This window comes from Sceloporus occidentalis, unplaced genomic scaffold, assembly GCF_023333645.1.
Source record: "Sceloporus occidentalis isolate IW3139 unplaced genomic scaffold, rSceOcc1.0.p SCAF_36, whole genome shotgun sequence".
NCBI classification, from domain to species: domain Eukaryota; kingdom Metazoa; phylum Chordata; class Lepidosauria; order Squamata; family Phrynosomatidae; genus Sceloporus; species Sceloporus occidentalis.
This window is the reverse complement of record NW_028317016.1, coordinates 5609405-5681493: the sequence shown is the minus strand read 5'-3', so window position 1 is coordinate 5681493 and position 72089 is coordinate 5609405. Positions and strand designations below refer to the sequence as shown.

Here is a 72089-nt window from a genome sequence, read left to right as displayed (position 1 = left end):
CTTTGCATTCTTCTGTCTCTCCCTGTTTTGAGCTATGCAATCTATCATCCGAGCTTTGAATAATCCGATTAGCAAACTTGGTTAAAGGCTGGTTTGGATACATCGAATTAACCCGATTGTTGCTTTCAGTATCCTTGATGGCTGTATCGGTTTCCCCCAACTGAAACGTGGTAGCTGTGGCACAATCGTTTAAACAGTCCTACATGGTTGAATGGGACCACCTGCTGATGGGCGCGCTCCACTGTCTGCATTGTCGTACTGTAGTTACTGGTTTCCTCATACATCGCGGTGGGTGTATAAGTCTTTTTCTCAGTTTTTATAATGCAGCACCTATTGTATGGTTTAACGAAGTCTAAATCGCCTGTAATCCGTTCATTACTGAAGGTGCATCTTGATGCTTGAAGGACATTGTCGATGGTTTCTTCTGCCCCATACTATCACTGCAGCAGTGTATAGTTTGCCTTATCCCACTAGCTTGCATGTAACTGGACGATTCATTAGGACCTGGCTATCGCTGTATTAATTGTACTAATCTGATATTGACTGTAGCAGAAATTCTTTTTTTTTTTTTTTGTACCCTTTACACACGTCTGCTATATCTGCAGTAAAGTTTGTTACCCGTCAAATCACAACCCACGATTTTTTAAAACTGCACACGGGTTTCTTTTGGCTCAATACTATATTTCCCTTAAAGTAAACCTATGATGTGAGTGTTTTGTAGTGTTTATTCTGATGATATGGAGATTTATATTCCACACTTTAGTACCTACCTATTTATGGCAGATTGTAAAGATAAAATGTAAACATGCTATCGTCAAATGTAATTGTCACACAATTACTCTACCTGTTATTTATTGGGGCTGCTCAATGTGTGATGATCTGCACCCAAAGTAACAAAGTATTTAACAATTATATATTCTCTAAAAAGAGAAAATATTGCTACGATATATATATATATATATATATATATATTCATACGGTCTTGTACCCCCTTCTACTCATGAGGCAGTGCTGCTTTCAAAGCCGCTCCTCATCCTTCAGCACTATGTTGGATGAGAGTATTCCCTCTTACAGTGTTGGTTCTTTGCACATCTGTATAATATGAACTGTATTGTGCCAAAAGGAATTGCTGCTTAACTAAACAGTGATATGAAACGTCATGCTTCCCAGTCTTAGGGGCTGCGTATGCAAGGGGCACATGAGCGGGTTACAGAATGAGGTTGGCATAACAATGTAGCTAATGGAATGCCAGCCCTTCATTCTCTTACATATTATGGGGTTTTTTCTTATTCACTCAACTGCATAATCAGATTGGCAATTTCTCTTAAAACTGACCCCTCTGCTTTAACGGCTCTGTTATGCATGACCCAGACCACTGAAGAAACCTACGGTTTAGCGTATGCCCCGCAGTGTTGTGATTTTTGGGTTTTAGAACAATAATGCAAGTGAAGGAATGATCATTTAGACTAAAATTCTGTTCATATTATATAATTACATACAGACATGGCTGGGAAGTTGCTTTGTAAATCCACTCATCAGGTACGTTTACCTGACCGGTAAAGATAGGTTAAATGTTTCTAGCTAAATAGAAGCCTGATGAGTCCTATCACTTACAGAAATTCTGATCATTTAACTTATTGGCCTTTTTTTATTTTAAATGTGTAGAATAAAAGTTTTGTGCACCTACGTTTACCGATACGGCCTTCCCTGTATTGGGCTACATGCCGGATAAGGCCATATAATAAAGCAAAGGCCCAGGAACGCCAACAATCATTATACATTGGAGAATAACAAGTCCGATAGCTGCATTTTCTGATGCAGTAAGGAGTTAAAAAAAACAAAACACTTAATCTTAGAAATAACACACTGGTATTTCCATTGTGTGATGTATAGGATGATCGTCAAATTAAAATGCTATTTATTCATAGCCTTTAATTACTACCATTTTAAATATATATATATATATATCACACCAGAAGGTAAAATATAAAAACAACCCTGTTAAATTAAGGTCGTTTTTTTTTTTCTTTTTCTTTCTATCTGTTTAACCCTTTTAATGAGTCTGCTGATGTATCAGGCTCAGAGGGTTAAAAGGTTAAAATTTGTTTAATTTAAGTGTTCCTTTTGAAATGTTAGACTTGTATAGCGCAGCCCACCATACCCTTTATTTATTCATTTTGCGTCAATCGTGTGTTTTTTTTTCGTTTTTTTTTATCACTGCTATTTTCACAAATTAAAATTCAAGTGCAATGTTACCCTTGAATATTACGGCTTGACCGCTGTTATTTTGTATCTTGTCAAAAATAAAAATATATTTATAAATAAGTGTGAACATGCATAGGAAGGGATTTTAAAACTATAGGCACAGGGATTTTTGTTGTTGTATAACGCTATTGTGAAATGCTACCCGCAATAAATAATAACTTGTGCTCTTATTTTGAACGTGGTGGTTTTCAACTAAACGCGTTGTACCTCTTTAGAGAAAGGACACTGTTTATTTATGCCAGTGCTTAAACCCTCTACCTGCCAGGGATCGATAGCCAGTTATATTGCAATTTATCGAATGAGATCCTCGTCATAGAGCAGGGGCGTCCAACCTGCGGCCCTCCACCTGCTGCAGGACTATATCTCCCATCCTCCTCAGCCAGCCCCTTAGCTGAAAGAGCATTATGGGGGATGTAGTCCTGTAGCTGCTGCAGGTTGGACGCCCCTGTCATAGAGGGTTACCCTTTCCAGTAGGTGCGGTTTGTGCAATGTTTGGAGCCCTTTCATTAGGCATAGTGTAGGGGTTTTGTTATGTCAGACTATTTAAAGGAAGCTTAAAGCCGGTGTCCATACCTGGTATCTTTTAAACATTGGAAGTTCCTTCCTTGGTTGTGGAAGTCTGCTTTATATCACACGACTGTTTCTGTGGAGTCGCAGCCCTTATACATTCTAGGTGCTCTAGGTATTCCAGTATTAGCAGATCTCGGATTAGAGGCCGGTATTGTTTCAGCTGTTCACTGGGAAAGGTTGAAGGCCTTCCTTATGAGAAGTTTGCTCTTAGCTGAGAAATTACTTACAAAGTGCAGCGAGTGCTCTGAGGGCCGCTTGTGAAATCACAGCTTTCACTTTAAATCACACTGCTCTCGTGTTGTTGCTTTCTTTTCGGGGAAAATATTGTCGGACATCGCATATTGGAAAGTGCTTTATGGGGCTTGGGGTTACTGCAGGTGGCCACTGTAATTAAGATTGACCGACGGCTTCACAATAACACTGCTGTGTTCATTAGCCAAATTTTTCTACCGGTGTATTTATTAAATATGGTGTTTTTATCCCCGTAGTATTACAGGAGTGTAACCTGCCCTGTCCTTGGCCTCTGCCTGGTTATTGTGGAAGGCCGCACTGTTCGGCACACATGGTGCTTCTGTATCTTCTCCCTCGTTTTGTTATGCTTTAAATCAAAGCTTCATATGCAATGAGCACCATCTTTATAAATGGGGAGAGGGGATTCATTACCTTTTGGGATAAAAAATAAGAATTTTTACCCAGCTGCTGGTCTGCGGACTAGGGGCTGTGGCCGTTTAATGGTTAATGCACAGTGCTATCAATAAAATGCTCACTCAAGCTCTTCTAAGACTAATTTGAAGGGTGAGGGCAAAAAATTTATTCCTTAACGGGTAATGTGTGGAGGCCTCGATTCCGCAACAAAATATGTTTACCTACTTTATCAAAACATGTATTACTTAATTGGAAAAGTATACTTCCAGTATAAGTGTACAAATAATAGTAAATAGCTTATTTGTGTAAATGTCTTCTAATAATCTGCCACCTACACTTGGAAACGGGCGCCTGACGCATAATGTAAAAAAAAAATAATAAAATGTATATGTCCAGTTTATTGTGTCCCGTTGGTGTCGCTCGTGCTTGGCGTGAGCGAATGGACTCTCACCGTGCCACTGCCCTCTTTTGACTAAACAAATACAAGATGTATGGAATTTTGCACAAGGAAAGTGGATGTTAAATTGTAAATAGTGATTAAAACACGTTGTTTTCTTTAGGTACAGCAATGTGTTGTGTAAAGATGGTTCATTCTTGCAGTCGTAATGCCAGGGGCTGTTTCCAGCCTGGCCCTCGGACACATAATGGGTTTTTAACTTTTTGCAGGCAGCTGTGTCAGACAACTCATAGAGCTTTCATCACTAGCACAGAAATACTTGTGCTCGCTCCCTATAACTGGCACTTAAGACATGTCATTCTCTCCCGATTAATTTTTTGTTAGGCCGAGAGGCATATGGGCTTCATATGTAGAGGGTACATCTGTTCATCCTATACAAAGCCGCTTATTGCTATATCGGTGAAAGCAAATGGAGAGTTTTTGTTATCCAGCCATGACGTATAACATATCCAATGATTTCTGTATGGCAGCGGTGATGCCGGCTCTCTGGTCGCCAGATGAGATGCAAATCGTTTCATTGTAGACTCCCTACGAGTGATAAAGGGGTAAATGCTACGGTCATGCACATGGCTTGCATCTGTTTCCCCAACAATACTTTGTTCAAACTGAATGTCCTGTATCAATGTCCTAATCCAGTCAAATCAGAGCATGACCCGTGTCTGTATTTATTAAAAAAAAATAAAAAAATATTTACTATACATTTTTATTTCCTACTTTTTACCACTGGAAACTACATTATTTAGAAAGGTACTCCAGATCAAAAAGCTTTTTATTATTATAAACCTGAATTTTTCTTGTACTGTGCTTCAATCCAAAAGCTGTCATTTTTTTTTAACCAAATCTTTAATTAAAACTGTGATTTTTATTTGTTGCAATACATTTTAAATTTCAAGATGTACTTTATAAGCTCAGATTGTCACTTTCTATGTAAATTTGAGCGTTTCACATCACAAAGCTGTCATTCTTGAGCAAGTATTACATACTTACTACAGTTTGTTCTCCCAAACCTGTATAATATATGTATTTTGTGGTTTTTGAAAACATAGGAAGTTTAGAGTGTCTGAAACATAAGTTTTAATGTGTATTTTTAAACCAATGTATGGCAATTCAAATACTTGGATGGAAGGGTATCTCATTTCAATTTGTAAAAAAAAAATGTAAAAAAATCAAAAACTCTTTTTAACTGTCATTAAGATGCTTTGTAAAATGCAAAATTGTAACTGGAGAAACTACATTTAATAAATATCCTAGATTTTCTGTATTACCCTTTATTCTGTCGTTTGCTTTTTTTTTTTTGGAAGGAAGGAATTTTTTTTTCTTTCAATTTGTTAATTTATCCTATATTTGGGACTCAAATCACTAAGTAAAAAAAAAAAAGTAGAAACGGGAAATGTTGTATAATGGTGTAAATGTATTCTTCTAAATTCCCTTTTCAGGACAAATTAAGCTATTCATATAGTAGCTATTCTATATAGATATATAGTTCTATATTAGGATGGTAAAAACACAGAAAGGAAAACAAAGATTTTCCCCATTATCTCCCCATGTATGCCAAACAAAATAGAAGTAACATACTACATTTTGTTAAAAGCCCCCACCCCTAATATCCAATAGATGTATCTGTACATACCTGTAAAATGCGCACATAGTACCGTGTTTGCTCGATTATAAGACAAGGTTTTTTTCCAGAGCAAATGCTCTGAAAAATACCCCTCGTCTTCTAATCGGGGTCGTCTTATAATCAGACCTCAAATAGAGGTCTGATTATGAGACTAAGATCCAGATCCCCCGCACCGCTGCAGGGGACCTGGATCCTCCTGTCTCCCCTCCCTACACACACTTACCGGTGCTTCCTGCTGTATTGCTGGGGCAGCGGGTTGAATATGCATTTGCTCGCTTTCCCTATATATCAGGTATTTAAAATGCATGCACCCATAATCACTGGTGCGCCGAACTCTGATCTCTGACAGTCGGGGGAAGGTCTGTGCGATGGACGCAGACAACCCCCGCTGCTAGCCACACCTCTTTCCGGCTGCAGCCAACGTAGACAACGTCAGCTGCAGCCGGAAAGAGGTGTGGCTAGCAGCGGGGGTTGTCTGCGTCCATCGCACAGACCTTCCCCGACTGTCAGAGATCAGAGTTCGGCGCACCAGTGATTATGGGTGCATGCATTTTAAATACCTGATATATAGGGAAAGCGAGCAAATGCATATTCTTCTGAACCCCTTTATGCATTTGCATGGGGGGGTGAAGTATATTCAGAGGTGTGGCATTCAGCTATTCTATGCATTAAAACCTATATGATGTCGTGTTTTTTGTTTTTTTTGAAGAAAATATCTCGGAACAATTACACATATTGGAAATACTAGCTTCACGAGGCAAGGCAATGCCCAAAGGCTATTTTTATGTTTTTATTTCTGTGTTTTTACTGTCCTGTACAGCATGCCTACGTGCTGCTCCCTGTGTGCTGCTCTCATCATTAAACCCGAGTTCTGCTGAGAAATCATAAACCAGCAGATGGACACTGAGTAACAGAACGGAATATTTTGAGCGTTATCTCTACCTAGCCATTCACAGACAGAAAGGTATGTCTTTTCTTTTTTCTCTCACAGTTCCATATGTAAACTATTTGCTCGGTTCTGTTCCATTAGCAAGCCTCTCTTCAGATAACTAACAGAAGGACCCATATGTGAGTAGGCACAAGCCCTTCAGTGGTTATTCAGACACAAGAGGAAAATATGCGAAGAGTGATTCTGAGAAAGCATAAGTCAGCAGGTGCAAGGACCACATTCTAAAAGCCGACCAAAAAAAACATAAGAATGAATTAACTTAAGAACCTAAAATACTTTACCAGAGACCCTGAATGCTTGTTCCCAGATAATTTTTCCCTCAAGCAGCAACCTTTCACCAACACATGCAATTCTAGGTAAAACCTCATGTCTCTTGCTATGGATGTACCCTATTATGGGTGGTGGATAGCCCACCTGCCTTCGTTGGGGGGCATAATGCTCCTCTATCTCACCCATCAGTGTACTGCAAAGCCTTTTCTCACATATACCTTCTCAATGATGTAAGATGATCCCCTATATTTGAAAACAGATAACACAACATCATATAGGGATTGGATTTGCACAGTGGAGGAGTTGGGGGGAGCTTTAGAAAAGTTACTTAAACGCCGCAGAACAATTCAATGTCTATATGACCATCTGGTTTAATTTGCTACAATCCACTGCCTTCCAGGAGATTGCGTACTTCCTCTTTCCTTCCGCTCTTTTATCCTTACTTTTCCACTCATTCTGCTTTACTTCCCACTCTGATATGGCCGCTATTACTTTCTCTCCCAAACCAGCCGCCATGCCATTTAGCAGTGCTCCCCTTTTTTGGCCCACATTTAACTGTCACTGAGTAATGTTAGGTTATACTGTTATTGTTATTATATACAGATACTTGGGTCTGTACTGTACGTCCAACCTCATTTCCATCATGATGGATTGGCCAATGGATTTATATATGCATTTATTTTTTTCTGTATACAACCTCTCTTTCTAAAATATTCTGTAAAACTCTTCAATAAACTTTAACTTACCGTTAAAACTTTTATTGTTTTTTATTGAACCTTATTCACACAAGCAATACCGCAGATGGTTTCTTTGGACACGGCCATCGTATGTCCACCTTGTTCATATCCCAACATCACCCGTTCTCTCCTATATCACCCACAAAAGGACACAATATAGAGAAAATAATAATTTTATTGCCATAGCTCTATGTAACGTTTCTGCCAGAAAAGCTATAGAAAAGTGCAGTCTACTGTTAAGCTGCCGTGCATTAAAAACTGCCGCGCTCTAGCACAAGTATAGTAAGAAATTCAGTGTAACATTATACCCTGCTATAATGTTAAAAGATTTCTATAAGAATATCATCTGCACAGAACACAGTTTGATATTTTTATGTGCAACGACAAGTTTTATACCAATCATTCAGCACGAATGCGAAACATATGCAAATCTAAATGCCATCGGTTACAGCCATTTAGCGGTGAACCTTCAAGAACATTATGTGGATCCAGTGCAAGGATTAAACTGTCATGGTTGGATGCCAAAATATGCATTTTGAAGAAAATGAGAGGCGTCCCCAATGAGCTGAATGAGCTGTTGATCACATTTGCTGGAAAGTGCTAAGAAAGGATGCAGGAGATTTGTTTTTGGCATTTCAGGACATACATCGTGTCTTTTATTCAAAGGATTGAAAAATAAAAAAAGTGAAATTAACTATAAAGCAACATTATAGACAGGAAGTCTGGTTAGCAGATCCACATGCATTTTATTTAGTATTATATTGTTTCAATTTTAGCACCTTAGGAGACCTGTGCTAAGAGATCTGACCTAAAACAGATCTGATGATGAATGCTGATATAACCCGGCCAGACTGAATGCTCTCCCATTGGGTAAACTTCTACAGGAGCTCAAAGCAAACACATGGCAATGTGGACCAAACACATAAGATCTCTTACTGTTCCTTTTAGTTTCCATAAAGGACATATAATATGTTTGTGTGGCCCTTGGCTTTGTGCTGGTGTACCTTTTGCACTTGGAAGAAACAGGACTGATTGATTGGCACCAAATCCCCCTCCCACCGTGTGTTTTGCACCGAGATGCAATTGGTAGCCTTGTTCAGGTCTCAGTGCAGAGCTATTTTGTTGGGTTCTCAGCATCAATACAGGTGGATTCATGTTCCGATTTAACATAGGTTGTTTCCTGTCCCTCCCTTACGAAAGTTTTTCTGAAGTAATACTGCTGTTTTTTGGACATGAAAAAACTGCAATACTGCACTTTTACTGCAGTATTACTGCACATTTACTGCAGTTGTACTGCATTTGTACTTCACTGTACTGCAGTTTTACTGCACTTTTTTTTTATATTGCAAACCTACAGTTGTACTTCAATGTACTGCAGCTTTATTGCATTTGTACTTCCGTACAAAAATAACTGCAGTAAAACTGCAGTACAGTGAAGTACAAATGCAGTACAACTGCCGTAAATGTGCAGTAATACTGCAGTAAAAGTGCAGTATTGCAGTTTTTTCATGTCCAAAAAACAGCAGTATTACTTCAGAAAAACTGCAGTAGATTTTCGTAAGGGAGGGACAGGAAACAACCTATTGTTGAACTTTTAAGGTCATCAAAAAAGATTGCTAAGTCACATCATTTATTTTGATCATACTATTATAGGAACTATTTGCATTTTTCCATCAGATACGCAGTGACCAGCCGCGTTGTCAGAGAATCCTTGAGGATGCATCCATTAAAAAAACAAACTAATTGCATCATCAGTAATACCATTAAAACTTCTGTCTGGAAGATGGATGAATTTATATTGGCAAGACAAAGTCATATGTATAGCTAGCGAACACAGGGAGGGCAATAAGCATTTTTAGAATAGCCGCAACACTGACCTACAGGCCCGGGTAAATCTTTTATGTGAGTTCTGATGGTAATGGTTTCAAGTCCTCAAAATAACGATGCAAATAGCCTTGTACCACTGTGGCATAAACAGATATAGGGTTCAGCATTCCTGTGCTGAGTAACAGTCAAGAACCTTTTTTCCTGGATGGCTTTGCTGGGCCAGGTAGAAGATATCTGGAAGGATTGCTGAGTAATTAGGAGAGTCAGAATGAGTACCTGAAAGTCTGCTGATGTGTCATGGACTTGGTTGACCTACCAAGTAGGTTTCTTTTAATTGGAAGTGGGAAGTCAAAAACTTCTTAGGTACTCTTCGAGTCAGCTCCACAGCGTGAGTTGAGCCACCAGGCTCCTGGCTCGCTCTTGGTAAAAACGCTTGCAAACCCCATCAGGAAACATTTTACATATTAATGTACATATCAAATATATAAAGTTCATGACAATGTTCTACAAGCATTTGCAAAGTAATAAATAGCTTTATGTAGGACACATGCCCACGGTGCAATTGTATTCCTTTATCAGTAGTGTATTAAAAAAAATACTAGAAAACAAATTGAAATACTTAATCTGCAAATGTCTTCAGACAGCAGCGATTCTTTCTGCAGAAAAAAAACAACAGAAAAAGATTACCATTCTATAAGCATATTCCCATTATAGTGTTTACAATTTAAATACACTAAGAATTCATTGTTTTTTTACAACAATAAAAAAATATATATTACGGGACCTTAAAATGTCACATTACAAGCCTGCACTTTTTAGAAGTACACTAAACAGCTACTATTACTACTAAAAAAGCTTAGGTGATGGCATCACTCCCCACAAATCCCACTTCTGCCTCTCTCTTCCAAAATCTCTACCTCTTTAAACAAGCCATCCATAAATCCAACATCCCCATCTGACTACTGTCCTGTTTTTCCCCTGGCCTCCAAACTACTGGAACAATTAACTTACAATTGCATATCCCACATTCTTTCCTCTAACTCTCTTTACAATCTGGTTTCAGTCCACAACATTCTATTGAGATAGCCTTCACCAAAATTACTAACAACCTCCTCACTGCTAGAACACAAGGTTACTTCTCCTTACTTATCCTTTTGAACCGCTCTGCAGTTTTTGGTGACACTATTCTTCTCCTGCACACTGTTCTTATAGTATCCATGACATGGATCAGTTCTGGCTCAAATCTTACCTATCTTCTTTGGCACCTCTCCCCAAATGCTCTCAGTTTGCGTCATTTAAGGCTTAGTTCTGGGGCCTTTACTTCTTCCCTGCACCCTGTTTCTTGGAAAACTAATCTGCTTTTTAGAACTTCGGTACTATCGCTATGCTGAGAACATACTAATTTACCTTTCCTTCCTTGACCTCTTGCTTCTCTTCTAGCTTGCCTCAATAACTGTCTACCTGAAATTGCATCACTTAGGTGGCATCTCACACATGTTCCCTGTCTGAAGTTAAATAGATGCTGTCCCCCATACTCATAAACATTCTTTCTTACACATATACAAATATATTTCTTCACACAAAGACTTATCATTAACCGTTCGGTATCTAATTTATTTACTTTCCTATACAGTGTGTCTCCAACAACAACAAAAATCTAATTTGAAATGTCTTGCAATTTATATATAAATATATTATCAGATAATTACATGCACAGACGAGTAAGACATTCAGAAGGATCTCTGCATGAGGCACCTATAGGACGCAAAGACAATGATCTCCAAAATGGTGTCATCCTCGGCAACCTCGCAGCTCTCTGTTGTGCCAGGCCATTTAAAGAGGCAGCTTCCACCTAAAGGGAAAATACATTTGTATGATGTTATACACATACATCATATGGAAAAAAAATTCTATAAAGCCGATTGTGGTTCACAGATATATGTACTTACATACCCTTTGCTTTTGTAATAGTTACATTCCTTCTAATCTTCACTTACTACCCCTTAGTATTTAGCAGAAGTACTCAAAGAGCCACAGAGTCAGCCTCTACCCCATTACTTCAATCGAGGAAGAGGGTGTGCCTGGTAGCTCTGGCCTTTTGCATAAGTGCTCTGGGAGGCATGGTATGGAGCGGATAGCGGGGAGAAGTGGGCAAAGAAAGAAGACAGAAAAACAAGAAGAAGCAAGAGAAGAAGCAGAGCCGTGGTAAAGTAGTCAGGAAGCAGTAGGCGTAGAAGGTAGGATGATATTGACAGAGAGCATGAGTGAATGAATGAGAGTATGGGAGAGAGTGAGAAAGTGTAAGAGAGAGAGGAAGCAACAGTGGTTTTGTTTTTTTCCCCAATAGTGTTGTCTTATATATTCAAAGATTTGGCATTAAACTGATCCATCAGTAACATAGTAACAGGGGCGTACCTAGAGTATTTGGCACCTCGGCCGGATCCTGTATGTGGCACCCCCCCCCCACAAACACTTTAAAACTGCATAGCTTCTATCGTTATATACTAGCGCAGACATTGAAGGTGCTAGAGCATTACTGTTATCATTATATACTGAGGCAGACATTGACGGTGGTACAGCATTACACCTATCACTATATACTGAGGCAGACATTGGTGGGGGTACAGCATAACACCTATCACTATATACTGAGGCCAACATTGACGGGGGTACAGCATAACACCTAACACTATATACTGAGGCAGACATTGACGGTGGTACAGCGTAATCCCTATCACTATACATTGAGCCAAACACTGATAATAGTGCAGCATAACTCCTATCACTATATACTAACCCAAACATTGATGTGATGTAGGCCTACGACTTCATTGTCTGGCTTAGGGATGCACCGAAACGAAAATTCTGGACTGAAACCGAAAATCCAGCATTTACCTGTCCAAAACCAAATATGACCCCCCCACCATAAAAAAATCTCACACTTTTATTTAAAGTAAGTAACAGCAAAATTGGACAAAAAAATTCAATAACAATATTAATATATTATATATATATATATGTATGATTGTTAACAGCAATCACACTCCTATCATGCCCAGGCATACCCAGATTCCAGCATGTACTAGCTGACTTGGCATTATAGGAGTGTGTTTAAAGTTTTTTATGAAAGCAATTAAGCTGAGCTAAATATATAAAATTCCTGCCAATTCACCAGTAAAACAGCTGCTGAAACCATTTCTGATGGTGAGGAATGAGCCACAAATAATGACCTTTTAGCCATGTGGTATGGCCCATACCCAAATCTTATATCTCATTGTAACATAGTAATGTACATCCGTGATAACTCATTTCCAGCCTTTGCCCAGCTCCTTAGACATCACATAACAGATTAAACTACACTATATCATTCTCTACACTATATAATGCCCTCATCTCGAAATGTGATAGATCATGTAACGACAATGTTTTTCCTTTGTCTATGCTTACCTGGTATATTAATAATGTGCATAGCACAAAGATGGCTGCCTGTTTCCCGAGTTGTGAGGACATGCTGCTGTCTAATTCGGTTCCAAGAGGTCTGGTCCAGTTTATAAAAGGAAGTGTTCCCTCTTCCCTGCAACTTTATACACAGAGTCGATTTCATCATTTGCATCCTGAGAGGGACAAAGTTCAGCAGTTACATTTAATAAGTTAATACCTACCAACGCAGTGTCGCAAAAGGTGTATTAAAATTGCCAACATTACTCAATATCCCACTTGGAATTTGCTGCTGTAATGGTTCTCTAACCCTTGTTCTACTGCATTCTGCAGGCTTCAGGAGACTTTAGATTCCATGTAGAAAACATCAAGCAATAGGCAAGATATCACACGCTATTAAAATGCAAGAGAAGTGTCCAAATGTCAATGTATTTACGGTAATTATAGTTCAGTCATTTGGCTTTTGGAAAACAATTGGAAGGAAGTCATGGAAGTCTCAAGATACATGACTAGGTCCTCTTGGTGGAGATCCACACATGGACACTTGAATGAGCATCAGCTTTGCTAGGCTTGGCATAGAGGTTGAGGTGCCTATTTGCCTGCCTTGGCCACTGCTCCCCATGTCCTGCCTGGTGACTAAGCCAAACTAATGGCCAAGTGATGATTGTGTCGAATGTGGGCTTTAGGTGGCACTTATGCCATGACTCGATCCTTTCTTTTTCCCTTTTTTTCTGGAAATCTGTTTTCGACATGACTGAATACTGCAAATTATTCCAGGCTGCTGGTCCACATGGCTGATTGTGGCTATGTCATTAGTGAGCCAGCCTACCACTGCATTACAAATCACAAAAAAGGATCACAAAAAGGAACCACTCGTGGCGAAAGGCTGCCTGAACATGTATTGTAAAAGTGACCTGTCAGTTTCAATGATGTAATTTACAAATTGTATCTGTATTGTAACCAGGGCCAGACCAGTGATGACACGGAGGTCCTGGCACTTTAAGGCCAGCAGCCGCCTGATGACATAAGTGCAGCTGAACGCTGGATATGTGCGGACAAGCATTATCTCTATTGATTTTATTGCGGCTCTTTTTTAATTGATCACAATCAGTATTTGGAAATTAGTCACAGGCTTGAATTGCAAAACATGCATTTTCAACAAATGCTGGGAGTTAAGACAGGGCATTAAATGTCCCAGACAGGTTGGTACACACTGAACGTGGATATTTTTCCAAAATTATTTCAAAGTATGAAAATTACTCGTGAGGATGGTGGGAATTATAGTCAAAACTGCCAATTATGTTATAAATGAAGATAGGTATGTTATTTCTCTTTCTTCAAATGATCTTTGGAGCACACACACCCACCAATAAATATGTGGTTTTTATTGCTGAACAACCAAAATTGTACAGCTTTTTAGCAACCCTAATACTTTGTGTGGCACACATCATTAGTGCTGTCACTCGAAAGGAATGTGACAAAGTCTGTATTTAGTTTGTAAAGAAATTTCCAATTCGGAAATAGGAAGATTTAAAGCTAATCAGCGTTTAGAGCATAAAATAACAATCTATAAAGTCATCCACTCTTCTATCATCGTTCTGGAACCTGGTATACAAATGAATAATTTTCAATTAAAAAAGATCATTTTTATACCAGGCTAAACAATGATGTCATCAAGGAGAGGGGACATCAATTTAAAACACCTTGTTTTCTCGAGCAGTTTTTTTTTCTAATCTGTTTTAAAGCTGCACTAAAAAGTTATTTTTTGTGCATATAATTATTTGTGGTTTTATTTTATCTTATTGGTTATTTTCTTTGGTTACCACACAAGTCATCCTGTTTTATAAATAGCTTTTCCACAGAGGCCAATGGGGTTTGATAGGAGTTATAGTTAACTGTTGGCATGTCAAAGGCCGTTTATCTCTCCTTCAGTGTTTCTGGTTGTATGTGAAGCCAAAGTATTTACATAGTGGGCCGACAGAGAACTATTAAAGGCCAGACGGTGGGGAGACAAAATCACATGGGTCCAAATCCAACACGATGATCCCTCAAGTGTTCTGGCAAGGGACAGCATCTTTAACTGCTGAGAGCGTCCGTTGGAAATCTTTGGATTTGCTCTCCTTTAGTTGTGCCGCTGAGTATCGCAGCTGATTACGGTGCTTAAGGTTGGGGGAAGCATTGTTTGGCTGAATCCACTACCTCTTCTGGTTCTGCTTCATTATTAGCGATCTGGGGCCTTATGAGCATCCCTCCTCCTTATAACCACCCTTTTTGCCCTACGTCGCTATCCTGCCCCCTCAAGCCTCCTTGTCTCATTTTCCTGGCAACCTTGCCATGCAGCCTTTGGATAACTCTCCATGGCTACCTTTTATTCAATACAAAAACTTAACTTTGCTGTTTTGGTCCCCATGGAACTGAACGTTTTTGATAACTTTTACTAGATCACTGTAGGCAGAGTAAGATATAGAGGTACAAAACCCTGCTGAACATTTATTTAGATAACTGCACCTGACTTTCTGTTGAGTGTTCATGTGTTGCACACCAGCCCTGATGCTCATAGCTAGGTGCAGACCACAAACTGCAGTTGCCCCATTCCTGTCCCTCTAACAGCCCACGTCATTTAAACAGCAAGACCAGTGAGTCTTGTGGAAAGCCTTTCCAGAAGAGTAGAGGCTGTTATAGCCACAAAGGAAGGACAATCCCATATTAATGCTCATGGTTTTAGAAAAGGATGTCCAACAAGCTTATACCATTATAAGTGTGATGGTCAGGTGTCCACATACTTCTGGTTTTATCGTTATATAATTAAATAAAAATATTTAAGTAAACGACTTCAAAACTTTATCTTGGCCCTCTCTTACGCACACAGACTAGTCACCAATGCTTTAAATAGTAATAGAAGAGCAGATAAAAGCAGGCAGACATAATTGCTGTTTCACACACAAAAAAAAAAGAAAGGTTGAGATGACCTTTGTACCTGTTTAATATGACTGCAATAAAGTTGCATATTTGTTTATTTGGGGACATTCTGTCATTGTGTTTTTAGATATTTGAGTTGTGGTGGAATCCCGAATTATCGGTAATACTGCACCTCCTTGTAGATAAAGTCCACTGTGAGGGCAGGGAGTTATGGTGGTTGCTCCCACTAGTGTGGACCTTTTAACAATTTATGTACTGAAAACTGGCAGTGTGAAATGTATAGATTTTCTTCAGGGATACTGTTGGCCACAGATCACTATGAGACTATTTCAGATGTGCTGAGAAACAGAAATTGTTCAAGCACTGCACATTAAGCTGAAGTGGGTTGTACGCTGTCAATGCAAATTGCACTCAGTCCTTTTAGATCCCATACAGAGAGATACACTCACAAAGCAACTTGGAATTATGAAAACCCTTGTGATGTTTAAAACGCGGAGATTAGAGAGACAAAAGTATATCTCACGAGGGTTGCATGAGCATTGCAAAGTTCAGACCTCACCTGGATTGAAATGCTGTGGCGGGACCTTAAGAGAGCTGTGCATAAACAAATGCCCACAAACCTCAATGAATGGAAGCAACATTATAAGGAAGCGTGGGACAAAATTCCTCAACGATATAAGAGACTGATAAAGTCACGCAGAAAATGATTACTTCCAAGTTATTGCTGCTAAAGGTGGTTCTACAAGCTATTGAATCACAAGGTATACTTAGTTTTTCACACACGGCTTCTCCATTTCGGCTTTATTTTTGTTGAATAAATCATGACACCGTGTCATGTGGTGTTGTTGTTGATATGTAAAACAGAATTCAAGGAGAGTGTACTTTCTATTTCACAGTCCAGCACTATACTTCATTATGACGGTGTTAAAATATGAGTAGTGGGATGGGCATCTTTTAAGCCAGCCATGCATAAACCACAATCTATATATATATATATTTGCTTGTTTGTCCCTGGTCGACTTACTTGTGTTGACAACTGCTCCTATTATCCACCATCACCATCACACACACACACACATTTGGGTGAAAACTTTATTATAGTATAGTGGCCCTGTATAAAAATAAACAACGTTAAGCTCAATTTGAAACATACTTTTATTTAATAAGTGTCACATATGGCTAGAAAGCCAAATAAATATTTCTTCTTGCAAGTCAAAGAACTGCAGAAAGAAAAACACCCAGGGTTGTAGATTTTCTCTCAGGAACAGCTTTACTTGTCATTCTCATACAAGGATGGGTCCTTCTTCTTGTTGTCTGCATACATTTGGTTCCCTGTTGTATAGGTCACGTATGCAAGCACAAACGCTGAAAGGGAGAAGAAAAATGTGTATATTATACATGTGATTACACACACCTTTACCACCGCAGGAAAATAAAACAAAATTAACTGTGGTGACAGGGACTGGGGTCATGGAAATGCTGTGAAAGAACATTTCCAACTGCTTTAAGTAATTACAATATCCTTTATTTAAACCACTGCACTCATGAACTACTAGCTATTGCATATACTACCAGCAGCCTGACATTCGAGGCAAATGTGCTCCAATACTAAAGGACAGCACTGAATGCTAATTAAACAACAATGTATTCTTGTCTTCCTCTTATGTGGCTCGGTTTCTATGAATTTAGAAGGCAAACAACAATGTTTGTAAGAAACCAAATAATGTTATAATATAATTTGTTTTAATCAGATTTTAGGACTACTGAGGCTAATAGCATGGGCGTGGAGGACAAAGGCAAACGAGTGTCCTGTAAATGACTGGGCACTATTTCATTTTGACCCGAACCAACCATTACTTTGATGAAATGTATGTTTGCATAGAATGGTCACTGAAATAACACTGTGGATCCAATAGAAGACTTGAAACAAGAGCAGTCACAATCAGTGAGCCAGAGGACACAGTTACAGTTTAACTCCTGGCAAAGATCAATTCATAAGCTTCCCAGCTGTTCTCAGCAATCCAAATGTTCCAGCTACTACTGAGAATCATAAAAGTAAGTCAGATGTTTGCACTTTTCTATTAATTCATATGGTCACTTTTCAATCAGCAGCAGTTTACCATCAGGTGCTCTATTCCTCAATACGACTCAAATATTTATGCAATCTATTTATTTTTTACATTTGCTCGCTATACCACCTCTGTAACATAATCACACAGCACTGTATACAAATGAACCCCCTCAATGCAGAGCATGTGCTTACAAGGCAGCAATACAGAAATTCTGTTTCTTCTACTTACAATATACTTTAATTTATATGCATTAAAAGATGTATACCCCAAAATTTAGCACGTGACACGCAAAATGATGGATCAACTTACGTGGTGCTACTTTCAAGACCTGTGATGAGAACCTACGCCACACATTAGGGATGCCTTTGGAGAAAAAATGAGGAAAAGCCCTCTGCTCAAATGGCGACAGACTGTAGGTGATGATATGACGCACCTTGGCCAAGTCCCCGAAGTGCAGACCCATGGCTTGTTCTGTGAAAACAAGGTAAAGGATTATACAGAAGTAACAAATACGCCACGAAACCTAATACTTATATTAAATCTATAAACTCATATTTATATAGAAGTACGTACATGCAACTTGAGTTCTATCCCACTCTGCCGCCCCAGATATGCTTTATACTCCCCTATATGACACTCCATGATATGCCACCATGCCCCCCTATATGCCACTCTGTCCCTATTTGCCAATATTATTTTTATTTATTGTTTTATAGCAGAAGTCCACCTGGTGTCAAGTGGGGACAGCCGGTGGACTTCTGTGCGCAACCTCTGCTGCTACCCATGACTTCGGCTGGGACTGCTATGACAGAGCACCGGAAGGTCACGCCACGCCGGTGCTCTTCCACAGAACCCCTGGCGTAAGTGTCGGGTAGCAGCATAGGTTGCCTATGCGCATCGTGCAGACGTTCACCGGCTGCCAGATAGGAGGATCCACGACTCCTGCAGCGCTGCGGGGGATCTGGATCTTAGTATTGTAGTCAGACCTCTATTTGAGGTGCGATTATAAGACGACCTTGAATATAAGACGAGGGGTATTTTTCTGGAAAAAACATTGTCTTATAATCGAGCAAATACGGTATATACTGTACTGTGGAAAGAAAACAAAGCTTTTTTTCTCTAGTACTGAGTGGTTATCATGCTCCTCGCAAACTAAAATAGGTCAATCATCATTAAATATTGAATCATTGCTATCCTGGCAATATAGCTTGTAAACCTGGCCCAACATTTCCTGTCCTTGACTGCTTGTTCTGCATCGTTCCAGACCACGCACAACCTGTGAGCTCCATAAATATTTTGCAACGTCTGCATACATGTCACTGGCACCATTTCTCTATAACAAGACATTATCAAGGGCCGACAACAAACGAACGAAGAGTGAGAATAAGAATGAAATGCAGCAAATTTTAGGGAAAGCATCACAAGAAAACCATAGTGTGGTAAAGTTTTTCCTTTCCACCGCCGTACTCCAAATGATCTCTAAAGGGTGTGATAGGATGGCTGGATGTTTGTCTATCCCACAAACCATGCCGTGGCAATTTCTTCATATCTTTTACTGCATTTACCATCAGATGGTTGTTCTCACTTTTACTGCTTATTCAATGACCATAAACTTTGGATCTACAAGCTGTCAGTCCTAAAATGTGGACTCAGTTCACAACAACGTGAATAAACCATGAGCAAACTAGTAGAAAACATTTTTGGTGAATATATCTGGGGTCTAAGGTAGAGAGATACTACAATGAGCTCCCCTGTGAGCACAAGTAAGCTGATGCTTTAAATTCAATAGTTAAAATTACTTACTCAAGATTTCCCTTAGGCTTTAAAAAGGACTGAGTTTCTCCTGATGTTTGCTTAATGGGTCAATATGAAATGTGTTATGGCCAAGCCCATGTCTATCTTCCACAGTAATATGTCAGCACTGTCATAATCCTTCTCCACTACTGACAGATTTGTCACTTTGCCACATTAGGCAACCAATATCAGGAGCAACTCAGATATATATATATATATATTCCTTAGCATACTTCAGACTCAAGCAAGTAAAGAAACTTAGAGAAGTCCTAATACTTCATAAAGATGTTTTCCTTGAGAGGACAAAGGCCATAATCACCGCCCAGCATTACATTTTCATATGAAGGTAATCAGTAGTAAATATAAAAACTCTCTAAAAACAAATCTTACTTAAAAATGGGTAAATGTATACTTAGTGCCCTAAACAATAACTAAACACTGCTTGAACAATCTCCACTCCCATACATATAGGCAGTCAGTAAGGGAAACCCAAAACCTGAAGGTCTGAAATGAACAGTAATTACCAATCCACCATTCCAAGAAAGCCAGGCCTCAGCAAAGGGTACTTACAATTATTTCAATTGCACCTGGGTCAATACCAGAACCACGCCTCACCCGATTACCAGGACAAATCATGCACATACTACGAACTAGAGAGCATAAGGATTACCAGTCGTGGCACTAAACTCCCCTGGGCGTCTTTTTACTTAGAGACACTAATCTCACACCTACTCTCAATTTAAACACACAAACATATCCACAAATTCAACACACTCACCTTGTACCCTACACCACGGACTCTCAATGCCAGAACAGGTCACTGTAATGCTTCCGCCACCAACTTCCGCTTCCGGGTGTTGAGGACTGGAGCCTGAAGTATGCAAGGACTCAAATGCCGAGCGCCATCTAGCGGCAACATGTGGGTAATGGCGTTTCCGTATAACACGTACTCTGACATGTTTGTACACGGAATGGATTGCTATAAGTTTATTTTACTATGCATAATAGTGAAAGAACGTGGGCTAGTCCTTTTACAATGTAATAGCCAGCATCTTCTAGATCCCATTGTACAGCACTACAGAATGTGATGGTGCTATTTAAAACAATAAATAACAATAATAAAATGCCCCCTTCAGTCATTCCTTTCCTGTCCTTGTGTCGTTTTTTGCTGTGGGCTGACGTGTAATGAATTTGTCATGGAGCCTAACATAAAGGACACAGGCAAATACTTTGATTTAACGACAGTAAAAATATTTTTGAAAATTAGCTTATGTAAATACACAACTCGCTTAAGAACGACAGTCTCTCTTTTGGGACCCAGGAACCACTCCCCCCCCCCCCCCTTTATGTCCCTCTTGTCCAGGATTTGTGAATGTTTGAAAAGATGAAAAGAAAAAAATCAGCCACACCCCTTAAAATAAGTGTCCAGTCAAAATGTTGGGGGGGAGGGTTGTCATAAGATACATTATTAGTTTTGTAAATAACACTATACACACATTACTGGGCACCCCCGATAGAGCGCAGCTTCTCCAGGTCACAACAGAGGTCAGTCTCCCCACCCCCTTCATTTCACCTTGAATTTTTCTGCATTTGGGGCTCATCAGAGGACTGCCCACCCGCATCCCAAAGAGGGATCCAGGGTGTTCCCAGGTATGCTCATCACCATACTTGAGGCTCTTCTACATACCCTGATCCATACGCTGGCACGGGCCATATTTCCTGGGACACATATTGGCACATAATCGCTGACCAGCAGAGGTAAATTGCCGTTCTGCAGCATGTGAGATCCGTCACCAAGTCATTTGTTTCCTCGCATATCCAACTTACTGCAGGGCGGCAGCTTACCTGTGCTGGTCAGCAACATATGAAAACTTGGCCAGTGTGGTCACCCTAAAACGTCCAAATATTAGCTTTAAGAGACAACCAGAATGATTGGATACTTGGAGATGGCAAGCAACCGGTAACAGTAATGGTCCCTTATCAGGGCCTGGGACTTAAATGAAAACATCGGGATTTTTTTGTTTGTTTGTTTTTTAACTTTATTTAACACCCTCCATGTTTAATAAAGTTTTTTTTTTACTTTATTTAACACGGAGGATTTGAAATAAACTTAAAACAAAGGTGTTTTAACCCCTTCAATCCCAGGGGTTTTTGGTACCTCAAAGCCCAGAGCAATTTTGCCATTTTTGGGGTATGTCGGTTTAGCGATTATTCTCTGTTCCTGTGAATAGTGTACCCATGTAAACTATATATTGTTTTTTCAAGGAGAGATAGAGCTTTCGTTTGATACCATAGTTGGATGATTAGCTGAAAATTTAGAATGAGAAATTTTGTAAAAACTAGCGAAGATTAGAAAAATAAACTAATTTTTTTTTACATTTTCCCTCTGAATCCTCACAAAATTAGGTAAAGTGATGGAAAATCCCCTCCAAGTTTATCAATTCAGGTGTCCTGATTTCAGAAATACCTAATTTATATAGATTTTCCAGACTTTCCCAGCACCAGGGAGCATACTATTAGGTGTACAATTTTGTATAATTTTTATGCCTATGGCTTAACGGGTTTGGGGGTTGTGAACGGGGGCAGGAGGGCTATACTGGCTAGATGTTATGCTAGGGCAATGGGATGTAAGGTTTTTTTAAGAATTTTTTTAATTATCTTTTTTATATATTTTTTTTTAATTTTTTTTATTTTAATTTTTTTTACATTTTTTGTATTTTTTACATTTTTTTTTTTTACACAGTAATGGTTAGAGGTCCTCCAAGGGACCTCCTGAACATACCAGTGATGTCACAGTGACATCACAGCTCATATTATAATTTTTTTTAGTATTATTTATATTATTATTTTAATGATTTATTTAATATTATTTTTAAATGACTAACCGTTTTTTTTTTCTTCAGCTTTTCTGTTACAGGACGGGAGGGGGGAGTGAGAGAGATGGTTTCTCACTCCCCTCCCCGCGATCCCCCTGCACCGATCACACTGTGATCTCTATGCAGGTCCTCACAGACCTGCATAGAGATCGCAGCGTCTCTGTGCCTCATCGGAGGGCAGGATATCCCCGCAGTGACGTAACCCGGAAGGGAATGCCCGATCGCGCGTTTGCAACAGCGCGATCGCACGATCGGGCAGTTTACCGGTAATAGCTTACCGGCTTTCATGCCGGAAGCTGTTACAGGCGATCGGACAGCAGAAAGCCGGCTTCTGCTGTCAGTGGGGAGTCCAGGCTGTCAAACGGGATGTGTCCCTGACGCTGCACGAAGGGCTGGACGTACCGGGACGTCCATAGGGGTTTCTTTGTGGGCGTTTTTTGGACGTCCCGGTACGTCTATAGGGGATTGAAGGGGCACAGAGCGGTCGCTCGTGAAGTTTTCAGCAACCGCCCGACGCCCCTCACTCTCCGTGACTCCGTCGCGGTGCCGGCGTTTCATGCTGAGCGCCGGAATTATTCTGGAGCTCAGCTGTGAAGCGCGCACCACGGCAGAGTGGGAAGACTGCTCCTCCCACCACAGGACTCAGACAACAAGGTAAGGAAGTATAGGGAGAGGGGGTAGATAGTGAGAAGGGGCAGAGGGGGGAGATTTCTTTCCTTTTTTTTTGGGATGGGGGGTGCCAGAGGAGTAGTCCGCGCAGGGCGCCAGAACACTTAAGGCCGGCTCTGGTCCCTATGACATCCAAAACCTCAGGAAGCAAATATATTGTGAATTAGAGTCATTTGAATTGAAGTAAGGTGTTCAATCAGTAGAGTACAAAAAGGAGTAGTTTTCACATGGTCATCCTAATTTATCACCCATTCACCCCGAAATATGTGAACACATAGTCCCCATAAATAACTATAAACACGCTCATTCAGGAGCGGGTGGGACTGGAACACACATGTTGCGGGAGTGGAACACACATGTTGCGGAGACCGGGTGGAACACACATGTTGCGGGAGCGGGCAGTAATAGTCAGAAATTCAGCAGGAGCAGGATTAAGAAAACAGTCCCATGCAGGGCTCTAGGTTGAACTGGCCCCATGCAATGCGTAATTCAAACTCACTGACTTAACTACGCATTATACAGGGCCATCCAAGCTCTTCCTGCAGCAGACGCTCACTTGGGATGGTTTGTTTTGTAACAACCAATGAAATCAGAGTTGAAACTCAACTATCAGACCTTAATGTTCTTTGTATCAAGAGGTGTGTATGTGGAATATCTCTCTCTCTCTCTATCTATAAAAATATTTTTTCCTACCATATAGCCCTCTATTCATGAATCTGCTTGTCTATAATGCACTGCAGGCAATGATAGGACCATATAAATTATAATCCAGACATGCCCAACCTGGCTGTCAATGCATCCTTTTATTTTACATCAACACATTGACCATCGATAACGTATGCTGAGCTCAATCAGGAGTCACAACCATGTTTTCAAAGGAATCATCTCCACGTCTTCATGGCGATGTCAACAAATAGACACATTGCATATATTCACAAAGACCAGAGACACATGCTTGTCTGCATTTCCTTTTTTAATCATGTGTTCAGTGACATTATTACAGCAGGGACATTTGATACATTACGTAACCCAAGATTGTTGTATCCATTTAGAGTCAGTGATTTCCAGCTGGTTCCGTGACACGACTTGGCCATCCAAGCACCGACAGAGGAAAATAAAAGTAGGAAGCATTCACCTGTAGTCACACGAACTTGCGTCTAACATTTCTGTGCATATTACGTTAAAGACAAAGAATTTTCTTTTAAATCGCAGCGCAAAAATAATTTAACAGAAAGTGCTCATTGTATAACCCCACTGTAAGTGTGTATGCTGTCGTTCTTCAAGCTATAAAAGTAGGAGCTGCAATACATGCTAGTGAATATTAGATAATTCTGGGAAAAAACTGGGGGATAAACCTAATACAGAGATTAACCCATTATACGACTAGAGCAAGGATGTCCAACCTCTGGCCCTCCAGCTGCTGCAGGACTACATCTCCCATCCTCCTCTGTCAGCCACTTAGCTGAAAGAGCATTATGGAAGATTTAGTCCTGCAGCAGCTGGAGGGCCGCAGGTTGGACACCCCTGGACTAGAGAAAGTTGGCAATGAACAGATGCATTAACAGTGCTTGGGTAATGCCAAAAAATGAAAGTACTTCATGTACTTGTAAGCTGTTACCCAAGTCACAAATGCAAGCGTATCCAGTAACTGGTAGTATAGCAATAGTTTATAGCCCCCGTAAAGGTATTCATTGTGACTTCAGATTAAATCTCATGCTTATAGGTGGCGACATGTACATACCGGTTAGAAAGCTTGCAAAACGGGGGCCCTGCTTGGCCGTCAACCCCTTCAACTGGACCCCTGCACATTATGCATTACATGTTACATCTCCATTCTTGACCTCTAAGCAAGGGTTAAAACTATTTGTTTTTGTTGATGTCTGAAAGGAGGTTTTGTAAGTAAAAAACCCGAAAAAAGTGTATTTTTATAGCTGGTCAGTATGCAAACCTTGGCCAACAATACCGAAACAAGATAGCACCGTTACTTCGCACATTAACATTTAGCTCCACATACATTAAGGCAATTAAAAAATGCCAACAGGACACTTGGACTGTTGAGTTTCAGAAAGCTGGCACTCAAACTTTCCGTGTCCATAAGAAAGATTGTTTCGGGATGTATAAAGGAGGTTGTCCTAAAGCATTAGACAACTTTGCTCTCTGATGCCATCGCTGAAGGAGGGCAGTTGTCCATCAGACAACCACGTTACCCATCCTTTTTTAAAAATGTGTCTTAAAAATGCTAAGGGATTGTCAGTATTTTTAAGCAATCTTAAAACCCCCTTCTTGGCATCTAGAGACCCTTAGATATTAAAAAACGGCAAAACTGCAGCGTTAAAATATCCGTTAACGTTAGAACGCAAGTGACTGGTTTCCTTTATGTTCTTCACAATTTATTTATGGTGGATTATCCCCTTTACTCTAACCAAATATACTGTATCCTATACCCAATACGCTATATAATAAGTTATATATAGTAAATATATATATATATATAATAATTTAGAAAATCAGAAACACTGACAATTTTTTTTTCCTTTCTCTTTAGTTTTTACTTTTGTTGTAGCGGATTCATGTTTAATGCTACCTTACGTGCAATGCCCACATTTCCAAGGTGTTTTTGGGGACTGATTAAGGCTGACTAGCGACAGGTGCATTTGGTGGCAATCATATCTTGATATTCTTTATAGGCAATGGAGTTATCAGGCTCAACCGTTAAAACACTCATTGGTCTGTACTCTGAGGGGACACAAGATGGACGAGGAATAGAGGAGTCCAGTTTTTCATAGATTATGTTCTGTACCATGGTGTGAACCGGGGACCCATATCGGTGCCCAAGGACTCTAGGGCACTCACCCTTGCAGTAATCAGGGCTGTAATGATGTGGTGCTATTATCCACTTGTCCCATTTTAGCTGGCTGAAGCGCAGGCGGAACTGATGAAGCTCACACTCATGTTGGTGGTATGCAAACTCTTTAATAAACGCACTGAAGTTGTATGTAAAGGAGACAGCAGTTGGTTCCTCTTCTCCTGTTCTTTCATCTTGGCCTCTTCTATGGCGAGATGCTTGTCTCAACTGTAGATCGACCCCCAAATCTTCAAAGAAGTTTGAAGGACCTCTTCCTCTTTCATACCAGGCAGGAGGTTCCGCCATCTCACGTTTCTTTTCTCTGTGGTAGGCCTTGCGACTGGTGTCATTAAGGTAGAGGAGCAGGGATGGCGGAGACCTTGAAATTTTGAATGGACTCTCCACTGGAATCGAGTGGTGTTGATTGCTATGTAGGCATGTTAGATTGAAGGCCAAATGTAGTTTTTGCTTGTTAGAAATAAATGGAAGGAGGAAAGAGGTCACGTCGATTTCTAGCCACCTTTGCCTTTTTTGAAGTTGAAATTCAAAAAAATATGATGCAAGTGGACAAATTGGACTTGTGGCATCACCATCCATTATCTCCAAGCTAGAATTGCAGGTTATGTTGGAAGATGAATACCGTTTGGAAATGGAGTAAAGCAAAACAGACTGGAGATATTGTTCTAAAGCAGAGACTCGACCAACATTAAACGTTAAATCCATTGAGTGCAGGGCTCCTGAAAAGGAAATGAAACACATGTATTACAAAATGATCATCTAATATGTGTACAAATCTGTGCCTGTGATACAAAGTCATTCTACTATCCAAGTCTACTATCTAAGTCTGCCTGTAATCTTAAAGATAAAAGATTAAAGGTTGTAAACGGAAGGAAAATACCGTGTCATATCCCAGCGGTCATGTACAAACCGGTACAGTGAGGCCAGGACTATCCTACGCAAGTCCTAATTGTTGGGAGCTATGGTATTTTAAGTGCCCATTTTCTATAAAGCAGATTAGGTGTATATTTGGATCTTGTTAGGGCACTGTAGCAGGCATAGAAGACCATATAGCCTATGAAGTCTATCCGTTCCTCCTTATGTAAAGACTCAAACCTTGCTCTTGAGATATGCCTATGCTGTGTATGTTTAAATTCACTCGCTGTATTAACCTGTACTAATTCTGCTTGGAGGCTGTGCTACTTATCTACTATCTTCACAGTAAGGTGGCCTTTCACGCTTCTACCTCCTACTTTTATCAAACGCAACACACTACACAATTTATTTGATCGAGATCTAAGATGTGCTTTAACTCCTTCACAACCGCCGACATGCCAGTTACACCCCCAAAAAAACAATTCTACAGCAATTCACATGTACGGTTAACATCAGATGACAAAGGCAACGCTTGTAAGATACAAGTGCTTACAAGCCGCGGTTCTCCACCACTGCCCTCAACTGAGAGAGACCGAGCTGTAAGAAAACACTTTCCTAAGCCACAGGAATTAAAAAAAATAAGAAAATGTTAAATACGTGAAAATTATGTTGGTATATAAGGTGGTTTCCATATCGGGGCAAATTAAATATATTTTTGGTGTTTTTTACTCCACTTGCACTGTGTGTATATGTATGAAAACATACACATTTTTCAAAGAAAACATGAAAAAAGTTGCTCTGGTCCTGTAGCGTAAAATAGCCCTGGTCCTTAAGGGGTTACTTTAGAAGCCAGAGGCATGGTGCTTTGTATTGTCGGCGAGTGAAGGAAGCTGGTGGATTTGCCGTTGTAAGGCCACAAAGGAACACCAGGTCCCCGATCATCTTCTGGTCCCACACCCTCCAAAGGGATACGCAGCTCTTTTCTCACCTCTAGATATAAGACGGGTAACTAGACCTATTAAGATTGTATACCAAAGGCTACATTGTTATTACTTTCTTGTATGATGTGATATCAAGTATGTAGCCATACCTCCCAATGTCTGCACATGTGTCCCTGACAACAGAGAACAAAGTCAGGCCTGAAGGATTGCGGTCCTGAATCCTGCCAAAATTGGAACTGTCCCCCACAAAGCAGGACAGTTGGGAGGAATGCGTAGCTAAAGAAAAACTATGATCTGCAGAGTGTTGTGCTTTGTGTGATTAGCATGATCCAAGTTGGCTCCCTATTTTGATTAAAGTACAATTAAAAGCTACTAGTATGAATTCATAACTAGGCCACAAAAGGAGGCTACATTGGGCCAGCAGTAATACATAATTCCAGTGCCTGCCCAGAAACACACATGCTTATATCACAACCAGAAGGATCACACTGGCCATTTTTCCAAGGTATACATCTCACATGTTAATCACCACATGTAAAGTGCTGCCCTGCAGTATGTGTGATGTATAAACGAGCATAATGAAGCATTATACAGCGCAAACCACAAGGTAGGACTTTGCATGGGTTAGTCAGGAATAAGCTAAAAGAACACATTTTGGGAAAAAGTGGCTAAGGCATGCCGCTCAACCAAAATGGCAGATCATTAGCTAAAGGATACCCTTCATCAGTCAGATTATCTGTCGAATACAATGTGCTCGTGTTACCGTAAAACCTAACATTATACACAAGAGATTTGCGCACCCCAAATAGACCTAGCTGAACATCCTGCTCATACAGACCTTTTCCATCTGTCTGGTGTCTCGGCATACATTCTGCCCTTGGTGTGAACAGCCTGACTGTATTGTACTCATGGCTTTTGTGAACTTTGGGGACTCCCTCCTTGGTGGCAGACATCTTGTACAACCGCTTCATGTACTTGACAGCTACCGATTGCGGCCCTGGTGTTCCTTCCTCCCACCTCGAGCGTTCGGACAATTCCTTCAGCAACGGAGGGAGTAGATCATAAGGATCTGCATTGTCCTCAAGGCCAGCCCTAGAGAAGTAAACTAGCCATGCGGCACAGTAAAAGCACCTTAAAAGTGCATCGGATACAGCCATTCCTTGGAGCAGAGCGTCAAGACAGCTATCCAATTCCCTCCATGACAATTCCTAGCTAGCTCTAGAAGGGCCAGACCTTCAACTGACTCTCTTAAATAAGCTTCAGCTGGCTATCAGAGGGGAACTATTAACCCCTACAATCCTGCAAGGAACCTTGGGCCAAAGAGATTGATTAAGCCCATTGATTAATAATCGTACACGAATTAAAACACACAAATTCACTGAAAAGTATACCAATAATCAAATTAGAACAGCTTTACAAAGAGCAGGACCCCACCCTCAACCTCACTCAGATTAAGATGGAAGGGGTAATAGGGATGCACGCAAAGCAACTTTAATTTAACCTTCCGAATGGTCTTATTGTCGGCCATGCACCGACTGCCTCGCATGAAGCATGTATGCATTTATTGTCTACGTGACTGCGGACATGATCACTCACGCTAAACCGATTCTGCTGCATACGAAAGAGAACAAATAGTTGGTCCTTCTGCCGTATCAGATACATTTAATACTACAGTATTCGACTGAATCTCTATTTTATTGCATTCTGTGCTATTAGATAAAACCTGCATGACTAATATTATAGCCTTAATAAGTAAGAATATTTTGAAATAGAATAAGACGTCCGTGTGAACCTGTCTCCTATCATAAGATAAACCAATCTAATTAAATATTAAGCAATCTATTTGCAAAACAAAGATTTGATTGTCCTGTGCCAAGCAGTCACCTGCTTATATTGAGTTCCTCTCGGAGCGCCTGCAAAATAAAAACTATGGGGCAAGAAAGGAGCCAGTGAGCTCGTGGAATGTGTCCTGGCAAAAGGTTCACAGAGGCACTGATCTGGCGCAGAGCGCTCTTATTGCAAGGTTAACCTATTTTGTTAAAATAATACCATGTACCAGGTGTTTGGAGATGTTGCTTGTGTTTTACCCAGAGATAGAGGCAGCCCCAGGACCGCCATGGCTGCAGTTCTCATAAACTGATCATATCTGTCATATTGTCCCAAGACCAGACAGCAGAACCAAATTTACCCTTATTAATCATTTGGATAAAGTATCCCTGCGTATTCCGCTGTTCCAGTCAGAACAGGAGCTTTCTTTTGCCCATTTCTGTAACCATAGACATAGAATACACAAAGATATAACAATTATGATGTGTTACTACATTTTTTGTCCTTTTGTGAACTAATAAATATGAATCTCGTATGTGCACACTAGATGGCGCTATTGTTGGAAATAGTGCTGTAACTAAGCATATTGATTTCTACTTTCAAGCAGTTCATGGAGGTTCGTGTCCTGACAACGATCCTGGAACACCTGTGTTAAAGCATACACTATGGCAGGGGCATCCAACCTGCGGCCCTCCAGATGCTGCAGGACTACATCTCCCATACTCCTCAGCCAGCACCATAGCTCAAAGAGCATTATGGGAGATGTAGTCCTGCAGCAGCTGGAGGGCCGCAGGTTGAGCGCCCCTGCACTATTGCCTTGATGCACAGATGATCATCCCTGTACCCCATTTATTTGTAATGTTTTAGATGTCTCTTTATAGATACATGACTGGTCAGTGCAGGCATTTGGGGGAATAGTGCTAAATACATCACTTATAGAGCACCCTTCTAGAAGCCATAGGTAGTCTTGGCGGCATGCTGTGTCTGCTTGGCTCCATAAACCGGTATCTGGCCATGCTCCAGCTCAGTTTATGCTGAACTTTGTCCAGATTTCTCAATTACCAGCCAAGTGCTTTGTATGATTCCTACACCTACATTTTACATCGACTTTTCCATCCCTTCCCATATATGATACAAATAACGCTTTCCTTTTTGGGATAATAAGAATAAGAATGTATTTTTATAGTGCCAAAATTCATGCAGCATTTTATACATGACATACAGCTTACCAATACAGAACGACTGTCTTGATTTGAGACCAGATTCCCATTGTAGGCCACCATACACCACCAGAAAAGAGTGGTATGTGTATATTTCTATAAATACAGGTTTGTGCATTAAGATATATGTATGTTATTTGTACATTGACTTTAATTACTGCTTTACCTTGCTGTAGAAGAGCACTTTTGGTGCAGTCTTCCAAAACACAAGTCAAAAGAAGCACATAAAGGATCAAGTCAGTGTGTAAATGTTGCTGAAGTGCTTATTACTCCTCAGCCTAGAATGGTTTTATGTGGAATTACAAGTAAAGCATACAAAAATGCTGTTAGCGTGCCTCTAAATGTGACACGGGCAAACAGAGAACTCCTGATAGGACATATCCCTTTCTAGAACCTTACTAAGATATGACTTATGTCTGTACACTTATCAGAGTTTGCATATTATCACAGTAGGCTAGATCAGGCATATTTGCAGAGTGCATGCTGTGCAACATTACATATTTTTGTATGAAGTAAGATTCAGTTTGTGTTATAGCACCAAATATTTACCTACATAACTCATCCAACATTGTGATATTATATTTATGCTACGGGCCACTGTTATGCTCCGGGCGACCTAGAACTGTCTAACTCATCATTTGCTGCTGTTGTTAGGCTACAGCTATTGTAAACCAGTCTAAACCTCTGTATTGCCAAGGAAAATGGGAGTTATAGTCCAACAACACCCAAATTGCTGTAATTGCTCTGGCTCTCCATAGGCCGTAGATTATTATTACCGTATTATCATTATTATTATTTATTGTGTTATATAGCGCCATCATATTTCACAGAGCTGTAACAATTCGTCTATAATATAACAAGATGATATACAGAAACAAAAGGTGAGGAGGGCCCTGTTCAAATGAGCTCACAATCTAGGGCTTAATTGTTGACGTTCATAGGCTGCTAGACTGGGTCCTATTAATGCAATGATGTGGGATGTATGTACAAAGATCTCCCTTGCAACCGGCCCATTGAGCAGCGGAACGCCGGGGGGAGGGCAATCTATGCTCAAGCCTAGTCGGCCTAGGCCATGATATATCTCTGATTACATGTTAGCCTGTCTGGACTGCTAATGTGTCACTAAGGGATGATGCATTGCGACTGCATGAATGTGAGCCTCCAAAGCCTGCGCACTTATATTTAGCGTGGCACATGCGTGTGGAGAAGATCCTGCAAAGTGATCTGTCAGAAGTCAAAACGCGTTGGTAATGTTGGTAGCGCTTCATTGATTGTTGGTTCCTTCTGCACACCGGGACTCTGCTTCTGCAGATAAAAGGGATCTTTTCTATGGAACACCGCAATGGAGGGTGTTTACAGTGATAGCTGATTATGTTTTTCATAATTCAACAGCAGTGTTATCATTTTTGTTGTTTGCAGTTGGTGTTGTGTACTAGTGTACCCTAGCAGCAGGATTTCACAACGTTCTTTTTGTCATTCTAACACTGGGAAAGTAAACAGGTTTTTAATAAAATGTTGCTGGTTCAACTAAAAGAAGGGCACCGGCTTCTGGGATAATAAAAAAAAAGGTTCTCGGAAGGAGAAGGGTCACTTTGACAGCTCTACAACAATCAATGTAGTTTAAAGGAGCGGTTCCATGTACTTTGCTCAAGTTTTTGTTTTGTTACTAAATGCCTCAAAAGAAACATCATTCTTAGTCCTGCTGAATGCACAGAACCTTCCCAGAAATAATTAGTTAATAAAATAAAGTTTACCTCAATCATATTTCTTATTGGAAGTATAACGAAAGTATAAAATTACACATCTCTGCCATTATGTTATGTGTATTTGCTTAAAACCAGAGAGTGGAATTCATGCTTGGTCTAAATGGAACAGCACCTATAAAATAGGCATATGGTATTACACCCATACCCTGGATCTGTGCAGGGATTTCTTTCAAGAAATAAACAAAGGTAGCATTCAGCATTACAATCCAATAAATACCTAAAACACTATGTATTCTCCCTTTTAAACTAAACATAATTACAAGCTTCCTTTTGATGGATTTTCGCTAATGATCTGCAGTCCCAATCCTACCAATTTCTGTATAAAAGGAAAGTCTTATCCCATTTGCCAGGAGCATTCCCAAGGTTATAGTCCAAGAGTCTGGCCTCTAGATGATGTCACCAGAAAAGCTGTCTGGAGTGTGGTTTTAAGTAATATAGCAATATCAGAGTGGGGACTGTTTTCATCCACCACAACAGGTAGTCACACTCAACTTTCACTATATAATAATACAGATGGTGTAAATTTGCTGAAATTATCCTTCGCAATTTACCTAAAACTACTGTGTTTCTACAAAGTAGTGTATTCATCAATGGCTAGTCCAGCCCCATCCCCATAGGATAGTGTTGTGTGAGACCCCACAGATCAAACACCCCCCGAATTTTTGGATTAACAATGAAAAGAAATCATCTATGAATGTCTCTTATGAATGCCAATCATAATATTATCAACTGAACAAAAAAAGTGTTAACTATGACACTAATGCAATTGCCACCTCTTATTATCGTTATTCTTGAGTGGCTTTTTTTACGTTTTTTTAATCTACCATTCACTGTGCATGTTTCCTATGGCCCTTTATATCTAGTAACAATGTCCAGCATCTTCATATGCCAAGTCAAGGTCATTCACCATACATACGTATGATAGACCCTTAAACAATGACATCATATAAAAAATCCTCACTCATACTGAAGACCTTTGCCAAGCAGCTGTCTCCTTTTGATGTTCACGTGGTTACAGGGGGTGGTTGAATCATCTGTAGATGGTTAGTGACCCATCATTTTAATAATATGATATATATTTATATATATCATATTATTATGATATATATTTATGTAGATTCATAAAGTCATCAGATGGTTATTCATCAGTGTAATTATTATTATTATTATTATTTAATTTATATTTGTCAAAGGGTATGACAAAACTAGAATTGACAGATTAAGAGGAAGTTATATTAGATAAAGAGGGCCCTGCTCACAGTGTTACAATCTACAGAGATTAGGTGTTTTAAACGTGTCATAGATGAATGTGGGAGTTGCATCAGAGGCAGATAAGTTCTAGATGAATAGCTTGTATGCTTCTCTGAAAAAGTAAGGTTTAAGATTTGAGAGGGAGGGTGAAACCTGGAGGTTAGGTGAGTTTCAGAGCTATAAGGCAGCAGGAAGTCCAGTAAGTGTGAAAAAAAGAAATGGGATAAGGCGAGTGACTTAGCCCACTGGAAGAGTGTAAAGATCAAGTAGGGAAGTATTTTTGTATAAGGGAAGAAATATATGGTGGAGTCATCTCAGGGAGGGTTAGTATAAAGAATTTGAGTTTAACTTTTGAGGTAATAGGGAGCCAGTGGAATGATAAGCTTTGCAGCAGCGTTTTGGGTAGATTGCAGAGGAGAGAGCCAAGGCAGAGGAATACCACTAGAAGGGTTTACTTCAAAGGAGGAGAAATGCTAGAACAAGAGGTCGTTATCTTAAACTAGAGATGTTAGGTGTAACGTAAGGAAGTTTTACTTTACTGAGAGGTGGTAAACAAGAGAAACAGGTTCCCAGCAGAAGTGGTAGAGGCTAAAACAGTGCAGCAGTTTAAACATACTTTACATGAGATACGCACAAAGTTATCCTGAATCTAAGACAAGACTAAGGATTAATTAAGAAAAATAGACAGACTAGATAGGCCCAATGGTTCTTACACTATATGACTATATGTGGATGTCTGATCATCACACTTATATGAGCTTGTTGGACATCCCATTCTAAAACCATGGGCATTAATATCCCCCTTGCTGCTATAATAACCTCCACTCTTCTGTGTAGGCTTTCCACTATATTTTGAAATACGTCTGTGGGAATTTGTGTCAATTCAGCCAAAAGAGTATATTTTAGGTCAGGCACTGATGATGGATGAGAGGGCTTCCTTCGCAATTCCATTATTCCATTTCATCCTAGAGATGTTCAATGGGATTAATGCAGGCCTCGTGAGTTCCTCCACACCAAACTCATCAAGCTTTGTCTTTATTGACCTTGCTTTGTACACAGGGGCACAATCATTTCAGAACAGGAAAGGGCCTTCCCTAAACTGGTGCCACAAAGTTGGAAGCATACAATTGTCTAAAATGTCTTTGCTGTAGCATTAACATTATTATTTAATGGAACTAAGGGGCCTAGTCTAAACTCTAGATACTTTTCCCTCTTCCACTAAACATTACAGTAGGCACTATGCATTCCAGTTAGTCCAGGTAGTGTTCTAGTGGCATCCGCCAAACCCAGATTCATCCATGAGACTTCCAGATAGTGAAGCGTGATCTATCACTCCAGAGAATATGTTTACCCTGCTCCAGAGGTGTGCTTTTCATCACTGCATCCGATGTTTGGCATTGCTCATAGTGATATTTATCCGTGTGAAGCTGTTGGGCCATGGTAACCCAGATTTTATGTTTCTGTGTTAAAGGATGTTGCAATAGGGTTTTTGATTTATTGTTCTTAGTTGGATATGATAGATTGTGAATGGAGACCAACAATTCAGGTACTGGGGTGGAGATGGAAAGAAGGAATATTATGAGTTAAGTTTTGTAGAGATTAAGTGTCAGGTAGTGTTGTTACATCCAAGAAGAAAAAGCAGACACACAGTGGTTAATATGGAACATGAGAGAAGGAGAGAGAGATTAGGGCAAGGTCTATTTGCATATAGGTGATACTTGACAGTGACGCCATCAGGGGATATGAGTGGAACTGTTGTACAGGGTCTGAGAGCAGGAAGGGCGAGTACCCATGCTTGGCCACAGGTAAGGGAGACCCCCACAGGCCCCTAGCACCAATTCCCCCATCCCCCCCCCGAACATCATGGTGTTGTTGGTTTTACTGTATGGCATTAGCATGAGTATGTGTATGTGTAGGGTGTTAGCACGAGTGTATGCGTGTAACTATTTGGTGTTAGCGTGTGTGGGTGTCAGTGCATGATGTCATGTTGAGTTTGTGTGTCAGCATATTGTTTTGGAGTGTCAAAGGTGATCCTAGGGTTAGTGACACCTTGGGAGGGGCAGATAAAGAGCAGGAGAAAGAATGTGCATGTATGCAAGAGTACTGTGGTAGAGTGAGTGGGTTGAAAATCGAGTTTGCATGTTAGTAAGGTGGAGCGATGGCTGGGGCAGTGGGATGGACATGGAGTGGGCTGATTGGAGGGCCATAGGGGCCCAGATGTTTAGCATGTACTGGGCCCCAGGATTTCTGATAATGGCCCCGATACCTGAAGCTAAATGAGCTGATCAGATTGTGAAGAGGTAAATGAGTAAAGAGGGATTTACTATATTTTTATAGCCCGTTAAGTGAGGAAAGGGCAGAGGTGAGAAATGTTTTTTAGGTGCAAGAGGAAGGATCTGACGTGGGGATGAATGTAAGGGACAAAGGATTAAAAAAATATGTTATAATGATTCCTAAAGAAACAATGGAATCTACCCCCCAAGACTGTTATTGTGGCAAAAATCCTTATTTTAGACATTCAGCACATGAAAGAAAGTTTCAGTGTAACCAGTGGCTGATTTACTTCCTCTACAGGCCATGTTCCAAAATGCTGCTGCGGGCTGAGGTTCAAACACAATATTTACATAACAAAGAAAGGCGAACTTGAAGTGCCAGAAGATTGAAGGATTTAAGTTACATAAGAAACATTAATCAAGCTTCTTCACCATAGAAAAATAAAACCATCCTCTCTAGTGATCCATTGTCAGATATGTGACTGTTTCTATTCATAATCACAATAGTCTGACCACTGCTGTTTACAGGGTCTAGTACATAAACCCATAATGACTTACCAAACCCTAAAAAAAAAAGAAAATTAGTTTGGACGGGAAAAAGGTAGCTGGCAAAAATGTAAACATCCTACTGTTTTGTTAATGGCATATTGTAATCCATCGAGTGCCAGATGCAACGCACTGCTCATAAAACTGTCTCTTTTGGGACCAACAAATAACCCATATTTGTTTTCACAGAACAAGCCTTATTCATAGGGAGGAATTTAACAGGAACACTCCATTGTTTTCCCCAGTGATTGATCCATATTTTCCAGTTTTCCCCTAAATACATTTTTTGTAAATATGGTGTAAGAAATTCCCTAATAATTTAGTCACAGTAGGTAGCGGTGAAATACAACCACACAACTGTTAGAGGGTCTTTCTGAAATACTACTATGTTAACTGAATGGTCAAACAGGTATATTTAAATATAGCCCACGTAGAGTAAAAGCTGGATCCTAACTGATATTGTAAAAGGGTCTATAAACTCATAGTCAGTAGGGTGAGGTCTTTTTCTCCTCCATGTTCTCAAGAACCTAAACTCTATTAAGAACTAAGGTATCTTTTTCTACCCTTGGTGGCTGAGGCTTCTTGAATTTTTGTGGTGTTGGTGTTTTTCTTCTCTGTCATTTAGTGTACCCACACAAGTTGTATAATGTTTGTATTTTGATCATATCATCTAATTTACCATAAATGGATGGAGGAAACAAGGGGGCAAGGCCACACTCCTGGTTACATCGCTGTGAACCATTAACAGCATTGACATCAAGAATTAAATTGACATGAAGGGTCGAGGCAGTTTATATATCCTGGTGTCCCCCACTCCGGTGGATATATACATGTAACGGAAGACTTCAGAGCCAGAGAAGTGTTAATGGTGTACATAATGAAGACAATTAACGATGATTTATCTTTAAGAAGAATAAATAAAGGAGTTAATAAGTAAAGGTAACAACATAATAACATATTGTGAAAAGTACATTTTTGTAACAAAGAGTTTAAAACATCACAGCTGTGGCCTTTCACCATAATCTAACTAAAGATAAGAGGAGTTTAGCAAATAAATATCTCCAAATCTTTCATTTTCAGCATTCCTGTGGCTGGTGAAATAGAATAGACATGCAGTTCTACGTATAGCCTCTGAGTAGCACAGTGCTGATTGCCAAACAAGTTTCTGTTCTTGTGGCGCATTACAAAAACCGCATGATTTTATTTGCAAAACGAATGTGAAAACAGAAGAAAGGCAGAGGTAATGCTAATATTTATTCATAGGGTCATGTAAGAGTGACCAAATCACAGCAAGTCTGTCAAGTGAGTCACACTCACTTTAACATAAACATAGTTAACATAAACATACAAAATAGTTAATTTGTATACCTGTATATGTTTATGAGTAAAGTAGAGAGCTTTTATATTGTAAGCTTTCACAAAGATTTAATCCTACAAATGTCTTGTGCTTGAGTCAATATAAGTTATTGCTAATGTCAGATCTGATAACGTTCTGCGTATATACTGTACAAACCAGTTATACAGGAATCGTGTCATGATATTACTTTATGTAATCGCTTGACGCTGATGAGGTCTATAATTTACTATTATATTATTAGGTTAAGATTCTTATATCCAAATGGCTTTCAGACAACCAATAGATCGTCTTTCTTAAAAGGCACTCTTGAGATCTTAAACACCTTTAAAGCAGCTCAAGACTCCAGTAATGTTCAAATGGATAGATTAGTGGTGCCATTAATGCAGGCCAACCCTGATTTATGCTAAGAGAATAGACTCAAATTTCCATAAGATTAATTACATTTTTGCCACAAACGCAGTCAATAACAATGCATTTCTTTTTATACTGAGGAGTAAGGGCTTGGAGAATGGAATAACTGTCATGACAATAAATCAACATAATGACAGGAAGGAGCATGCCTATGGCATTTGCATACAAATTTATTTATTTAATTTTTTTTGGAAGCCCGAGGTGCGTGCTCCTTTGGGTGCCGCATTCTGTGCACAAGGCAGCAGAAGCCAGACTACGATACCTAGTTCCCTCACGGAGAACTCGGACAAATTCCAACCCCCCCCATGGGAGGGTCGGATCTTGAGTCTCACCCCGAAGAGTGAGACTCCTTGCTGGTTTTGTGAAGAGAGGAAGGGGCCGGAAGGCTCCCAATCCTCCTCCAGCAAAGTCCAGGCTTCACTGCCTCTTAAAAAGAAAACAGTGTCCAAAACGTGAATACAAAATCGTGTGCCATAGAATGGTGAGGGCCAAGCCGTGAATTTGAAAACCGTGAATTCAAAGGGGGGCAAATTAATTGGCACTCGTGAAAACGAAGTGAATATATAAATTAAAGAAAAATAATTTAGGGACAGGCCATTGCTGGCCTGCCGGATTCAAAAATAAAGACTTAACCACAGGACCAGAAGGTACCTGGGGAAAAGGTAGTGCTGGTAGGCCGCCAGTGAGAACGTGCGCTCACCGTGTGCAGTGGCGTGCAATACCACACACGGTGACTCCAGCATTTCTGCCAGGGCAATTCCACCTCGGGCTCCATTTGCTATCCCGAACCCTAAGGCCAGAGGATCAGCATAGTCCCCCCTTCCCAAAGAGGAACTACACTTGATCTTAGCCAAAAGGCCGAGAAGAGAAGTTGTGCATTTTACCATATTGTCTGTAAAATGTGGTTATAAGATGTATGTCTGCTACAAATGAACAAAAGTCCTGCACAGTTATGGGGACAGACATTAAGCTAACAATTATTACCGGCAATGCCGGATTAAAACCCTTGAGTATCCATAGGTGTTCACTTGTGCACACGCACATTCACATACTCTGCTTCGGTATGTCACAGAACATGTTGGCATTCATGGTGCCGGCAGCACTCATGCATAAATTTATCTTGGTCTCTTCGGACCACAGGACATGGTTCCAGTAATCCAGGTCCTTAGTCTGCTTGTCTTCAGCAAACTGTTTGCAGGCTCTCTTGTGCATCATCTGTAGAAAAGGCTTCCTTCTGGGACAACAGCCATGCAGACCAATTTGATGCAGTGTGCGGCACTGACAGGCTGACCCCTCACCCCTTTAACCTCTGCAGCAATGCTGGCAGCACTCATACGTCTACCTCTGGATATGACGCTGAGCATGCGCACTCAACTTCTTTGGTCGACCATGGCGAGGCCTGTTCTGAGTGGAACCTGTCCTGTGAAACCGCTGTATGATCTTGCCCACCATGCTGCAGCTCAGTTTCAGGGTCTTGGCAATGTTTTATAGCCTAGGCCGTCTTTATGTAGAGCAACAATTTTTCAGATCCTCAGAGAGTTCTTTGCCATGAGGTGCCATATTGAACTTCCAGTGACCAGTATGAGAGCGATAACACCAAATTTAACACACCTGCTCCCCATTCACATCTGAGACCTTGTAACCAGGGCCGGCCCAAGGCAAAATGCTGCCTGGGGCGAATTTTAAAATGCCGCCCCCCCCTTATCTACCTTTCCTCTCCCTCCGTCCCTGCCGCCCCCCCCTTGTACTTACCTTTCAGCAGTCCTGCGGCGGGTCTCCCTGTTCGGTCTCGGTGCCGGCTTGTTGAAGACTTGTTGAAGACTCGCCGCAGAGGAGAGAGAGAGGGGCGCTGAGCGGGTACTGACAGCTTGGTAAGCGAAAACCACTCGGCGCCCCTTTCTCTCTCTTTCGCTTTAAAAAAAAAAAAAAAAAAAAAAGGGGTTTGGGGCGCCTGGAGCGGTTGCCCTACTCGGCTCCATTGTCGGGCCGGCCCTGCTTGTAACACTAACGAGTCACATGACAACGGGGAGGGGAAATGGCTAAATGGGCCCAAATTGGACATTTCCACTTAGGGGTGTACTTACTTTTGTTGCCAAGGATTAATGGCTGTGTGTTGTGTTATTTTGATGGGAAAACCAAATTTACACTGTTATACAGGCTGTATACTCGCTACTTTACATTGTAGCAGAGTGTAATTTCTTCAATGTTGTCACATGAAAAGATATAATAAAATATTTACAAAAATGTGAGGGGTGTACTCACTTTTGTCAGATACTGTATATACTTGTCACCCACACGGCTGTACACAAAATACTGCCCTATTTGCCCAGTGTTAAGGATGGCCCATTGCCTACAGGGTGCACAGCAGCCTGGGACCTTTGGTACTTGGGGCCAAGTCGCAACTTTATAACTAGTGAGCTCTGTAGTTACACTGGTGGAATTGGCAATCTGATGTGAAAAAAAAAAAATGTTTAACATAAAAATATAATTCTCCTACTGCTTAAATTTTTTTACAGCACAGAATTCTTGCCTTCCTTATTTCTAATCACTTCTGACTACTTCCTTACTATTAAATCTTTAAAAAGATTGTACTTGATAAGTCCATCAGAGTGAATTATAGGTTTACAAAACTAAACAGTGTAGGATTACTACTGGTGGTGTTTTAATGTAATCATGTGATTCATGACATTAATATATTAAGCTTGTTACAGAATTTAAAACATGTTATATTTACCAGACGTTAATAACTTCCATCTTAATTCAGAGACATATTACATTTATTTAATTCATTTTAGTTTCCAAGCAACATAATTATTTGTATTTATCTTACAAAAGTAGCTTGTACTTGAAATAGATGTCAGATGAAGCAGATTGGCATATGGTCACATTGATGAGTGTCCATGAATTTCATATATGCACATCTTAAAGGGACATTCCGGCCATCAAATGCACTTTAATACATATGATATCTGAGATGTCCATTGAAATTTTCGCGTGGCTCCCCTTGCAAATGCATAGGCAGATTTAGTTTTACATGCCCCCCAACTGTCCCAATTTGGGCGGGACAGTCCCAAATTTGTCAGGGCCGTAGGAAGGGTAAGGCGAGAGAGAGGCGCAGCGGCAATGGGGAATTCAGCCGCCCGATCAGCAGCAGCAGCAGGACTGGTGGGGAGATCACAAACCCCCTCTAACCAGCCCAACATTAGGGAGCACGGGGTCTGCCACTTCAGACCTCGGCTTCCATGCTCCCTAATCACTACACGCCGACAGCTGATGGCAAGCACTGGTATACGATGTTATACCCCCGCACTCTGCATCAAAACCGGCACATACTGAGCACTGAAATGATAGACCTTGCACTCCCACAACAGGATGGAGGATGGAGGAGGAGAAAGGTTAGATGGGAAGGAAGGGGTGTAAGGGCAGTGTATATACCTTATTTCCCCGTGTATAAGACTTTTTTAGAAAAATTTGTGGTCTAAAAACTGGGTGCGTCTTATACAGTGGTGGCAGATTTTTATTTATTTTTTACCGTAAAGGGGACCTGCTGCTTACCACTGTGTTGCTCAGCAGTGTCTCTTGATCCGTAGAGGTGACACAGGAACCCAGTGGAGTCATGTGAATGTACATCACATCACATGACTCTGCTCCCCGTTCCTGTTCGAGCAACGCAGAGGGAAACAGCGGCCCCCATGGAAGTCTGCGAGCGGCACCAGAAGATCTGCAGTTCAGGTAAGGGTGGGGGAGTAAATGAATGAATATATGTGTGTGTGATAGCATGGGTCCGTGTGTAGGGGGCACAGGGAGGCTGAAAGTGATGTGCATGTACTGGCTGCCTGAGCATGATAGGAGTGTGATTGCTAACAATTGCTAGCAGCTAACATCAATCACACTCTTATCATGCCCAGGCAGCCAGTACAATAACTTTATATAATTTTTTTCGGGCCCCAAAATTAAGGTGCGTCTTATACATGGGGAAATACGGTATGCGTGTGTTTGTCAGCTTGTGTGTGTATAGGCAGGTGTGTGTAGAGCAGTGTAGGTATTTGTGTGTTTGTAAGCTGGTGTGTGTATGTGCATATGTGTGTGTAAGGGCAGTGTATATGTATATGTGTGTTAATGAGCAGGTGTGTGTAAAGGCAGTGTGTATGGGCAGGTATGTGTGTAAGGTCAGTGTATGTGTATATGCATGTTTATAGGCAGGTGTGTGTAAAGGCAGTGTATGGGTAAATGCGTGTTAATGGGCAGGTGTGTGTAAGAGAAGTGTAGGTATTTGTGTGTTTGTAAGCTGGTGTGTATGTGCATATGTGTGTGTAAAGGCAAGGGTGTGTAAGGGCAATGTATGTGTATATGTGTGTTTATGGACAGGTGTGTGTAAAGGCAGTGTGTAAGGGTCCTGGGAGGGAGGCTAACATTAACCTTTTTTTTATTATGAGAAAAAAAATATTTTCTGCTGTGGACTACTCTTCCAATGATGCTCAGCCAGCATCATAGTGGACACCTAGCTGGATGAGCATCATGGGACTTGTAGTTCACAGCTAACATCTGCAGCTTTATATACTGTTAACTGCACTTCCCATGATGCTCAGTCAGAATCATGGAAGTTTGTTTGGCTGAGAACTCATGAGAACTCATGAGAACTCAATTCAATGTGTTAGTTATTTTTAATATGCATGACTGTGCTAACAAAAATGAAGTGAGTTTTAAGTGGTGATAAATGTAAAGTGCAATTTCTTGTATTGGTGAGTTGCGCAAGTGCGATTAAAAAAAAAGTGTCCCTCTTTCACATTTGGAGGGAGGTATGTTAACATATGTATATTAAAATACTTACAAAATGCTTTAATATGCATTCTTTGTTGATGAGGCTACATGGGACATGAGATTATTCCTTTAAGACAGGGACAGTCTAATGCTCCTGACACTCCTACTATAGAAGAATACATATTAAAGTACTCTGATCAAAATTTAAAAAATGAAAAAAAACCACTTACTTGACACCAAATTTGCAGCCATACTGCAAAATCTTCATTCTTCTTCCATGATCCAACATATCTTGCAAATGATTGGCTCATTCAGGCTGTGAGTCAGTGGCAGGAAAGAGGAAAGTACTTCTATCGAAATCAATGAGAGCATTTTCCTGTCACTGATTGACAGCTTAAGTAGCCAATCGGTGGCTGGAAAGTGCTCTAATTTAAATCAATAGGAAGACTACATATGCCTACTGAAGTCTAGAAATCTAAACATACTGCTGCTCACAGCATTTAAATGATGGAACTGATTAGAGGTGAGTACATTATGTGCCAGGAGATTCATTTGGTCAAATGCATCTTCTGCACGGTATTTAGCTGGGAAAAGTGAATACTCTTTTTATTTGCAAAACAGACCACATGAAAATTTAAAGGCACCATGCACACATTAAAGTGCAAATGATGGCTGGAATGTCCATTTAAGATTAAAACACATACCATGTCACATTCATGCACACATAGACATTCATGTATACCCATAACTAGAAACTTCCTAGTGAATGATGATGACATAAAAGGGAATATCTTAAAATGAAGGCGAGCATGAGAAAAAGTTATCACTTAAGCACAGTTAGCTATGCAGGTTCTGCTAGTATATGTAATTTTATTATCGTAGGACACAACGCATTGCTTATTTTAATCTGTAAACATTATTACATGTGTTTTATTTGTATATGCCACTTTAAAATCTATGATTTGTAGATCTGATTTAACTAAATAACAGTTATGACTCATATAACTTCATATGTTGATTCTTCATATGACTGTGAGAAACAAGCCAATAAACTTGTCTTAAATAAATTTATTCATTTGGTACAGATTATTTTTAGTTAACAATTTCCTTTTAAGTGTTCTCAGTAACGAGTGGAAATAAAATGACACAATACTTAGCTGTGGTTCATTGGCAGGTATGAATTATCAGATAATCTAAAAGCCACAAAGCACCGTGATCAAGTTTCTGGACGGCAGTGAATGTGTCTCTGTAAAATGGTTTAGTACAAGCCACTGTTTTCTACCATTAATTATTAATTATTCCAGACTTCCCTTTATCTCTTGTACCTGTTGATGTCTAAACCCAAGGCTTTCTTGGGAATCCTGTTAACCTATTAAGTGTTAAGTAAAATTAGATTTTTTATTATCAAATAATAATTTTTAATATTATTAATAATTATTTTATTATATTTATCTAAATACTGCTACCTATATGACAAGGCTGCACAATTAAAGCCCTTAAGAGTCGCCAACAGGCCACAAGTTTTCAACATCTCAGCATGAGCAGTGTTATCTCAATTAAACATTCATTAAACCACTTGTTTTCAGGCAGGGGTACAAATTAATGGCTTGTTTGCAGCACTTGGGGACTGCATTTGTATAGCCCTGTCATAAGCTTTTAAGAGTTTATCGTAGTTCACACACCTTCCCCACAAAGCGCGCTCCTCTGAATATTAAGCATTTATATTAGTTTGCTCCTTACACAAAATGTACTCCTGACTTTTAAAGTTTTTTTATTAAGGTGGAGATGTCACCAAATGGAAACTGAGTAATCCATTAAAGTATGGCAGGGAGGAGGCATGAAGTCACACTTTGCGCCTCTTCAGTTGGAAAATAGGTTATTATACATTGAAAGCGTGCAAAGAACTTTCTGCCCCATTTGTATGCACAGTCGTATCCCTTTTACCACCACTCTCACCCAGTTGCCTCGTTCCCCAGAACCAGTCTTTTTCTCTCAATCACACGTTAAAATAAAAAAATGTGTGCTTTACCATATCCCTGCCTTTCCAACTTCTAAGGTAACCTTATGTCTGGAAAAGGACCTTCTCTAAGCAGGTAAAGGAACACTGTAGGAAGGGACATGCTGTAGTGTAGACTAAACAGCTGGCAACTTCACGTAGCTGAATGCATCAAGTGTGTGATGAACAGGTATATACTATAAGACAGGCAGCCTAAAACAACTAATGTGGGCTTTTTCTAACAAAAGTAATAGACTTTTTTTGACACCTAAGCTAAATGGGGGCACATTTCAGGAATCAAGGTGCAGCTCTGGCAGGCCAGAAGGTATAAGGGGTATCCCTGAATGGAGGTCCTATGGAAAATTAAAGGCCCAAATCAGTATTTTAACTTGCTCATATTGTTATATTACCATGAGTAAAGTTGCAGAATCTGCGAGAGAGATGTTTATTCTGTCTTGGCTGTTACATCCTCTAAGAGTAGGGATTTGTATATATGACAAGTATTGGTTTTGTTTCTGTTTTTCCTCTTTTTTTCCGGATTCCTCTTTGATAGAAAGAGATGAAAACGTTTCTGAATTCATTAGCATAAGTAGAGTAAAATCACGGTAAAATGCACAGAGAGTGTAAACTGTAGCATACGTCATTCTATTGTTGAAGAATACGTGAAAGGAGAGGTGAATTACTTCTTTCCAAACGTACCTCCCTTTAACTCTTTCACACTGGAGACAGTTAACTTCAGAAATCTACCACTTTTTAAAAGAATTAGAGTGCTGAATTTAGTTATAATACTGCTATAAATTCCAATCTGAAGCCCAATTGGAAGTATAATTTCCAGGAGTGTAATGTCAAATGCACATGTGCTGAGGACCAGGGGCACCTCTGGGAACATAAAAAGTCAAATGAATTATAGAAAATCGTACAACACAAGCACAGATGGCAACATTATGTTTCAGTCTGTTGGAACTGAATGTGGTAATAATTATACACATGTGTAACCAGCTTTATATTTATCATTTCTTCCCCTATTACCACCCAAGTTCCTACAGTCTCTTTCAACAAGTCGAGTTATCTACCTAGGAAAGCAAAATAAATGTAGTGGTTGGACAGATGGGCTTTGCGCTATATGACCAAAAGTATGTGGACATCTGACCATCACACCTATATGGCCTTGTTGGACATCTCATTCCATAACCATGGGCATTAAAAAGGGGTTGGGATGTGGAAAGAGAAGGCCTGGCTCGCAATTTGCGTTCCAGTTCATTTCAAGGGTGTTCCGTGTGGTTAAAGTCAGGGCTCTCTACAGGCGTCTTGTGTTCCTCCACACCAAACTCGTCAAATCATGTCTTTATGGACCTTGTTTTGTGCACAGCGGCAGTCATGCTGGAACCAGAAAGGGCCTTCCCCAAACTTATGCCACAAAGTTTAAAGCAAACAATTGTCAAAAATATCTTTGTATTCTGTAGCATTAACATTACCCTTCACTGGAACTAAGAGGCCTAGCTCTTTATACCTCCTCCACAAAACTTTACAGTAGGCACTATGCATTCCAGTAGGTAACATTCTTCTGTTATCCTCCAAACCCAGATTCATCCATCAGACTTGCAGATAGGGAAGGGTAATTAATCACTCCAGAGAACATGTTTCCACTGCTCCAGAGTCCAGTGTGCTTTGCACCCCTCCAGCCAATTCCTGGCTTTGCGCATAGTGATCTTCTGCTTGTGTGCAGCTGCCATGGAACCCCATTTCTTGAAACTCCTGATTCATTTGTTCTTACTCCTAGATGCTTCCCCTTCACAATAAAAGCAGCTGACTGGGGCAGATCTAGCAGGACAGAAATGTCCCAAACTGACTTTAAAGTCAAAGAGCTCTTCTTCTAATGTTGTATATGGAGATATGATTGTTTTTATACACCCACAATGTGGGTGGCTTAAATACCTAAACACAATAATTAAGAGGGGTGTCCACATACCTATGGTCATATAGTGTATGACCATGTGCATGACTTCCTGTCACAACAAACACATCCAGTTTGAGGTTCCGTCTCCTCGTTTTATTATTATTACTATCACTATGGTTATTTTAACATTTCCACCATGGAAACTAAATGTGCAAGCTTGTGAGTAGATAAATAATGACATTCATCTACATTCATATACCAGAATCTGAATATCATCAAACATTTTTGCATAAAAGGTCATTTGTTGTCTGCTTTTAATTACGGTACATTTCTGGAATTCTACGTTAAATGAAGTTATTCATTAAAATAATGTCTGATGTACAATGGAGCTATAAAACAAAAAATACTCATAACATCTACACATGTAATAGAACTTCTCTACATGAAAAGTATTTGATGGGAGTGGAAGCATGGTTTCCAGAGGAGGGAAGAGGCTTTTTTTGGTTATATACGATAAGGATTAAGGCAAGCAGTCTGTGTTGATCCCCGTAAAGTAACATGATGCATATTGCACATATTCTCTGCTTGGCCATCCCTCCCCATGGAATAATATGGTGATGGTAGCTGCCTTTCTCATTAGTTTCTGTGAAAGTAGGCAGTAATCCGATTCACAGCCTTATGTCAGCCCTGGGCAATGTGTTGATTGGTTGTTATTTGTGAATGCTTGTTGACTATTGTTTTGTTACCAAATTTCAAATTTCAATGTTTATCTGTGTGTCTTCATCTTTCCTATTGACATGTACAGGATAACAACTATGTCTTTTCCCTAATAAAGTGTCCATTGCCTGCTACACTCTAGGAAGGAGCAACCCTTCAATGGTCGATGCTAGACGAGCCCTCTGCCGGCAACCAAAAGAGTCACCAATGGCTTTGACACCAGGATTTTAATGTAGGTAAAAGCAAGTATTGTTTGCCGGCAGGCGGCTCGGCTGGCATCAACCAATGAAGAGCAGCTGCCCAGGTTCTTCCCCTCTTCTTTTTCTTTTCCCCCATTGGCCAAGAGCAAAGTTTTGTTTTGCTTTGTCCCCCACCCCTACTCCCTGTGCAGGCCAAGCTGCTCAGAACGGTTGTTTCTTTTTTCCCCTCCCTCTGCCCCTCTGCTTGGAGTGGGTTGTTGTACCCCTAAATCCCTCTTCCCCAAAGCTCAAGTTGTGCCAAGGTTCCCTTCCCCTGCCCTTCTAAAATCTCCATTCCTCCCAAGGCACAAAGCGGCTTGTTTGTTTGTCTGTTTTGCTTGGTTTTTTCTCCCCTCCCCAAGCGAAGTTGCTCAGAGTTGAGTTTCCAAGGTCCGTAAGGGCAGCTCTATTGGTTGCCGGCAGGGGGACTCGTCTGGCATCAACCAATGAAGGGGAGCTGCCGGCGAGCAATAGAGCTGCCCTTACGGACCTTGGAACTTCAACTCTGAGTCGCTCTCACACACCTTTAAATCCTGCCACGATCATACGTATTCCCTTGTTACCCCTGCTATACTACAGAAGACTTAAGATAGGCTAGTAAACAAGTAGAAAACGAAGAGAAAAACAAATAGAAAGAACGTATACGAATATTCGCCCGAAACGAACACGAGAACGAGTGAATATTCATAGAATTCGAAGATTTTTTTCCCCCCTGAAGACGAAAACTTCACCGGTGCCTAGGTCTATAAAATACAACCATCAAGGCAAAAGGACAAAAGCCAAAACCATGTGTCTCAGAATACCTTAGGCACTTGTAGAGCAGACTGTATGTTTTTAGTTATGGATAACAGCAAAATCAGGTCATTGGGAGCTGTTGTACTTCTACTGGAAAAGATACTTCTACTGATTTTAGGTACCTTGCATGTTTTTATTGTACATTTAAAAAAACAAAACTTTTTTTATGTCATAATGTCAAAAAAGTGCATTCCCATTATACCGGTACTTTGTATTTTCCTAAAAGCACATCCAGAAAGCATATTGTTACACTGTGTTGCATTTTTGGCTCTGCAGAAAGCTAAAACACTGTCACCATCTTTAAAGTCTTCTTAAGAATTTCATAGCTTGGTGTAAAAACAATTCTGACAATGTTGTATTTAATGTCAAAACACTACATAACAGTCATTAACTTCCTCTTTTTCTCTCTGCTTTGAGATAGTTGGCACAGATAAAAAAAAGGTTTCCACAGAGACATCAGAGTTTCAGGTTCTTTCTGTTTCAGACCCGCCCCTTCTCTGTGATTGGCCAGGAGATCTCTAGCCGTTCAGTTACCTTTCTGGCCAGAAAGAAGTCAGGAGAAAGGAAGGAGCAGAGAGGAAGAGGGGCTGAAGTTTGTGTGTTTGTTTGGACTTCTACCAGATCAGAGAATGTGTTTTGATTAAAAAAGCCCAGCGTTTGGTAAATCCAGATTATGTGCTGCTCCACATAATGCCCTACTGGCTTTAAATCCAAGGGGACTTTGACAAGGTCCAGGAGGACAGCGGCTGAGTGCAGGTAGGCTTGGATCTGTTGCCAAGACAGGTTTTCTTTCTCATTAACAAAACATAACCAATGCAGACAGCTCTGCAAACGAGTTGCTTGCAGGTTTGCATTGTTGGGGATCTCGTATAAAGAGCATGTGTGATTTAACCCTCTTGGTGCCAGAGGGATCTGGGATCTATTACACACACCCATGTGACACTTAGTGGGAAGACATGAGCTGCTCAGTAGGTTTGTGACTGGGTATGTCCCTGCACAGGTGTCTATATGTATGTTAGTTATATTTCTGGCACTGATACAGTTAAATACAAATATTGATATATTACAAAGTGTCAATATCGAAATGTATTACATCGAATTGACTAGATTTCAGCATATTGCTTTAAATGGGGATCTGTTACATTTACAGCGTATACTTATCATGGTGTGATTTTTTTGGTATGAGGAGCTGCATAGTTAGCGGTGTAAGTATGTGTTGGCACGAGAAGCAGTTGCCAAGGGCCCATTGGGCGGCCTGACTACAGGATAGAATAGCTGGGGCAGTTTTACATTGGGCATTGGATGTGGGGGTGACACTTCAGAAACCCAATTGGCATGTCTGGGAACACTCTGGGCTTTTGCCCAAGGGTCTTGGGGTAAAGGGGCAAATTCTCAGGGTCACAAACTCAGGAAATGACTTCTTCCTATTCTACACTGCTGCGGTCATATAGAAGACTCCTAATTGGAGCTTTTGCTACCAGTATGTTGAATGCAGGTGACTCAGTGAAGTGTATTTTAAATAATGATAGGTAAATGATTCCATGAGAACCAATATCACAACCGCCTAGCTTGTCACTACATAGAACGTTCATGATGGGCCATTAAAAGGTTAATATTTTAAAAGTCTCCGGGTGAGATCACTAAGAAATTTGCCAAGTATTCCCACTGGGCTGCAGGATCCTTGTTACGCTACAGTTCTGGTAACTTAGAGATGGTGCGTGATACCCGATGATATTTTTGAGTGACATAGAAGGAAAAGATCAAAACACAACGGTTCAAACATAAATCCTCCTTTTGAAGACCTTAAAGCTAGAGATAAAACACTGGGTCCTTTTAATAAAAATTGTTAAGCCCGGCTTATTGGCCACAGACAGTTCAATGGATTTTATGGTTCAATATGATTTGCTTTTATGTCAGAGTTAATGTCTTGTATGTTTGCACTTTGAAAAGAATCACTATTCCAAAAATACTGTGCATGGCCTTCCGCATCTCTGTGGGTACAAATTAGAGGCGCCTGCTGGTTCTCCATCATAAATGTTTTTTGGTGTGCACGTGATACATGGACGCAATTGAATGGTGGTGAAAGGGGTGCAACGGAAGCACCCACATATTGTGGTGGAGGACGCATACAGGAGACCTATGCCAATTACATTTTAAATGTGAAAACAGACATGTGGGGCAACACAGGAGCTTCTTGTCTGGGAGGATATTTGGTTGAGGACTGGCCCTAATCTATCTGCACTATCACAAGTCTACAGAATCCAGCTTAGAACTTAGAACCCGTGTGCGGTTTTCCAGGGAGCAGCATGAGTTAGAGGTGCCTTGAAGATCCAATGCTGTGTCTTGAATGATGCTCACCTTGGCACCTGTTTGGTGAGTCACAACATACAATCCTTATGATGGGCTGTTAAAGGATGAATATTTCAAAATTCTCAGGATCAACACATTTAGAAAGTTCCCAGGTATGGATACTCGTTTGAGCAGGACCTCTTGTTTCTGTAGGTTAAGTTGTTATTTTATATACTATTTATTATGTCCTATTGTAGAGCACAGCAGAGTATGACGACGCTATATAAAACATTAAATAATAACGAGTGATGCCCTGCACTTCAAGGTGTCGTGCTTATAGCATTTTGTTTGTACAGGCTTCACACCCCATCCAAAAGCTGACGGTCACAGTGTCTGATTCATTGAAACCGCAGAAATATAAATAGTTCCTTCATCTTTTCTGGAGCGAAGTATCATTTTTCCGCGTATGTTATTTCTTTTTAGAACTAGGTCAGTCGCGCGAAATGATTTACAACACGCTGTTTAGCTTTGCCTTCAAAGCAACAGATTGACTGTGTCGGAAGTGTCACTGACCTGCGATATGCCATTGTCACCATTTTTGTTCTGAGGCATGGAGAGCACGTGAGCGGATTTGACAATATTGGCCCTCATTACGCAACTCCGTGTTTAGTGAATAAATCCTTTGTGGAGAAACCCTTTAGGTGGTAAGATGATCAGCCTCCCGTATGCTGGACGGTATAGGAGTGACTGTACATAGGATAACCCTGTGTCTCAGTATTCTCGCAGTAACTGAGTATCTGATTCAAGGAGCTCTTTTAGTAGCTCAATGTATGTAGCAGGGTCTGAATTACCTAAGTCAACCTATCCGACTAGTCCCGTCGCTTGACGCCAAGAATCATCCATTCTCTCTCCAATTACCAATTACTACTATATCAATGTGTATAATTCCTTTTCCCCCCACATATACTGCTTTAGGGAAAGAGGGTCAGGTTCCTAGATTGGTTTATATTGTCTATATGAAAGGGACCTTGCGGTCAATGGAGTGTACTAGGTCGCTAAACGCTTCATAGGCTGTGGTGATTCAAAAAAATATTATTTTTTTTTTACCATAAACACATTTTGAAGTTTAAAAGTGGTCTGTAAATGGTACCACGTTTTGTTTGTCGTTGCATTTTTGTGCATAACGGTAAAGGCATTGAATACCAATTGCTAGCCTTCATGCTGACTGCTAGCTTTACAGGTGAATAATTATTTTGTTTTTCTGACTGTATTTTACATTAATTGCGAGTGTAGCTCGAGTCGGTTAAAGAAAAGAGACTTAAGATGGGCTACAGATAAGAGGAAGGATCAGCACATATGAGCCACTTAAGGATCGAAATACAGAGAGAACCGGTTTACGCTGCTCCGTTCTTGACGAGGCGGTTAAAAAAACGAGAACAGATTTCAAAGAAGTACATAGGTAAAATTCCCAAATATCCTGAAGCCTTTTCTTTTTTAATTTTTTTTTTTATTAACTAATAAATAGCAATAACACAGGTTTGTACAGGGCTCAACAAGACTTTTGGGGTAGTGTATAAAATGAATGTTAATGTTTGGGTCTGGGTGTAGGAAGAAGATGTTTCACGAAGCCTGCTTAGGATTTAGAATTATTTTAATTACTACGCTGCTTAGGGCAGAATTTCTGCAGCTCCTGCATCATTGACCGGATTAAAGAAGTATATCGCCAATTTACCCAAATATGACATTTTACAGTTCATTAAGCTAAACAACAGATTACAAGCAGTTTAATGCATGAAGCACAAATATTAAAACATATTAAAACATTCATATGTAAAGATCTAATTTTCGTACGAATATTCACTATATTGGTGATGGTGTACAGGTTTATTCTAGTTAGAGGTAAAGTCAATACATTGTTGGGGTGGAATTGAAGTCACTGAACGCTTCTGCAGCTCTAAGCGCGCTGGTTGTATGATGTTCCTTATTTTCAAAGGGGTATCGGTAGTCACCATTGTCTGCTTTTTTCCTATGAGGGAATCCGGATATGATTCACTTTGGTGGCAGTTGGTATTCTCAACTAGAGCTTTTTCTGGACAGTTCTCAACTTTTGGGTTTATTCACTAAGGACTGGTAGGAGAGTTTGCAAGTTTCACCAGCAAGAAGGGCTGAGCTGGCCCTGTATAATGCATAATTCAACAGGTGAGACTGAAGAAATCTCATTGATTTAACTATACATTACACAGGCCAGACATGCTCTTCCTATAGGAGAAGCTCCTATGGGTTTATCATTTATAATAAAGTGAGGGAAGTGAAGTCGCAAGTTTCCTGAAAACTCTATTAACGAACAGATTCAAAAATTGTGTTTCGTAACTGTGCCCCAGACATGTAAAACTTTGGGCTAATGAAGTAGACTTTTTTTTTACACCACAGGGGCATGTAGCAGCCACAAAGATCTTTTATATATATTCGGTGGGAGCCACCATTGGCTGTGTCGGTCACTGCTTCCTTTTCACTTATATTTTAGAGCACACCAACTTCGCCTTGAACAAACCATACCTTTGCTAACAAGTGATCGGATTTCATACCCACCCTGTGCTGGCATGACTTCCCGGCAACTGTCCGTCCGCTCCTGCATAGCTGGCGCGTTCTGATGCGCTGATTAGGAATTCCAGGCTGCTTAATAATCTGCCTTTCTATTATACCACAAAGAGATCAGCGTTTTACGACCATTCCTGTGAGAGTAGCTGAGGTCACCGATACGTTTTATAGGGCAGAGGTCCCAGCTATAAAATGTCTGCAGCTGAGTTCCTTGGCTGATGCGTGCCATTACAAGTGATATAAGGTTATTTATGTATGCCCCTATAGTAATATCCAATGCGGGGCACCTGTCATCGCTTTGGTATTTGGGCATCGATGGCAAAAGTGATGTCCACCGGCTGATGGTAGACCAGCCGCTCTCTGATCAGACCCTGCTAGAAGGTAAAAGTACTCATGTTAGACTATTGCAGTTCAGACAAGCAAGAACATTCACTGCTGCTAACACATCTATTACTTTTATTACTTTTTTGTATAATTTATTTAGAAGTCTATGAATCTATAGATGTCCATCTTCAGACATAGAAGTATTCAAACCAGCGACCAGAAGGTCTCTTTGTCACAAAGATAATAAACAAATTAACAAGAATCCTTCTTATTTCCAAGTACCAGTTATTGATTAGAAGAAGATACGATTGATTCGGGTTTATCCAGCCATGATCACCTGGATATGGCCATATCCCGCTGAGCATGAAGAGAGTTATATTGCAACAACTGGAAAGCTTCACATTCCTACTCCACAGAATAAGCACTTTATTGGGCATTTAACGAGCCTGTTAATCCTACAGGCACTGGCTCAGAAGCTGTAAAAAATATATTTAAGATGTTATGTAGGGATAGCAGGGAGAATGTAGACATGCCTATCGTGTACCTTATGAGGAATCCTGCCTGGCTGACTTTTTTCCATTATTACTCCCTGAAGCTAGCAGAACTGACACATGAAGAGTTAACCCATGCAACCGAGACTTGCTGTCACGTTTGCTTCACTCCCTACTGTTAACAGTTACCTGTTCGGTTTCGTGCTGACTGATTTTTCCAAGCTAGGGCCAATAAACCACTTGTGGAAATAGCAAAGTCCACGTTATGTTTCCTGTTCTGTCGGCTGAGCATCTGGTAAGCCTGCCTGTGTTAATAAGGTAAGTAACCTTATGGCGTCTTTCCATTCCATTGCTGCTGGTAACCTGGCACTAAAGCAATTGATACGCACCTGCTTTATATCTAGATAATGACTGATTCCAAACAGAGATAATTAATCCAAAGGACAAAAGTGTCCCAGGGAGACCCCTAAGCAAGCAATAGACATGGAAGTACTTATCTGCATTGTTCGATTTTAAAAATGTAATTACGTTAGGGTGAAGCTGTAGAGGTGCAGCTTCTCACCCTCTTCATCGTCTGAGGATCCTTGCCACTGATTGGTTGATTGAAATTTGGGAGTGCTCTCCGTACATGACCATTGAACAGTGACATCAACTGCATTGTGAGTGCGTATAGCATGTTCCTTCATGCTCAGTGGAAGAGGAAGTTTTTTCCCCCCAAATTTGCTACCTAAAGCAATCCTTGCGAGACGGTCCTTGCTGGATCCTTCCAGGGGTGCACGGGAGCCATTGATTGTAAATGGGGATTTGGCTCGGGGCATTTTGAATTGCAATAATTTTAAGCTTCATATTTTTTATTGTTTTGGACCAAAAGTGGAAGCAAGCCCTTTAGAGAACTTTTTTTAATGATCTCTTATTTCTGTTGAACTACATAACCTATTTTTCTGTAGAAAATAACAGGAGAGCTACAGAAATAATTACTTGGTACATGATGTTCTGGAACACTTTACTGAATAAGAGATTTCTGTGTGTTGTTGGTTTATATATTGATCCTGATAGTCTCATGGAAATATTAATGCCATTTGCTGACATAAAACTACAGGACTTTTTTAAGTCAGACTGTCTACTACATTATCACCAAGAAGATGGTGATGGGCTCTACTACTGAAATAGTCTGTGAGATAGCTTTTGTGATTCACCTGGGAATATATATCACAGAGCAATTCTTTGTGGGTAAAGTGGGTAAAAGTTGTGCAGTCACCATAGCCACCAGTGGAATGTGTCTACTATTTACTTCACTTCTATTAATTGGCACCATGACTGCTGTTCTACACATAAGCCTTTAAAGTATAAACTAGGAGGTCATTGATGTATCTTAGATAAGTGGATTTTCAGCAATAGTGTTTTTTTCTGAATTTATGGAGTCTAAAGACAAATAGACTCATCATGTGGGTCTTTATATCCACAAACAGTTCAAAATAAATTCCTAAATTAAGGGCGGAATCAGCTGTTGTGGTTGCACGGTGGCATCCCTCATCCTGCTATGTTAGGAAGTCGATACACAGACAAGTGTGTTACTTTACAGCTCGTTTACGGCAAGTGATCTGGCCACTATGCAATGTCTTGTAGTTTAACCACAGCTGCTGCGCTTTGCACGTGGCTGCTATAAAGCAGGTGTTGACATTCCGCTGATTCTCACGCATACGGCAGAGTTCTTTACTTTAAAGAGCCATAGTCACTGTATTATACAGAGTTACTTGGCTGCAAAGTTTAAACTATGGTCTAATCGCCAACCCATGTATTGGTCTTTCTATGGTGGCCACAATTCAAATGGCACTACAGTCCCTTTTCATACATGAAATCCTCTGACTTCAGGTTGTGACTGTCTTTCACAATTCCCGGGTTTACTGGACATGGTGCTGTTATAGTAATTAAGTGGGCCCATGAAACCAAGGAAATGTGATATTTATTAAGTCGTTCTTTCTGTGCTGCTATAAAACAAAACAGCCATCACTTAGCATTTCCGTGTTGCTATTTTGAAACCGCTCTGTAACTTAATTCCCCTAACCTTGTATAATTTATTTAAGATGAGGCCACAAAGGTTCCTTTGTCCTGTGTATGGTCTGTGCAACTAGATACTTTGCTTGTTCGTTGGCTAAGAAATGGTGTCATCTGCTCAACTGAAAAATGGACGAGGCCCTTATCAGATGAAAGAGATGCTGGGCTAGGTCGTATGTTCTGCTTCTTAAAGCTTTATTCAGCTTGATTCTGTTAATGACTGTAATGGCGTATGGCGTATGCTATAGCGTATAACCTCCATTCTAATTTATTGTTCTCGTATCAAAAAAACTGGTTCTAAAGTTTAGGTAAATTACTCATTTAATGGTAATTCTAGTTCGTAGTTGGTAGTAAAAATTTTAAGTAGCTTTGTAACAATTTTAAGGACCTCATGCAAGTCAAGCCAACAGACGTTTGAACTATATTTTAAAGACAATTTGAGCAGACAGTGCAACATACTCTATTACGTTCCAGGTGAAACATTAACTTTTTTGTAGCTGTCGACTAAAGGTTCTGATTTTATATGGAATCTAGCAGGTACAATGGGTGCTATATAGACTGTGTATGTGCATATAATATTTACTTATGGGAGTATTTTTGTATTTGTACTAAATATAGATCTGAAGCAATACATTCAACTAAGCATTACTCAACACAAAACCACTGCCTATACCACCTTGGAGTGGGTGAACCATTTTGATGACCTTAAGCAAGGCATAATCAGAAATGAATAATGGACTTGGATTATTGAGATACAGTGATTGTCTTAAGGAATTATACCTTTTCGAGTAAAGAGATGCTTTAGACGTGGTGGAACATGTGGTTTGAAGGAACACGACTAACAGGGGAAGATGAAGATGAGATGCCAGAGATGTTAAGGTGGCATGGGGGTTTTGGATGCTTGCTGCCTCTGTCAAGTATCTATATAAGAACTTAGGACCTTAAGCCCAATTTTAGACTGATATACTTGAAAACAAAGTTATTTTTAAGTATGTTTTTAAAATGTGACATTAACCAACTATTTTTATCCATGAACAGATGTGTTGGTATGTTATTCACGTTAATGATACTTATTTAGTTGGTACTCAAACCGTAAATGTGGCCTTGAATTCTTTTGGATAATTTGATATTTTAGATTTGGAACACATTGTGTTATGATACATCTAAAATAGATCATTACATATGGATATGAGAAATATGTGGCAAACACGGTATCCATTTAATCCCAAGTAATGTAATTTCAATTACTTATTTTAAAAATAACCCTGTGAATATAAAAATGTAATGTTGCTTAGCTTTAGAAAAAGGGATATAACTTTAGTAGCTTCATAAAAGCTTGTTAAAACACAAGCAAAAAGGCACCAGTTCCAACCAGAATAAGTATAAGAATTGGGCATTTTATATCACAGTTTAACCAAGTGGCTCTCCTTACAGTATATAGAGCTGACTAGCAAATCTAATGATCCTCAGTCACTGTGTGGATCTCTATGGATCCATTATTCCTCATCTTATTAAACAACCATAGCATTGAAATAATATTGTCACCATTTTAGGAATAGTTTTTTTTTTGTCATATAGTCTATACTCTTCTAAATATAAACATTTGGGATCTTAGCTTAAAAGCCCACAGACATACTTGTTCCATACTGTCCTTCTTCTGACCCAAATGTGCCGGTTCATCTTTCCTCCTCTGATGTCCCTTTTTTCTAGGAGATCAAAATGTTTGTTCACATTGTTATACAGCCCTAAACGTCACAATAACACAAACAGAAATTGCAGAAAATATTGACTTATGTAAATGAAATACATTATTTCTCTTCTTCCAAATGTCTTAGTCAATTAAATAAATGAATAAAGTCTACCAAAAGTCTCAATAAGGTAAAGGATACTTGTTTGGCCAATTCAAATGTTAGAAGACATGGCGAGCCCCAACACACCAACACTACTAGGTAATATAAGTTTTGTTTTGTAACAAGTTAAAAGATGGCTGTTTCTTGCTTGTGGGCCTTTCATCAAATCCTGATACACTCTATACCAACCATTATCCAATAAACTTGGTGTCAAGTAGTCATTTACAATGTGTAATGTGCCTGAAACTGGTGTAGAGGATCACACAATTGTGAAACAAACAGGATCTGCTGATGTAGATGTGGAACTAAATGGAATCCGAAGAATTCTGGCCAATATTTAACAGTGGTGTTTGTACTTTGATAAGGCATTAGTTAGTCCTACCCATGCACATGACATAATGTTCCTGAGCAGGTAACACTATTTGCTTTGTGTTTGGCACCACCATAAATCATATTCCTCAGCGGCGCTGTTCTTTTTAGGGCCTACGTGTACAGTGACCAACAATACGGCCATTCTGTATAGCAAATCAACGTTCTGTTGGAACAATCATATTTTGCATATACACCTGCAATGATTATCCAGGACAGGAATGTTGTTTTACAATGAACAAACCTCTGGCACTTGGAAAGATATTTTGGCTACAGTGCAACCCACGCTGTAGGGCAGTGAGAACTTGTTTTACCCTTAAAATTTCCAGAATTACAAGAAATTCAAATGGTAATAAATTTATTGATCTACTTTCAATGTGATTCTTGTGCAAAGGTTTCCTGCTGATGGGATCATTCCTTTAGTTGCTTTGGTGACAAGGCCACTTTGTAACAGAATCACTTTTTAGACGTAAACCCTATTATTTGTCTTATATTTATTGAAGACCTCATCCATTTCTATTATTCAGTCTTTAGAAAGTTAAGGCCTACCTGGATAGTCTCCTCTGAAAGATTTGTGGTCATGGTGCTTTATTGACTCCCACATCCTCCCCTCAGTCCTTATCTAGTAAATATACCCCAGAAGCTTCCAGCCCCACATCTTCTCTAATTTTCAGTTTGTAAAAACTGTCTCTAGAAGACATTTTTATGGAGTTCTTGCAGTGAGCTGTTTCATTGTGGCTTATCGCTATAATGCAATTTTGTTTTTTTTAAATTATTAAAATCATAATCTTCATCAAAATGACAGCTCATATACCATATGACTGTATATCAAGAGGTCCATCGTGGCAACAAATGGTACGCCTTTAAAAATGCAGCATTATGTAATGCCGCTGGTTAACCTTGCTAATTTTTAACCAGCTCTCTATTTGTTCTGCTGCCTGAAGAATTAATCCTACCCACAATCCAGAGAGTCTGGGATTTGCATTAGGAAGTCTGTAGGTGGAAAGGGGGGGGGGTGTTATGATGAAATGATATAAATCTTTTTTTAATTGTAAACATTTTAATATGCACTCACCAAGCTTTTTTTTCTTATTATAAAAAAAAACTATACCAACAAGAAATGAATGACCTTAAAACTTTTTCACCCTTAAGAAAACTGTATATGAAAAGTATAAAAAAGTAAGGTTTGCATAATTGTTATCTTAAGGGTTTGAGTAAAACATTACTTAATCACCATTACTTACTGCTGATCACTTCCTGCTCCCTCTCGCTTACTGTGGGTGCCGGCAATGTACATTGCATGCCGTCTGAAGCAAGAGTCCGACAGTGCCCGTGGCTTTACTGTCCGTATGGCCAGTGCCGGTGGCTTTACTATTGGGTAGAGAGAGAGAGCAGGCAGCGGTAAGGCAAGTAATATAGATTTTTTTAATGCTTTTATTTAAAGGCACTGCACGTCTTTAAGACACAGCGTGCTGAGATATGATGTCATATCCTGGCGCTCCATTTCTTAAAGGCATGTTGTGCCTTTATTGTACCTGGATGCCAACCAAGGAGGAATAGACAGCTGGGGGAGCTGTCCAAGGTCAGGCCTAGGGTGGCCCCTAAGATAAATACACCACTGATACTTGGTAGCTACAAGCTCCTACCAAGTTTACGTGATCCGTCCAGATCTCCTTAGCCTTAATAATGAATTTGGTAAAGTTCAAGGTGGCATTCTGATTCTGACAAAATTGAGTTCAAATAAATGTGATCAATGCATCATTGATGTAAACATCTTGTGGAAAATATGTTAATATATCATCAGGAAGAAAGCTCTGTACCGTAAAGTTTCGATGTTTATGTCAGTTTGACCATGTCTGGTATTTACAGTAACATGAGATGCTGTAGTGTGTACTAACGTTTACACTGTTAACATTATCATATTTTTGAAAATGTTCCTGATCAACCTATAGTTAATTTGGTATTCTACTTTTGACTGGTGGTGGCTTTTGCATACAATTAAGGTTAAAATCAGTCTCAGAATACCAGTCTTTTAGTAGGAGACCTATGGTTGTGTGAGCATTATCATTTTTTATAATAACAAACATCACAATCCACGTAGCATGATGTCACAAGGAACATGGGATGCAGATGACAAAAACAAAACCTTTTGTTTTCCATTGGGAAGAAAGGACTTTCTTTGGTTCCTACCTACAGCCACCATGTCATTTTTGTGATGGCCTATGGATCATAACACCAATGAGTTGGCCAGATTTGCTAATTTACTAATCCTGGCATCTGTACTGAGTAGAATCTGGAAACTCTCAAGATATGATAGGTTGTGGCCAGATTGGTCAGCCCTACTTGAAATAAATACATCACTTCAGGCAAACACTTTTCTTAATTTGTTTATAAATTGGCAATGGCAAGAGCATCCATAACATGTGTAGAGGTTGATTATTCCAATTTAAAAAAAAATAAGTCATTTGTCATACATAATTACAATTGGATTGGAGGGTATGCTTCGTTCTTTCTCACAAAATTTAGTGGCTTGTTCGGAATGCGAAAGTTGTCCCTGATCTTTACACAGAGAGGTTGCCAGGGTATTTCTCAAATGTTTGAGTGATAGATTTTCACGAGGTTACTAAATAACTCGGCAGCTTAGGACAACAATGCAATCATTTAATATAAATGGGGTGTTTTCCGGGAGTGGGAGATTCTGCAGATTGTGTTTCACCTTCTAAAGAAAATAGAGCAGTGCAGACACCCAAAAGTAGAACAATAATGGTTTAACATGAAGAAAGAAGAGAAGTAATTGTGTTTTTAATTTTGTCTTAGCAATAATTGTAATATACCTTAAGAAAACAACTTTTTTTTTTTTTATATACGGGTATATAAATGATTTGGAGGCATAGTGTAGTCCCAACCTTGAGACCATTAAATCCACTACAAGACTGGTCTCTGAAAATGACATGGTCCAGACTCTGTTTGCTGAAGAACCACTAAACATGTGTCTCAGAATGTCAAGGGCAGCAATAACTAATCAATATTCTGTCCTGAAGTTCTCTCCTTCTTACACTGCAAATATTGAGAGATTGCTCCTTAATTTGTAGTGTATCACAATGGCAGGCGTATACTGTATATATACACTGATCAGCCATAACATTATGACCACTGACAGATGAAGTGAATAATCATGGCACCTGTCAGTGGGTGGGATGTATTGCGCAGCAAGTGAACATTTCATCCTCCAAGTTGATGTGTGATAAGCAGGAAAAATGGGCAAGTGTAAGGATCTGATCGACTGATCTGACAAGGGCCAACTTTTGATGGCTAGATGACTGGGTCAGATCATCTCCAAAACTGCAGCTCTTGTGGGGGGTTTCCAGTCTGCAGTGGTTAGTACCAAAAGTAGCCCAAGGAAGGAAAAGCAGAGATGACGGGATCATGGGCAAACAAGGCTCATCGATGCATGTGGGGAACGAAGGCTGGACCGTGTGAGCTGAAATTGCTAAAAAAAAAAAAAAAAAAAAGTTAATGCTGGTTCTGACAGAAAGGTGTCAGAACACACAGTGCATTGCAGTTTATTGCATACGAGGCTGCTTAGCTGCAGACCAGTCAGGGTGCCCATTCTGACCCCTGTCCTCTGCTGAAAGCGCCTACAATGGGCCTACGAGCATAAAAACTGGACCACGGAGCAATGGAAGAGGGTGGCCTGGTTTGATAGATCACATTTTCTTTTACATCACCTTGAGGTGCGGCCCGCGTAAGATCGCCAGCCAGTGCAACCGATCTTATGCGGGCCGCATCTCGAGCATGTACTGGCTGACTTGGCATGATAGGAGTGTGATTGCTAACAGCAATCAAAGTCCCATCATGCCTAGGTTCCAGCACTTACACATCCGACCAGTAAATGCTGGAACCTAGGCATGATGGGACTGTGATTGCTGTTAGCAATCACAGTCCTATCATGCCAAGTCAGCCAGTACATGCTGAAACCTAGCTAGCTGCCCCCCTTGTGTATTGATGCTGGCAGCAGTATGGGGTCTGCACTTACAGCCACCCTGTACCAGCATGTACTGGCTGACTTGGCATGATAGGACTGTGATTGCTAACAGCAATCACAGTCCCATCATGCCTAGGTTCCAGCATTTACTGGTTGGATGTGTAAGTGCTGGAACCTAGGCATGATGGGACTTTGATTGCTGTTAGCAATCACACTCCTATCATGCCAAGTCAGCCAGTACATGCTGAAACCTAGCTAGCTGCCCCACTTGTGTATTGATGTTGCCAGCAGTATGGGGTCTACACATCACTTACAGCCACCCTGTACTGGCTGACTTGGCATGATAGGAGTGTGATTGCTAACAGCAAGCACAGTCCCATCATGCCTAGGTACCAGCATTTACTGGTTGCCTGGGTATGATAGGCGTGTGATTGCAGTGTGGACGCCAGGGCTGGCTTTGGGGTATGCAACCTGTGATCTATGCGTGTAATTTAGGGGGTTTTAAATATACCCTTTAATGACGTGTTTTTTTGTGAATTCCAATTGATCTATACCTGCAAAGCTGGGGTTGTGTGTTATTCTGTAGATCCATATCTGCTATGCTATGTTTCCATACATTATTTATGTATACCTGCAAATACAGGGTTAATATGTTTTATTCAGTTGATTAGTACCTGCAATGATGTTTTCATGTATTTATTTGATCTATACCTGCAATGCTACGTTTCATATACTATTGTATACCTGCAAATACAGGATTTGTATGTCTGATTCTGTTTATTTGAGATCACAAGTGAATTTCAGTTGATCTATACATGCAAAGCTTGGTTTGTGTGTTAATATGTTGATCTATACCTGCTATCGGCAACTGGGGCTAATGTTAATATATATGGGCAGCAGGGGCATCAATACACAAGGGGCAAAAACACTAAGGGGGGTATAAACGACAATGCAGTGTGAAAAATCCATCCTGATGTAGACGTGTGTGACTTAGATTGTGTCCTGCTGTTTGTGTGTTTTTGGTTATCAGTGTAGCAGAGCCTGTCCTCGGTGTGTGTGTGTATAGGTGTTGGTGTGGCAGAGCCTGTCCTGGTGTGTGTTTGGGTGTTGGTGTGGCAGAGCCTGTCCTGGTGTGTGTTCGGTTGTCAGTGTGTCAGAGCCTGTCCTGGTGTGTGTGTGTGTGTTTGGATGTGGGTGTGGCAGAGCCTGTCCTGATGTGTGTGGGTGTCTGTGTGGCAGAGCCTGTCCTGGTGTGTGTGTGTGTGTGTGTGTGTGTTTGGTTGTTCGTGTGGCAGAGCCTGTCCTGGTGTGTGTGTGTCTGGGTGTTGGTGTGACAGAGCCTGTCCTGGTGTGTGTGTGTCTGGGTGTCGGTGTGACAGAGCCTGTCCTGTTGTGTGTGTGTCTGTGTGGCAGAGCCTGTCCTGGTGTGTGTGTCTGTGTGACAGAGCCTGTCCTGGTGTGTGTGTGTCTGGGTGTCGGTGTGGCAGAGCCTGTCCTGGTGTGTGTGTTTGGTTGTCGGTGTGGCAGAGCCTGTCCTGGTGTGTGTGTCTGGGTGTCGGTGTGACAGAGCCTGTGTTGGTGTGTGTGTTTGGTCATCTGTTTCCTGGCACTTAACTTACAGTAGGAATTATTTAATTTATATTTATCCAGAGATAAAATGCCCTCCTGAAGTTGTAGTGACTTCAGGGGACAAAACGTTCAAGGCCCTGAAATCATTTAGTGGAAAAGTTATTTATTGTGTTATAATATTTATTTCAAGGATTAGTCGCACTCAATTGTGGCTTCAGGCTTCCCATGTTGAATGATCAAGTATTATTTTAGCCCAATAACAAAAGTATAATTCCATAGCACATTACTTTTGGAAAGTATTAATGCCCCCCCAGTTTGACTGTGGTATCTTGTGTGCCCCCCCTATATATTGTTTCTAGAGTCGCCACTGACCCCTGAACATTTGGGAATCCCAGTTTAGGATGCTCATGATATTTTTTTGCAAGGGACATTTAATTCTCTAAAGTAGCAAAACAGCTCAGTAGTAAGCTTTTTATGTAGGCGTAACCGAGCAATGTAGTATAATCCTTGCTAAGGGAAAACAAAAATAAATCTTCTCTGCAGACCTTTTAAAAAGGAGGTACTAAGCCTTAAAAACTAAAAATATGCACCATACTGTATATTGTAATACAATATAAGGATGGAAAAGGGTCAAGTGTATTATAATCTTTGTAGTCTTCTTTACCATCTATACATAAAGTGATTTCACTTAGGAAAGATGGTCTCTAGTTTTATTTTTTTTATTCTTGACTATAACTCTGTAGTGCAACAATGCATATTTCACATATTAAACTATTATTAAATCTTTCCCTTTATTTATGGTCGGAAAGCAGGCTATCTTGTGTTGTACTTGGCAGCCATTGGTGGCGCTTGTAGGATATATCTTGGCACACTCAACAAGTTTCTGGCTTTCAAAGAGAACATGTCTTTGAAAAGCCAGTTGATGTGAGTCGTGTTCACAAATTACCCTTACGCAGGCAATATCTCTGCCTCCCTCTGAATAAACTATACCTAAAATATCTGCTCACAAAAATAACAAGAATGTGAGGGAGGTTTGTGATCAGCAGAAGGATCGGATATAAATTACTCCCTATGCTGGTGCAAACTTCAGAAAGCCAAAAGCTGGAAGAATTTTGTAAACCAAGATAATGTTACATTTTCTTTTTAATTGGGCTCTTGAAAAATGTGTTCTGTTATGGAGATGAAAACCTTAATTTTTATTTCACCCTTAACCCCAGATATGGCAATTCCAGCAAAGATTATGACAAAGTATTTTGTGAGAAAATCTGGAAAAAGTCTTGGAAAACTACTACAGTCAGAATATATATTTTGAAAATCAAAATGTTGGTTTGTGCTCAATCAAATATTTTACCGGGTTATTAAACCTTAACTGGGCTACTTTAATCACTATTATCGGAAACAAACCACGTATTCTTACAATTGTATTATTTTGGTTATTGTTACATTTGTAGGTTAATAGAGTGGGATGGCTTTGTGTGATTATGTTGTATTCTAACATTTATAATAAAGTGGAAAAACTACACAACACTAGAACTTAATTTAACCAACTTTATCCAGCTGTTGGGTAGACACTCTAGACATACTCGGATTACAATATAGGGTTTTTTCACTAAATCAGGAGTTGGGTGGACAGTTGTGGTTTCAATTCTCTGAACTCACTATGCATTATCAAGAGCAATTCATGGCGAATTACAGGTAGGGTCTGGCTGTCTTCCAATTCTTACTAATGTAAGTATCCTTTATACAGGGCCAGCAAATCTATTCTTGTTGAAGAAGCTCACTAGGACTGTCCCTTAATGATATAAAGTTAAAATTATACAAATTTTAATCTTAGCAAAATGTAGCAATTTTGTTTGTACAAATGTCCAAAAATGAGGAGGACCCGAAACGAAAACCCTCTCTTACTCTTAACACTCTCACTTACCCTCCTTCACTTCTCACAATGTCTCCCTCCCTACTTGCTATTCCAACAGCTTCCGTGTCCCTGTTTCCTTTCCTGCAGCCCTGCTTCTTTCATCGTCTGCTTCTCCCCTGTATCGATTCTATTAACCAGGCCTCCCAGAGAATTTCCGCAAATTGGGGGACAACCTCTCTCCTGAACAGGTTGCTCCAGAAGAAAATTCAGACAAAATATAAATATAAAAAATGGAAAGGCAACAGAATTTTCCTTTTATTCAAAGTTTATATTGTTACCATTGTTTGAATAATTATTTCTATGTCTGTTTTGTTAAATAATTCTTACTTTTTCATTCTCAACAAATCTCACACACATTGTTATGCTAAATTTCTATTAGTTATAATATGTTTGTTCTTTTGGGATACTGTTTAAATGAAAGACATTTTTTAAGCAACACAAATTGTCCAATATCTAATGATAAATTTGTTTTCTTTTTTAGATACATTCACTTTGGATATGAAAGTCATAATGTGTCTGTGAAGTCATTGAAGACAATTTTTATTTCATTTCTAATATTTTTATGCCTTAGAAATGTCCTCTTTTGGCAATGCAATCGAGAGATGGAGCGTTTCAGATCTGCGACACCAAATAAATGTGAATGATTACACAGGTCGGTTATCGCCTACCCAATCTATCGCTGCAGTGGTGGACTCTGCTTACAGCTCATTTTCTGGTAGTTCCTATGCCGCTGATTACCAAACTTCATTTCAAAGTGATAGCTGCCATTTAAGTGATGAACAACAATCATACATGGACTCTGAGTATGTCAAAGCTATTTATAACTCCAGTGCAGTAGACTGCATGTGTCTAAACACTAGTGCATGCTTGGAAGATACTACTTCTGATGCTATACCAACTTTGAGAGAGACTGATAGCAGTTGGACATGTAACATGAGTACACAAATTTCTCCTCCTGAGTCACACTCTCCACCAAAAATGGAAGATTTGGACTGGCACAATATGCATTGTAGCCATGGGAGCCATTTAGGTCAAAAACTTAAAAGGAGTCCACCAGGTAATCGTTTACCTGATAACCAAGAGAGCCACCGCCAAGATCTTTGTCCTATGTGGATGAAAAGTGGTCTACAAGGAGAATGTAAATACGACAATCCACTTCATAATACGGAAGTAAAGGAGGCCCACTACAATTCAAGGTCATTCTTTGCTTTTCAGTCAGAGTTCCCTCAAAAGTTAGAACCATTCAGCCAGCCGAATGCTCTTTCCTGCCCACCAGATGTTACTGATGAGGTTGATTGCACTTATGAAAACAAGCATTTGTCAGATATAAACAAAATGAACAAAGACTTTTTTCAAGAAATGGACCTGGAAAAAGAGGGGACATACACTAATGACCGGTTTAATGTCTCAAAAGAAAGTTGCTTAACACAAAACAAAAGGATTTCAGAACCAATCACAAGTTCTAAAACTTCAAAACATTCTCTTAATGAATGGGTGTCAGAAGGACTCGTTGTTTACGAGAATAAATATGATGGTTTGGTCAAGAAGCTTGGCAAAGAAACTCAAAGTTCCAGTCCAGATGGAACAATCAGTGAGGGACATAGCGAACGGGGAATCAGTCCCCCAAGCAAAGAACCAAACCAGCCTCTTGATCATTATAGTATGGACATAGATTGTCACAGCCGTGCAAAATGGGATATGAAACATAAACAGCTGGACACAAGAGACAGCCAATTATTCTACAGTGACTCTGATCAAAATTCATTTTCTCCGTTATATAAAGAAGGCACTAAAATTCACAGTCTTAGAAAAGATGCAACTATAAAAACTATCCCAAGGTTATCAGTACAGCTTAAGACAGACAGCTATTACGATTGGGGTTTAACCAGTGAGAAAATTACCAAAGAAGCAACCCCTATGCTCTACCATCTCTCAGGAGGACGGGACAATCTTTTTACTGGTAAATGTAGCACCACAAATCTGGCAAAACCGCCAGAGCATAACCTTGAAACAAAGACATTCCAAAGGTTGAGTCGTTTGTCTTCTTCGCAGACCACTGACGTTCAAAAAGATGTAAAACAACTTTGTAAGAATAAGAGCCAAAGTCAGCTTGCCGAAATCACAGACAGTTCCTGCGATGATGGGACACATGGAAGCCAAACATCTTCTGCAGAGGAGTGTTTGATGCTTGACTACAGGGAAAAACTTAAGGTTGCACAGAAGAAAGTCTTACGAGAAACTTCATTTAAACGAAAGGACTTGCAAATGAGTTTGCCTGGAAGACTGAAGCTTAATCCTTCAAAAAGGCCCTCTATTGATCATTTAAGATCATATTCTTTATCAAGTGCAAATGAAGATTTTAATGTTGACAACCCTAAAAACTCAGTTGATACTAATTCTAAAAAAGAGGAATATGAAAAATCTGCAGTTTCTCGAATAGGAGGAAGGAAACGAATAACAAAAGAACAAAGAAAGCTATGTTACTCAGAACCAGAAAAACTAGATCATCTTGGTATTCATAACACAGGCTTTACTTGGAAGGAAGAAGGAACAGTTTTAACCAAAAATAAAATTTGTGATTCTGATATGATGCAGCACAAAGTAAGAACTCTAGAAAGCAGAGAACGCACTCTTTCATCCTCCAACCTTTCCAAGACCGAGCTTAAACAGATACAGCACAATGCACTTGTTCAATATATAGAGCGAAAAACAAATCAAAGGTCAAGTAGCAGTTCACAATCTCATATGCCCAGGACATCAGGGATGCAAAAATATGAAAGGAAATCCATGCCTAACAATAGATCATGCAATGACCTCCCTCAAATGTATTTACATAGACGATCGATTGGTGCATCTTCTTCTTATGATGCGACGGTGACGTGGAATGATAGATTTATAAAGCCTTCTCTGCTTGGGGCCTCTATGCAATCTGTCAACATAAATGTGGAAGAAAAGTGCATGACTTTTCCCAAACAGTGCACTTCAGAAGAAGACAAAAAAACTTTTGAACAGTCTCCACCTGCTTGTTGGAAAAAAACAAAGACCTCATTTGGCCAGGTATGGTATAACGCTAAATTCATATGTATGGCTGTTAAACTTCATCATTTAGCTCCATGCAACAAGCCAACTTGGGAAGATTTCCTTCTCTCCTTGAGTACTCTTATGTTTCTTTAAACCACGTAAACAGTGCTGAAGAACTGAGATCAGTTAAATGTATTATGGTAACCTATGCTTACTGTGCTTGCATACAATCTATCTGCACCAGATGGAAATCTTAATGGAATGTATTGGAGCATAAAAATCTCGAGAAGACTCCATCACTTTGAAGTGCCTTCACTTCCATCATGTTTGCCAGTTGAATGCCCCTGGGGAAAGAAGGGAAAAAGTAGGGCTGGTAGTTTTTCACTAAACAATATTTTCTTGGTGGGTTGGTAAAATAAGGTGGCATATTTCATCTCATGTTTATTATATATTATTGATGGGTCAATGCTGGACAGTTTCTCCTGCATGAACGACCAGTAGATATATAGTCTACATATATGATGCTGTATTAGGCCACTCTAATTTCCCAATATTTAAGTTAAATTAAACTGAATTACTGTAGTATCCCATAGTTACTGTTGTTTGTATTCATTTCAGGTCTCAAATGGATGTACAAATGTTTCAGCGTCTGCACTTTGTAATAACCAGGGTTTCAACCACAGGTAAGAAAAATGTCATAGTATAATTAAACTAAACCCAATTCAATAGTCCATTCTAGCATATACTATGGTTTATGTGAATTTGCTTATGAGTGGTTTTTTTTGTCACTTTCACCCACCTTCCCTATGATCTGGCCTGTCCAGTAGTGCCCCGTTAGTAGTGCTAACAGTGCAGTCTGATGGAAGAGAGAATGGAGCAGAAAAGTGTAGATCAGAAATGAAATCTGTTGACTCCTCACAAATGTAATATCATGATGTGGTGCTTACATGCAAATGTGCTACTAAGTTGGAGAAAATATACTTTGCATGTGGTAACAAATGTCACAAACTTATGGACAAAACCAAGAAACCATTCACCTTTTTCTAAAAAAATAAATATTTTTGCAAATATTATGCAGCATGTAAGCCCTATTTAAGTAACGCTCCTTATAAATGTTACTATATTCTGCAAGTATCACACCGGAGAAGTCAGTTATTGGTATACGATGGGTTTCTCCCACATCTCAGCTTGTTTGTTTCTCAACTGAAAGTAGAGATTTTTGCGTTCTGTAACCAATATGATGGTCCTTCATTGGGCCCAAAGGCCCATACAAAGGACATTCACCACAAAGCGTGTATATGATTTCAACATTAAAGTAAACATTGACAAGATTTAACAGTGTTTTAGTTTAGCATTTTCTAGATGAAAAGAAATATGTATGGCTGCAGGACATCTCTTTCATAATCAAGCCATTTATAAATCTTTGTTCAGTTGGGTTCCCAAGAAACTATACAAAATGACATTGGTTCAACAGAGAAAGTGTTTCACAGGAGTACTTGGATAATTTGAGGCAGAATTAGGTACTTTAAAAGCTTGAGGTTAAGGTAAATACAGGATGTGCAAAGGGTTCCAGGCTTGTGGTTATCTAAAAAATACAATAAAATCTGTTCCTTTTGGAACAATTTAAATTATTAATGGGTCCATCACAACTGTGTAACTTGATATAAGCATTGGTGAGGTTTAAGCTGGTTTTCAGTGATCTAGCAACACCTCCTGGACAGTATACAGAGTTACATGATATGAAAAGGTGGAAAATACTTTGTATGTTTACTAAAATAACACTGAATATTTCAGACCTATAGACCTCTGTATGTAATGATCTGTAAGCAGTCTGGAACGTTCTGAATACTTTTTTTACTTTTTGCTCCCATATTTTTGATTCCTAGGCTTTAAAACTGGAATGCCCAAATCTTTTGTACAATCTCTAAAAATTTTTTACATTTTTGTTTTAAAACAGCAGTGCTATATTATAAAATATCTGGGTTTTTTTTATTTGTTATTTCCATAGATTATCTGATGCAGAAGACAGGAGATTGTCTGACAGAGGAAGAGGGAAGTCAATGGAGGAAATTGGCAGTACAGACATAGTCAGGCTTTCAGTACTCAGCCAAAGCTCTGATCAGCTTTACCACATTAAAGAGCCTAAAGTATTGCCAAGGACGGAAAGCGCAAGCAGCACATCTGTGGTCCATCAAGAAAAGCTTTGGGTCAGCACAGTGAACGACTTAGGAAACGTGCCTAGTCAAGCAAGTAAAGAGAACTTTGTGAGGCTCCCTAGATCAGATGTTGCAAGCTCGGCACGAGATAGACATTCCAGGCCCTCAAAAGCAAGTGCTATTTCCTCAACCACAGATAATTCCACTTCTCACTCAGGACTGCACTCTGAAGCTCTTGAGAAAACGCCGTCTTTGGAAATAGAAGATGAGGTCTTCTCACAGGCCGTTGCCATCAGAAAAGAACTGTCAAGCAGGATTCTATTTGTTCCCCGGGAAGAATCAAGAAGACAACTGCCTAACCAGGATGATGCTCTATTTGTTGTCAATGTCATGTCTGGGCATGGGCAACTAGAACACCGGATTGTGAATTATCCTTCCCAAAGGTAACAGGATTGTGAATAAATATATGTTTTGTTCATTATGAAATCTTAAACATCCTGTCTGGTTTTTTGTTTCAGATGAATTGTTTTTATTTATTTATTTTTTTTACAAATCTCACCTGGCAATCAAAGGATTTCTTTTTAACAGTGTAGTTTTGTTTACTTTTTAACATGCAATCGACTACATTCAGAAAAGATCTCTC

At 39.9% G+C, this 72089-nt stretch overlaps 3 protein-coding genes and 1 pseudogene across 3 annotated transcripts in view; 1 reads left to right on the top strand and 3 right to left on the bottom strand.

The window, feature by feature from the left end:
- Positions 1-16968: 16968 nt before the first annotated feature.
- Positions 16969-18233, bottom strand: LOC149297881 (cytochrome b-c1 complex subunit 8-like). The gene is made up of 2 exons (XM_089488129.1): positions 18080-18233; positions 16969-17063 (listed from the first exon to the last, which is right to left on the bottom strand). The coding sequence occupies exons 1-2, from the start codon at positions 18231-18233 to the stop codon at positions 16969-16971; spliced, it is 249 nt and encodes an 82-aa protein (XP_089344255.1).
- A 7514-nt stretch (positions 18234-25747) lies between these two features.
- Positions 25748-55344, bottom strand: LOC149297879 (growth/differentiation factor 9-like). Its single transcript, XM_089488079.1, has 3 exons — positions 55055-55344; positions 28607-28860; positions 25748-26691 (listed from the first exon to the last, which is right to left on the bottom strand). The coding sequence occupies exons 1-3, from the start codon at positions 55342-55344 to the stop codon at positions 25748-25750; spliced, it is 1488 nt and encodes a 495-aa protein (XP_089344205.1).
- LOC149297880 (U2 spliceosomal RNA) lies at positions 39109-39289 on the bottom strand (annotated as a pseudogene).
- An 11498-nt stretch (positions 55345-66842) lies between the features above and the next one.
- Positions 66843-72089, top strand: part of LOC149297878 (protein Shroom1-like) — an 8487-nt gene continuing 3240 nt past the window's right edge. Inside the window, exons 1-3 of the mRNA XM_089488078.1 lie at positions 66843-69326; positions 69909-69973; positions 71299-71889. Of these exons, the coding sequence (XP_089344204.1) occupies positions 66843-69326; positions 69909-69973; positions 71299-71889 (3140 nt within the window). The remainder of the gene's footprint in view (positions 69327-69908; positions 69974-71298; positions 71890-72089) is intronic.

Coding starts and splice junctions, on each gene's coding strand:
- LOC149297881 (XM_089488129.1), bottom strand. CDS start 18,233: ATGGGTCTGCACTTCGGGGACTTGGCCAAGGTGCGTCATATCATCACC. Junction 17,064..18,079: donor GGTCTTGAAAGTAGCACCAC/GTAAGTTGATCC, acceptor TCTCCCTTTCAG/CGTTTGTGCTTGCATACGTG.
- LOC149297879 (XM_089488079.1), bottom strand. CDS start 55,344: ATGCCCCGAGCCAAATCCCCATTTACAATCAATGGCTCCCGTGCACCC. Junction 28,861..55,054: donor CTCTACAGCTTCACCCTAAC/GTAATTACATTT, acceptor TTACTTCTCTAG/GGCTGGCCTTGAGGACAATG. Junction 26,692..28,606: donor ACACCAGACAGATGGAAAAG/GTCTGTATGAGC, acceptor TTTCCTTTTCAG/GAGCCCTGCACTCAATGGAT.